Source organism: Marmota marmota, unplaced genomic scaffold, assembly GCF_001458135.2.
Source record: "Marmota marmota marmota unplaced genomic scaffold, marMar, whole genome shotgun sequence".
In the NCBI taxonomy this organism is placed as follows: domain Eukaryota; kingdom Metazoa; phylum Chordata; class Mammalia; order Rodentia; family Sciuridae; genus Marmota; species Marmota marmota.
The window spans coordinates 33,833,507-33,893,282 of NW_025999990.1; the positions used below are offsets into that span (position 1 = coordinate 33,833,507).

At 36.4% G+C, this 59,776-nt stretch overlaps 1 protein-coding gene across 1 annotated transcript; it reads right to left on the minus strand.

Moving 5' to 3' along the window:
- Positions 1 to 10,039: 10,039 nt before the first annotated feature.
- Positions 10,040 to 37,430, minus strand: Dsg3 (desmoglein 3). Its single transcript, XM_015482458.2, has 16 exons — positions 37,152 to 37,430; positions 27,708 to 27,743; positions 27,063 to 27,194; positions 26,036 to 26,191; positions 25,451 to 25,595; positions 24,631 to 24,797; positions 23,667 to 23,795; positions 23,223 to 23,408; positions 20,866 to 21,137; positions 19,828 to 19,967; positions 18,435 to 18,662; positions 16,716 to 16,973; positions 14,385 to 14,524; positions 14,002 to 14,065; positions 12,402 to 12,649; positions 10,040 to 11,147 (listed from the first exon to the last, which is right to left on the minus strand). The coding sequence occupies exons 1-16, from the start codon at positions 37,197 to 37,199 to the stop codon at positions 10,533 to 10,535; spliced, it is 2,964 nt and encodes a 987-aa protein (XP_015337944.1). The 5' UTR covers positions 37,200 to 37,430; the 3' UTR covers positions 10,040 to 10,532.
- Positions 37,431 to 59,776: the final 22,346 nt, after the last annotated feature.

The following is a 59,776-nucleotide window of genomic DNA, read 5'->3' on the forward strand; positions in this document are numbered from 1 at the left end:
CGGGGGGGGGGGTTGCAAGATCATTTTGAAATGTTCTGGGACGATGGATTAGAAATGCTTTAGTAGAGAGGTACAGAGTCTCAAAACTAAATGATTTCCATTCTAAAGGAAAAACAAGGATTCAAAAAGAAATATTGGTTTGAATTTATCTTAAAAATTAGTTTTTTTGGTGGTGTTTTAAAAACTTCAGTACCATACCTGTTAATGCAGTAATTTGTTTATAATGAAGTTCTGAAATTTGTAAATGGCTTAGTTTGTGAAAATGAGTGGAGTAAGTTAGAGATGGCTCACTAATGGTGCTGCTGGCTGGGGTGTAGCTCCATGGTAGTGTGCTGGTCTAGGATGTGCAAGGTCTTGGGTTTGTACTTTAAAATGATGTTACTCATTCGCATTCTGATACCACCTTGGGTGGATAAAGGAGGTGGATTCCATTAGGGAATGAGAAAGGAACTTCAGTGTGAGCTTGTGAAAGTCCTCACATATGCAGTCCTGGAAAAGTTTCAGGAGCCACTACTCTGGAGGCTGTGCTTATATGAGCTGCACTAACTACAATGTTGTTATTCTTAAACTTAAGGTAGATATTATGAATAGCGAATTATTTCTATGTAGTAACTTCACTTTTGCAGCAAAAGTAATTGAAAACCTCATAACAAGATAAATAATAATTTAATCAGTGCAGTCCTATCAACACATACCTGCTGAATTGGAAAGTTGAAGTGGCCTTTCAGATACTGTAAGAGAAGAGAACAAAACCTGTCTCTAGTGTCCAGCATTTCAGGAAGGTGTTGGTTTCTAAACCTATTTTGTTTGGATTGCAAGTTTTTTTTTTTTGGGGGGGGGATGTGTTTCTAGTTCTCAAAGTTTTGTCAGATAGAACGATGTTCAAACATCAAGCAAAACAGATGTAAAAATTTGCCTCAAAGGAAACAAAGGGAAAAATTCCTGTGAATAATTTAGATATAGTGATCAGTGACTCTTACCAGCTTGTCTGAAGACATTTGTGGTTAAAGATTTTCTACATAAATCAAAACATTTTTAATACACCTTACTGTATACCTTGAAAGCTGGCCCGTCAGTCAGCTAGACAACTCTGTTGAATTTATGACACCATTTCTAACCCCTCCATTCAAAACTGGTGCAATCTTCTTGAAACTTCTACTGAAATAGTATCAGAATAACATCAGAACTTTGAAGAGAGTCACACCCCTTTCATGCAGAATGAGCTACAATAAAGGTAAGTCAGTCAACAAAGACTTCTTGTGACTAATTTTCCTATGAAGGAGGAGGAAAAAAATCTATCATTGTCTTTCCTTCTTAGCTTTGGGATTAGAACTTCATCTGAAGTAATCAGTAATCTCATGACAATTTGATGAGTTAAGCTGATCTGTATTACAGGGACGACTTAGAGCTGAACAAAGTTAAATCCACACGAAACTTCATGTGAAGAATTGCTCTGTGGTTGACAAGAGTGCCAGGTGACTCTTCATTATTTGGTATTGTGAGAGAGTTAGTCTAGATCTCAGAATTTCCAATAAGTGGAATCTTGAGAACAGTTTATGGATATGAAAAGGGTATAGTTTCTTGTTCTTCATATCTTGGATTTTCACTTTAGAAGTGTGAATAAGCAATTTAAAATCAACCCCCACCCTTCCACAAAAAAAGACCCCAAATGTGAGATCTGAGTCCTTGGTGTGTTTATGCACACATAGGTGGTCCAATACTAAAAAGTGTCTGTTCCTCAAATTCCCTACCTACTAACTTATTGCTTATGATAATAGAATCTCACTTTGTTTCCTCAGATAATATATTTGAAGAATTAGAGAAATATATTGCAGCAAGGAGGAACAAAGTGCTTTCTGTGATTTATAGATTTAAAGTGCTTACTGTGAAATACTTTCTCAGATGACTTAAAAATTTATCTACTAGTTATGGTCAGATTTTTAAAGGAAGCTGGAGGTAGTGAATATGAAGCCATTAGGCATATCATGTGGTAAAAATAAAGCGAAAGCAGGCAAAAATAAAGAAAAAATTCATTTCTGTTCATTTTAGCTTTTGCACTAGTTTTTTCAAATAAAACTCTTTTTTTCCACCTGAGCAGCAGCCTGGCACCATAAATCATGCAGGAATCTGAAATGAAGCCTGGTCATGTTTTCATGTAGTTAATCACTCTCCTACTAACATTACCTAAAATATATATCCAGCTCCGGTGGTAGAGCACTTGCCTAGCATGTATGAGACACTGGGTTTGATCCTCAGCACCACAGAAAAACAAATAAATAAAATAAAAGGCATCGTGAAAAAAAATCTTAAAAAAAAATGTATATATCTCCAAGCCAGGTATGGTGGTGCACACCTGTAATTTCAGTGACTAAGGAGGCTGAGGCAAGAGGATCACGAGTTCGAAGCCAGCCTTATCAAAAGTGAGGTGCTAAGCAACTCAGTGAGACCCTGTCTCTAAATAAAATACAAAATTGGGCTGGGGATGTGGCTCAGTGGTTAAGTGCCTCTGAGTTCAATCCCTGGTACACCCCCCAACAAAAAAAATAATAAAATAAAATATATATCCCACAGGAGATTGGGTCAATTGGCATCATTCTTTACAGGCTAATTTTCAAGTAATTATTTTTTCCCCAAATCCACTTGTCTTCCCTGTGTACTTGGTGTACATGACACAATGAGAACTTTGCAATAAAGGAGCTTCTATTCTTCTCATTGCCATGATGTCAGCAGAATGCAATAAAATAAACAACTTACACTACCATCTTGTCACGCTTAAATGATATACACCAAACAAGATAATTTCAAGTCATCCCTTTTGAAGTCTAAATCCACTTTTCCAAGGAAGCTCAGCTGAAAAGTTGCAATCATCTGGTGAATTCTGATCAGTTTGGATATCCTAAAATTAGATATGAGTTAATTCATCTCTATCTGACTGTGCATTCATAGGAACTTCCAGTGCACAGTAGACTAGATGAGACAAGCCTTCTGGCTAAGGGACAAGATAAATAGAAAAGAAATATCATGGTGGCAGTTTGGAGTAGCCGAAAGAGAATTAACCCAGCTAATTCTTGTATGTGCCATTGGTCAATCTCAGTTGAGGTTTCCTAGCCTCTGTTTGATCATCTGTAATGAAATGAAGGTGGTTTGATAGTTCTTATGTCAGCACTCTCAACTATGAGTTTATTTTGAAGATTTAAAGTATAGAAATAAAACAAGTAAAACAACTATTTCTGAGCACTTACTTTGTCCAAATTATATTCCTGTAGCTTTACAGAAACCCCATAAGATAGACTGTTATTATCTCCATAATAATAGACCAGAAAGGGTTTGGAGAGATTGAACAACTTGCCCAAAACCATAACTAGTTAAGTGGCGAAGTTGGGATTAGAATTTAAGAACTGTTAATCTATAACTTAGGACACACAAAAGACAAAACAGAACAAAAACCTTTTCAAGTTTACCTTTTGCTAATCATTAAAATGTAGAGTTATTTCTGATTGAATAGGGGATGGAATGAAATTTAAAATTTTGTGTTAGCTTTTCCAGTAGTAGTTTTGATTTTCTGCAAACTTTAGTAGGTTTTTTTTTCCTGACAACTCATCATTTTCTATATCCAGAAACATCTCCTGACTTGTTCTTTTAATGGAGAGATCTTTTTTTTTTTTTCCAGCCAGAGTTGGCAAAGGTAGCAGTCACATGCACTGGCTTGTAAGAGCCCCTGAGAAACTATGAAGAATAGAAGTTCTACTGTCCTATTTGCAGCATAAGCCTTCATGGATGGTTTTAGTCTTTAAAAGGCATATAGCAGCACAAAAGAGGACATTCCCAGGATCCAAGAGGGTATAGATAGAAAGAGGGGCATGTCAGAAAATCAACATGCATCAAGGAATGGTGGCTCATGCCTGTAAACCCAGTGGCTTGGGAGACTGAGTGAAGAGAATCACAAGTGCTAGGCCAGTCGCAGTAATTTAGCAAGGTCTGAGCAACTTACTGAGACCCTGTCTCAAAATAAAACATTAAAAGGGCTGGGGACTCTGTGGTAAAGTGTTCCTGGGTTCAAACTCCAGTACCCCCCAAAAGTGTGTGTGTGTGTGTGTATTTATATATAATATTTTTAAAAAAGAAAATCAGTCGTAATATAGGGATACAGCTACATCAATGTTCATAGCAGCACAATTCACAATAGCTAGACTGTGGAACCAACCTAGATGCCCTTTAATAGATGAATGGATTTAAAAAATGTGGCATTTATACACAATGGAGTATTACTCAGCACTAAAAAATGACAAAATCATGGCATTTGCAGGGAAATGGATGGCATTAGAGCAGATTATGCTAAGTGAAGCTAGCCAATCCCTAAAAAGCAAATGCCAAATGTCTTCTTTGATATAAGGAGAACAACTAAGAACAGAGCAGGGAGGAAGAGCATGAGAAGATTACCATTAAACAGGGACGAGAGGTGGGAGGGAAAAGGAGAGAGAAGGGAAATTGCATGGAAATGGAAGGAGACACTCATGGTTATACAAAATTACATATAAGAGGAAGTGAGGGGAAAGGGAAAAAAAAACGAGAGAGAAATGAATTACAGTAGAGGGGGTAGAGAGAGAAGATTGGAGGGGAGGGGAGGGGAGAGGGGATAGTAGAGGATAGGAAAGATAGCATAATACAACAGACACTAGTATGACAATATGTAAAAACGTGGATGTGTAACTGATGTGATTCTGCAATCTGTATACAGGGTAAAAATGGGAGTTCATAATCCACTTGAATCAAATGTATGAAATATGATATATCAAGAACTATGTAATGTTTTGAACAACTAATAATAAAAAAAATGAAAAAAAAAGAAAATCAATTGTATATCAATTCACAGTCGTTGAATAGCTTCTGAGGAAAAACATATAGCAATTTATAATAGCTGAGAGGAAGAGGGAAGATGTAGAAAAGCAAATACTAGTAGATTTACAATTGTCTTATATTAAACAAAGGTGCCAAAAACATACACTGGAGAAAAGATAGCATCTTCAACAAATGGTGCTGGGAAAACTGGAAATCCATGTGCAACAAAATGAAATTGAATCCCTATCTCTCACCATGCACAACACTTAACTCAAAATGGATCAAGGACCTAGGAATTAAATCAGAGACTCTGCGTCTAATAGAAGAAAAAGTAGGCCCTAATCTTCATCATGTGGGATTAGGCCCCAACTTCCTTAATAAAACTCCTATAGCACAAGAATTAAAAACAAGAATCAATAAATGGGATGGATTCAAACTAAAAAGTTTTTTTTTTTCCTCAGCAAAAGAAACAATCTGTGAGGTGAATAGGGAGCCTACATCCTGGGAGCAAATTTTTACCCCTCACACATCAGATAGAGCACTAATCTCTAGGGAATATAAAGAACTCAAGAAGCTAAGCACCAAAAAGACAAATAACTCAATCAATAAATGGGCCAAGGACCTGAATAGACACTTCTCAGAAGAGGATACACAATCAATCAACAAATATATGAGAAAATGCTCATCATCTCTAGCAATCAGAGAAATGCAAATCAAAACTAGACTGGGAATTGATTACATGTTTCAATGAATCAACAGTTGGGGATGTCTGCCTTGCTTGAGAGTGAAGTCTGCTCAGACCTGCCCTTTTCATTAAGCCTTACCTCAAGAAGGCTGGTTGGAAACTCTAGGTGTTGTTATTACTTTTTAATTCACAAAACTAGAGAACAGACTCATTAATTTCAAAAACTATATCCACAATGTAAACTAAACATTAGCAAATGTTTCTGATAGTGGAAAGACACTGCTTCAGCCACACCAAGCTGTGAGCTTCCCTGAGGCAGGTAGGAGTGTGTGTGTATGTGTGTGTGTATACACGCATGTGTGCGTCTGTGCTTTGCCTTGGAAGTTGAACCATATAAATCTTATATCAATACTAGACACTGTGGCCATGGGGAGATGTGACTGAAGTTAGTCACACATTTTGTATTTAAATATTTATTTATGGTTCAGTAACCATACCTTCTTACAGGAATGGAGACCATGTCATCGTGCCATTTAAAAATTTAGAAAATTAGTCCATTCTTTTTTTTTTTAACTCCATTCTTTACTGCCTTATTTAAGAAAAGTTCTATGCAACCCGTTTTGATTCTGAAAGAACACAAATAGTTCTGCCTTCCGTGAAAATGATACACATAGTATTTGAATATCAGTGTTTTGCTGATTTTGTCATTACTTGGTGCTCTGTGTTTTCACATAAAAGTTATGGTTTGCTAAGTTAATAATGATAAATTCATCCCACATAAGACATCAGAAGTGTTCTGAGGCATAAAACTTAAAATACTTTGATCCCTTATATTTCAGTGGAATAACAGTAGAAATGGAGAAGGCTTCAAGGAGTAAGAAAAGCATCACAGTTGTTTAAATGTGTCCTTTTCTGCAACTCCTGGAAATGCTGTGCTGGAAAGACCCATTTAAGGCTATAATTTTTGTATCTAGACACATTTCACATGACCTCTTCTAGATAGTGTGCTATTAGCTATCCAAATACATTTTAAAAGTTTACTGGAAAAGATTCTGTGACTTCAGTAACTTATTTCAGTTCTTATAGCATCCAGAGGAGCCAGAATTATAATTAAGTTCAGCTTAAATACTTGGTTCTGCAATTTAAACTCTTTGGTATTTGTTAAATGCAGAAGAAAATGGGTCTTTGTCCCCTGAAAAAATAATGCCATGATTGCTTCAAAATAGCAGCGAATCATGTATTAACATCTCTCTGTTATCTTCATCATCTTCATCTTTTTCCTCTATGTATTTGCTCCTATCACATTGCTTCTTTAATCTTTAGAATTAGTATCTAGGTTTCTAATCCTTTTTATAATTTTTATAAAATTATATTAAATTTCTATTGTGTTCTAATTTTTCATTAAGTCTACTTAAGTCTCAGAGTGGAAAGTAAGCAGATTATTCTGAGGATAATAATTGTTTCTATTGTTGGATGATGGTAGATACACTTTCATATGTGTGCCATATTATTGTGCAACCTGGAGGAGGTTGCTTTGCTTCTCTGAGTCTCTGTTTCTGTGACCATAATCTCAGGTGTACTGTAGGAGTTAAATTGGAGTGTGGAACTCCCTTGGCTGTATGGTAACCTCACCAATGACTTTTTTTTTTTTTCCTGTTCTGGTAACTACCTCCAATAGTGACTTGTTTTTTTAAGACATGATTCTCTTGACTTTTAATCACAGGATTGTTTCTAGATTTTATTGTTTCACATTTGTCAAAAATAAAAAATTAATCTATAAAAAAGAAAGACACCAACCTGAGAATGGCAAATGTCTTGGTGGTGGAGAATCTCAGCCCATTCTAGACCAGGCAAAGCAGAAATTTCAGTATTTCTCATGGAAAACACATGGATTCTGGCACCTGGAATTTAAATAATTGTTTGTCTCCTTTTCTTATCAGTTATCCCCCCTCCATGAAACCATCTCAAACTATGCTATTGAACAAGTGTTAAACCATATGATCTCGGATTCAGAATTCGTCTAATATACCTGGTAATGAATATGAGAAAATGCCAAACTGCCAAGAACAAGAAGGATCCTAAACTTTTACTTGCTTTTTAATTGTTGTTTGCATTGAAGCTTGTCAGTTTAATGTGCTTCTTTTATACCATTATGTGATTTTTGAGGATGTGGTCTCCAAATTGTGGTAAACCGTTTTTTTTTTTTTTTTGGCCATTTTTATTCCTTAAACTTGCTATGAATAGAAGCTGATAATATTTTTGAACTTTACCTATGTAACTTTCACTTTTATGGAATCGATTTTGAACACTGAGTTAAGCCATCTACCATTCTTTACCCAATATTTGCTTTAATTTTGTTTTCTTTTTCCCCTTACACCCAGGGTCCAGGTCTCATTGTCCAGATTTAAGAAGGAGGAATGTCAGCCAGAAGCAAGTTCTGAAAATCTGAAGAGACTTATTTTTGTTGCATTCCTTAGGAGACATAAGGCACAAGTGCCTCAAACTGAGGCAGATGGTTCTCACCAGTGCCCTGGCATAACGTTCCATCCAGGTAGATTGGAAGCATTACCTTCTCTTTACTCCAACCATCTGAGTCTTCTTAGAATGTCACAATTTTCTCCTAGGAGAGTATTCCAAGGAACCAAATAAACATAAATGATCGAAAGTGTCCAGTTAATAAAGTCTGTCTGCCCTGACCTCATCCAGCACCTTATCCACCCAGAATGATCCTGAGCCCCATGATACTTCCCTCTGTCTGGGAGGATGCAGAAAAGGTATCAGCTAGAAGAAAAATATAAAATACCGTTAAAAATTCATATGCAAGCCATTTCTACATCATATTCCTTAGTAACTCTTCATTATGGAGATTCAGCTTTTACCAAATGGCAAAGGAAGTATTCATTTATTTATTGCCAGTTTTATTATAACAATGGTACACTTCTTGTGTTTTAATATATACTGTTTAAAATGTATAACACATCAAGTCAAAGAACAGTTTAATTGTTTTTCTGTTTAAAACAACTTTTATTTTTGGTGAAAAAATGCAAATACATTTTATACAGAAAATAAACATTTAGGTCATCATAAAGACCAATAATATTTTTAAAATTAAAAACATTTAATTTCAATTTTTCTCTTGATAAACTTTACTATGATGATCTGGTTTTCTCTGCACCTTAATAATGCTTTCTGTGTTGGGGTTTAATAGGCAAAGTTATATTGAATATACCTTTGAGCTTTAAATAAGCATTATGATTGCTAATTTGACCCTCATGCATAAACAGAGTCACTAGTGCATACTCTTAATCCCAGAGTCAGCTTCCACTGGGAAGCAAGAAGCTCAAGAAGTGCAACTTCTCAACTCTCAGCAGGATGCTCCACAGGATCCAGCTCTTCTCATTTCAAGACCTGCACAGTAAAAGCCTCAGTGCAGCAGCGGCTTGACGGGGAGGCTCAGGCTGCCTGCACTTCTGCTTCTGGTCTATTCTATCACTGGCCTTCCTGGTGGTCATGGTGCCAAGGAGAGGGATGAAAAATAGGGATAGCAGCATTGAGGGCTTAGCTTTCCTGTGGGTGTTCTCAGACTGTACCCTTCTAGATTAAACCATAAACACTTGGTTAGTTTACAGTGCATCTGGACAAAAGTATGTAGGTTTTATTATAACCAAAAAACCCCCAGGAAAATTAAAAACTGTATTTTATATACAATTAGAAATAATGAAGTTGAACAATGACCCTGTAAAGATTCCGTTTAAACCATAACATGGGGAAGCAGGTGAGGTAGGGTGTTCTCTGTGGGGTAAAGGGGTAATATCTTGAACGAATAGAAATGACTGGAAGAACACCATTACCATGAGGGTAACATATGTAAAATATATTCAACACTTTCTCTCACCTAACATTGCTACACTCAAGTATTAAATTGTGGTAGCTGTTAAATTTAGAAGCGATGGTTAAAAAAATAGTTTACATATAATCCCACCTCCACTTCCTTTTTTTTTTACTAGAAAAGCACGTCACTAATCATTTTCCTGAAATTCTGTTTATAATACATATTCATAAATTTCACCTTGTGTTATTCTAGTTCATAGCTCCTTTTGCTTATAAGAAAAGCTGTGTTTTGTATTTCCACAAAGTCTGTAGACACTGTTTACATAACATCACTCTATGTCATATGTAAATTATACCTACCTAGTGACACTTTCTAAAGAAGGACCCATTTTAAAGATTAACACAGGATTTACTACTGAGAAGTATTTAGGAGGGAGTTCAATGTAAAGTATTTTTTTTGATAGATTCTTTCAAGAATACAAAAATACACAAAATATTATTTACACTAGACTAGAATTTCTTAAACATTCTATGATGTTTCTATTTCAAAACTGTCTTAGTGTGAGCATATGTGGAATTTGTAGATGTAGCAAGTTGAATGCATAAGCCCACAGCCCGTTAGCTTGAGCAAAAGATGCATACTAATGGTTTCCCAACACCAAAAAGACAGAAAAAAAACTTAACTGAAGTTATTTCTTTTATTCTGAGCAGCTCAAAATGCTTTGGCAAATGCCTCGAGATTCTGAAGTCATTAGTAATAAGGTTCTTATATCATTAGTAATGATATAAGAAAAGGCAACGGAGACAAGAATCAGGACTCTTGACTCCAAGTGCTAATCCAGTGAACCACATTTCTGTTCAAAGTGATAAACACCTTTCTTTGGCAATGCAAGCATATACATTTAAAAGTGTTTAGGAAAATTTCCCACCCAATATGATCATAAGATTTTTGAAAAACATAAATGTTTACCACAATTTGAAAAATATTCCAGAATTAGGAGTGATGACACATCCTATTTGAGGTACGAACCAGAATATTTAAATTATAATCATGAACAGTTTATCAGAGTATCCAATAAATGCTAAATTCACACAATGTAGAGAGGTTTGCTGCTATTTTAAGAAATTTGGTCCAAATACTCAGATTCTTCCAGAACGTTATTCTGTTATGTGCTGATCATAGGTGGGAGCAAGGATTTTCTGTATAGAGCATATTGCATGACTCCCGTAGCTCCGTTGGGACAGCTGTGTTGCCAGGAACACTGGAAAGGGGACAAATCACCCTTTCCGTCACTATTACATTTTGTGTGAGAAGTGGATCAAAGATTGCAGTGGTAGGTTGCACAAAGGATCCAGAAGCAGAGTAAGACTCCTTTACCAAATAGTTACCATGCTGCAGAGGGTCATGGATGGAAATGGCTGGTTGGACAGACCCAGAAGCGGACCAAGCAGAAACCCCTTGGCTACCAGACAGAGTCTGGCACCTGTCAAATCCTGGCTGCTGGACTTCCATGGTGCCACCACAGGAGTCAATGCCAGAACCCTTGTCTTTAGAGCATGGCTGAGCTTGTTTGGCTTCATCATCAATACCGAGGCTTATCTCTGCAAGTTTTTTAAATTTGGGGCCGAGGGAGTCCAAGAAACTGTCATCCAGATCATCAGCAATAAAACTGCAACAACCCAGGGAACCTATGGGAGAACCCGGGGCATCATCCACGCCTTCATTATCATAGATCAACAAACAGTCATTTGCTTCCTGGATGTCTTCTTCCTCTGCACAGGCAAATGCTTTCTAAAGATGGAGAGGGAGAGAAAAAGACTTCTTAAAAAAAAGAAGAAGAAGAATTTTAAGGAAGATTCTTGAACAATCTATAACTGTTCACAGAACTCTAGGTTGGATTATGACTGCCCAAATTTGGTAATCCATAGAAGTTAAGAAATGTTTTTATATGAACAATATTATTATAGAAATTATCTGGGATTTGGATAATAACAGGGTTGACATTCCGTCAACATTGAGTCTAGCTTGGGCTTATGTTTTAGTTCTCAACTTTAAAGGCACTTGCAAGGATTTAGGTCTACCATAGCAGATCTGTATGATGTCTGGAGGTTATCACCTGACTTCAAGTGAGGGCTTTGTGGATGCTTGTCTGTGTTGGGGTGGTGGCAGTGGAGGTCTCCTACTGTGCATGGAGACAGTGCTCACCCTGACAGAAGCACAGATTCTACAATCCTTGCAGGAGGCTGACTTATAAATAAAATAAAAATACTCTAAAGTGTCCTTACTCAAAATAAGCACTTCCTGCCAACCTTGCCTCAAATATAGTGTCAGTCTTGCTGGGCACGGTGACACATGCCTGTAATCCCAGTGGCTCAGGAGGCTGAAGCAGGAGGATGGCCAGTTCAAAGCCAGCCTCAGCAACGGGAAGGCACTAAGCAGCTCAGTGAGACCCTGTCTCTAAATAAAATGTAAAATAGGACTGGGGATGTGGCTTAGTGGTTGAGTGCCCCTGAGTTCAATGCCAGGTACCCCCCACCCCAAAAAATAAAGTCANTGTATGTACTTTTGTATAACCCTGAGGGTCTCCTTCCATTTCCATGCAATTTCCCTTCTCTCTCCCTTTCCCTCCCACCTCTCATCCCTGTTAAATGTTAATCTTCTTCTCCTGCTCTTCGTCCCTACTCTGTTCTTAGTTACTCTCTTTATATCAAAGAAGACATTTGGCATTTGTTTTTTAGGGATTGGCTAGCTTCACTTAGCATAATCTGCTCTAATGCCATCCATTTCCCTGTAAATTCTATGATTTTGTCATTTTTTAATGCAGAGTAATACTCCATTGTGTATAAATGCCACATTTTTTTTTCCCACTCTTCTTTTTGATTGGTGACCCAAGTTATCTGTATTATTTTGGCAAAAAGAAACCATTTTTTTTTTTAACATTTTAACATGCCTTAAGAACAATGAATTACCCAACTGAGGTATATCATCAAGTAAAATCAAATGAAAAGAAGATAAAAAAAGCCACACAATTTGCCATCCAATTACCTGAGAAAAGTAGGACTCTAGGAAACTCATGTTCACGGCCCCATCAGTGTAGTCCTTATTGGTTCCCCCCGTGGAATGCCTTGTCCTCATTGTTACTGACTGTCCCGAAGAATAGGTGACAAGTCCCGAGGCTGCTCCAAACCCTGTGGCAGCTCCGGATCCAGTAGCTGCTCCAAGCTTGGTTGTCATTTCCATTCCCGAAACTCCTTCCATGACTGTGCCTCCAGCATATGTATTTGTACAAACTTCTAAAAATAGGGGAGAAAAATTCTTTGACATCTCATGCTGTGAACTGTATTTTTATTTTATTTTTATTTTTTTGTGGGACCAGGGATTGAACCTAGGGCCTTGTGCATGCTAAGCAAGCACTCTACCAACTGAGCTATATCCCCAGTCCCTTATGTGAATTATATTTTTAAAAAAGTGATTTCTAATGTCCAGGAACCATTGCTATGTAAAGCATGAATGTGGGAGAAAATACAATTATGTGATTAAAGGCTCCAAGAACACCCCAGAGTGTGTTATGTGACAGTAACATAAGAGGGGACATCAGCAGATGAAAAGGTTGAAACCCTAATTTAAAAAGTGTACAGAGGAAATAGATTTTTGATGACAATGGACAGAAATAGAAAAGTAAGACTGGGGATATAGCTCAGCTGGTAGAGTGCTTGCCTCACATGCAAAAGGCCCTGGGTTCAACACCAGCACCAAAACAAAAACAAAAACAAACAAAAGAAATAGAAAAGTAAAAAGAAAATACTTGGCAGATAGGCATGGAAAGCTTCTAAGGAAGTCCTTGTTTGTTCTCATGAAAAAGAAAAAATTGTAATGTGCAGTTATGTTGGCTCAGTTTGGAATCAAAGAGGAAATATATATATTATGCAATCATGTATATAGTTGATGCTAATTTGGTATTTTGGTGCCTAGAGAAATTTAATGCATTATGATTTTTCTGCCAGATAACTTTACATTATGATTTCATGCATTATTTTTTTTCTAGAGAATTCTGAATATAGTTCTTGCTATGTCATTATAATGGGAGAAGCAGATAAAGACTAGAGCAGCTGACAAAGGCAGACAATTACATATTTGGGGAATTATCATGCAGATTCTGTAGGCTGGACATTTAAAAACAATCTAATGCTAATATGGAAGAAAGAAGAAATTTTACTAGTAGGCCTCAGGTCTTACCTTCCTCTAACTTACATTGTAGTTGTGGAATTGAGATAATATGAATAAAATAGTCACTTGATAAAAACAAATAAATAAATTCAGTTATAAGATAACAAAGCTATCATGTTACGTTGTGACTGAATATAAGAATTAGTAATTGAGCTCAAAATAAATATACTGTTGGTTTGAAGGAAGGAAAAAGGGAAAACAGGATTGAGGATGTGTCCACAGGAGACTTTAATGGCTAATGTGACTGCGATTAAGAACAGACAGAAGTTGGGCTGTGGATACATAGATGTTGGTTACCTTTTCCTTTACATTAACATACACAAATTAATAAAGTAATTTTGAATGTGTCTCATTTTTAAAAAAATCTTTCTCATTTAACCCGCTGTTGCTATCAAATAGACATTTGATGTTTACTCACCAGAACTTTCCATGAAATCTGCTCCATTGGCCATTATAGCTGGTACACAAATATTTGTGATTTCCTGCAAATATTCAGGTTTTCAAAACATAAATACATTTAAAAGCAAAGTAGACTTTAGAGCAATACAGATGAAATGTGGTCCTTTGTTAATGGTAACATTTGTTAAGAGTACCAAATCCTTTTAGGAGTAACCTTATTTTTAGGATTTGACATCTAAAGAGCTAAAATCCTAAAAGATTCTTTCCATTACATCAGTGACTCACACTGGGGTCAAGAAATCTCTTCTTTTTGTACTCCTCTCCCCCCTTTTCTATATCAACATTAAATACATTTTTTTCTCTATGTGATTATGATACATATGTTACAAACAGAACCCCTACCTTGTCCTCAGGTTGGGCTCCTTCGATTCCCCACTGATGAATTGTCCCTTCAGAACCATCAGGAACTGGGATGAAACCACCTGTCACCCCTCCGATGGGAGTTGTCCCACAGGAACAGGTCAGCAGCAGAAGGGGGGCCACTAGTGAAAAACAAGACCAAATAATCAGAACATTTCAATTACTCAAACACCATTTGACATGACAACTGTCAGACATGTTACAAAGAAAATAAAAATTTTAAAATACTTAAGGAAAAATTCCTAATAAAAAGTAAAATTGATTTATACAGAATAAAATGTAGGGGCTGGGGTTGTGGCTCAGCGGTAGAGTACTTGCCTGGCATGTGTGAGGCACTGGGTTCGATTCTCAGCACCACATATAAATAAATAAAATAAAAGGTCTATCAACAACTAAAAAATATTAAAAAAAATAAAATGTAGTAAATTGAGCATGCTAGAATTTCAAATTATTACAAAATGGAAGGAGACAGGCCAGATCATTTCTCGTTGCAGGTATATTGTTGTTGAAGACACACTTTGTTTGATGAATGATAAAGGGGGTTGCTCAGTTCCTCAATCCTTTTCCTGCATAGATTTTTTGATGATTGTGTTTCTTTGTACATATTGAGGCTAAATATATATTGTGTTAGGTGAATGTGGAGATGACTATGATACCTGAATGCCCAAGACTTTAGGTGGGTATGATATTGTTTTAGCAATTTGGTTTCTAATCGGTTCTTAGTAAATAGTACTTGATCAGCAAACACCTTAAGCACCTAGAGAGATGACCCTAACAAATGGTGATGAATGGATTCTTAATTGTGACTTGAGAATGAGTCCCTAGCTCAGAGGGTTTTTAAAAAAATATATTTTTTTAGTTGTATTTGGACACAATACCTTTATTTTATTTACTTATTTTTTATGTGGTGCTGAGGATCGAACCCAGGGCCTTGGTCAGGCCTAGGTGAGCACTCTACTGCTGAGCCACAACCCCAGCCCTATAAAAATGATTTTCTTTTCTTTTATTTTTTAAGAATATTTATTTTTAGTTGTAGTTGGACACAATATCTTTATTTTATTTATTTATTTTTATGTGGTGCTGCGGATCGAACCCAGGGCCTCGCACATGATAGCTACAATCCCAGTCCAAAAAATGATTTTCTTAATTGAAAAAAAAAGTGATCTGAGGACATATTTGTTAAGTCTGAGTGATGGTTATATGTATGTTTTTAATAAAATTTTCTGTTCTTTTTTAGTGGTTTAATTGATTCCATAAATCAAAAGAAATTTAAAAGAAGGAATTGAAGTAGAAAGTATCATCATGAAAATTTAGCCCTAAATATCTATGACTCTATAATAAATTGGGGTAGTTATTGTGAATGGATCAAGGATTTCTCTTATTTATACATGAATTTGTCACAAAATTCTTTTAAATAGTGACCTCTTACTGTTTGATTCACAGGATTTTGATTTGAATGAAAATTTCCAGAAATCTGTCTGCTGAATAAAATAAATTTTAATTTTATTAAAAAATAATACATATGTGTAGCTTCCCTAAATGTGTTCAATATACTTAACCCTTAAGTCTTAAAATGATATATATTCAGGTAGTTAGCTCTTTCTTTGAGGAAATGCTGGATTAAACAATAACTTCTCAGAGCCATGCTCTTTTAATGCACATTGTAAAGCTCAAAGTCTATGACAGGCCTGTTTATTTCCCCTAAGTTTGTTTGACTAGGGTTTTCTTTCTATTTTAGAATCTCATGGGACTTGAATATGGAGAAGCATCTTAGAAAGTGCTGGGGCTGGGGATACTGGTCAGAGCTGGAGTGTTAACAAGGCCCTGGGTGATCTTCAACACTGCAAAGAGAAAAAAAAAAAAAAAACCACAAAGAAGATAAAGAGGAAAAAAATGCACCATGCTTATGGCCCATGAATATTACTGGCAGTAGGAAGAGAATCTTCTTGATTTTTTGTTTATTTTTCAATGTTGGGGTTTGAACACTAGGCCTCATGCATGCTAGGCAAGTGTTCTACCACTGAGCTACATACATCCCCAGCTTCATGATTTCTTTTTCTCCCTCTTGATTCTCCTGTGCTATTCTAAATGTCTGCATATATGAGTTTCTTTGCTATGTTCATATAGATTGATAGCAAGTGACAAGTTAAACTTTCCAGATTCTTTCCAAAAGAATGCCATTTCCTCCCAGCTATGCGTATAAAATGATTTGAGAATGGCTCTTCTCACATTGCACAGAAGAGCACGGGAAACACAAAGTCTTTGCAAGTGTTGCCACCCTAGTGGACACAGAGCTAGGCGGTGGATACTCACACAGCAACATCAAGAGTCCGAGGAGGAGCAAGCCAATGGCATTAGGTCCCAGTCTTGAGGGCCCATTTCTGTACGTGGGCTTAGGTTCTTTGTCTATGGTAGAAGTTCCACAGACATCCCTGTTGTCACAGTCACAGACTGTCAGAGTCAAGATCTCTGGTGTGTCACACTGCCTGTCCTGATTGTCCGTAATTATGAGGGGAATTCTGTACACTCCAGGAGACATCTTTTGCTGGGCTCTCAGGAGAGCAGAGGTACCTGTAGAGAAAGCCATGCAATCAATAGTAAGAACAAGTATATTCCTTTCTTAAAACGACTTATTTTTGATAACAGTGCTAGAATGCTTTACTGGCACAAACAGAGGGCTGATGTGAACGGAGCATCAATGAGGGGCTCTAAGAGATCAATTGGGTAAATCTGTCTACATGCCTTCTTGTCCTCTCTGACCCAGACACCCCGTTGTTCCTCACCATGAAGACTCAATCTTGCTCTGCTTTTCTCACCAGAGGATAGGAGATGAGCATGATGCAAATATTAGGCTCCTATACCATGGCATTACTACTTTCCTGTATGTCTACACTCAGATGCATGTGGCCTTCTGAGTGTACGCCTTCCCCTGAACTCCATGTTCTTGGATCTGCCTCATCAACAGTGAACTTCAGCTTTGGCTGCTGCTACTGCACCTGCTCCTCCTAGTTCTCATTCCAGGAGATGATGGCCTGTTGGATGGGATTCCCAGGGGTGTCACCTATTGCCTGACTCCTGAGCACCAGTTGTTCCCTAGTCTCCATGGCAACATTGCCCCTTTCTAAGTGGGATCCCACAGCAGTGCTGCTGTTTGAATCACTCTTGACCTCTCCATGTTCTGTCACATTGGGTCTTGTTCACCCTGTCCAACCATGGTTGCCCTGCCCAGACTCAACTGAGCTGGTTTCCTGTGCTGGCCCTCTCTTAGTGGCATCTTTAGTGACTATGTATCAGGTAAACTCATTTTGAGCCAAATGCTATATGTGTAGTTTGGAGCTAGATCTTTAACCAGCATCAGAAAGGCCCAAGGGCAGAAGGTGACACAGAACAAAATCTTTTTGACTCCGGTGATGGCTGTAATCTATGACTATAGGGCACCACGGACCATGTCCATGAAAGGAGGCAGGACTGGTGTGGGTAAGAGCTAAGGAAAGTGAGTGAGTTTACAAGGGATCTGAAATGGACTGATGGCCAAAATAAAATTCCCCAAAGGAACAGATTTTTATTAAGTCTAACATCTATATATATAAGACTTCTGGAAGACAGAAAATGTAAAATGAGCACAGTAAAGATTAGGAGAAAAGGAATAAATATTCTCCATTGGCTAGTGGGTTTTTCCAGTGCTTCCTGTCTGCTTACTGCCAGCCCCATTAGGAAAACCTTATGTATGGAGAGATATAGACATTTCTCTGAAAAAAAATAGATGCCTGACCCTATTTTTTTTTCTACTGTGGAGGTAGAAATAAACACACTAGAAATATAAAAGTTATTCAATAAAAACCAGAAAATTTTAAGTGGTGCTAACATTTTATCTTACTATTTCTTTTCTGAAGTGAGAGGTCACATCTTTATAACAAAGATTTTTTTTTTTAATAATTCTTGGAAACCTGCTCTCCAATGAATTCTCATACTCTTCTGGAAACATAAAGAAGTGCAACTTTTATTTATGGAAGCAACTTTCCTCTTACTCACCATTGAGTGCTGTGATAGTCCAAACAACTGGCAACTTCTGCAGTTTCTTTTCCAGTGAAAATGTGTAGGGACCAGGGTATCTGTCCCTTTGCAGGTTTTGAGCAGAGACAACCACAGAAGGTGAGGGACCACAGACTTCGTCCTTCTCCAGGACCACTGGTGGACAATTTTCATTAAAACTGGGTACTTTAACATGCACGGTGCCTGTGGAAGTTTTACCTGTGTATTCTGTAAGAATAACATTTTAAAGTTAAAGAAGTATATCAAATAAATTTGTACCAAAAAGAAGAGAATCGTTCAAAGTTTCTCTTCGTGCAGGTAAATCAGTATATCTTCTCATGAGAAATTATATTTGTTACTGTCGGAAGTAAAGAGATGTCGTCTTATTTCTACAGCTCACAAAAAACAACTTGAAATTTACCAAATTGCCCAGTGTCTCTAAAGAGTAGCATGGCCTATTAATTTAAGATGCTCAAAAGCAAAATCTATATGGTGTCAAGTTTACTGACTACAAATGAGATCAACACAATAATAGCTTTTTAAGCTATGTTGGTTTCATTTGCAATCAGTGTGTGAAAGATTTCTACTTCTAAAACTTGAGCCAAAGTAAATAAAAAAATGATTTATTTTTATTATCTAAAATATAAAATTTATATTTTATATTTATGAGAGAAAAATTTAAAATCTTGATAATTGAAAACAACAGAATAAATATCTCTTGATGGTGAGATTATTAGTCATGTCTGCTGTTACTCTTAATGCTTTTTGCAGTTTCCCCAGTAGTGTGTGTGTGTGTGTNGTTTTAGGTTGTGGATATATATATATATATATATATATATATATATATATATATATATATATATATCTATTTTATAAATAAATAAATTTTGGGGCAGGGGTTCTATTTTGGTGTTGCTTATTACATTGGCCAAAAAAAATTTTATTCTTGAGGAAACACACAAAATCAATGAGTATTATTTTAAAACATTTCATTAAAAGAAGTCTTATTGTTCAATGATATGCATAGAAGGTCTCTGTGGGTAACACACAGACTTTACTTTTGAGTTGAGCTTCCCTACTAGGTTTTCCATAGGAAACTGTATTGATTCTCTGAAACCCAGAAGTTTCTGTAGGTGAAAAATTCCTCCCTCAACCACAGGAAGGTCAGAGGGAACAAACAGAATCTGTGGTGACACAAACTCCACTGAGCAGCTGAAATTCTCAGTCTTTCTCTTAGAATAGGTTACCTAAGACTTTGAAGTCCACAGCCTCTGAAATAATGATCTTTATCTAGTGACAAAGGAAGTATGTGAAATGATTACAATCAACAAGTCACAAAGAAATGTGAACTGCACAAGCATTTCTCTAAAATCTATTGGAATATTTTTCTTACCATCTATGGCCAGAACCTCAGCTGTGATTGTGTTGTTAATGATGAAAGTAGAATCCCGGTCAATGTTTTTGACAAATTTGATTTCAGCCGTTTTTGAATCAATAGTTAGCAGACCACCATAATTATGACCCATGACATATCTGTTTTATAATAGAAAAAACAATAGTTTTCTTTCAGACTTGAAATGTTGTTTAATAAAAATGACTCATTTATATTTAATATATTTATGCTTAATATAAAACTTTGAAGTATAGGCTTATAAAAAGTTTCAGAAAATTATCATGACATGCATGAACCATATTTTGTAATCCTTATGTATAAATTAGCCTGGTTACTCAATTTAAACACCTGTGTCCTTGTTTTTTTTATTTTTTAAAAATTAATTAATTTATTTCAATTAGGTATATATGACAGCAGAATGGATTTTGATTCACTGTACACAACTGCAGCACAACTTTTCATTTCTCTAGTTGTACATGATGTAGTGTCGCACCATATGTGCAGTCATACAAGTACCTACGGTAATGATGGCCATCTCAATCTACCATCTTTCTTGCCCCCATACCCTCTCCCTTTCTCTCCTTCCCTTTTGCCTTGTTCTTTATAATATAGCCATTGCATCATACTCTGATATTTTAGGCATTTATACCTTTGTATATTCCTTGGAATCATGTGCAATCATGTTTTATATGATTGAAGTGTAGTGTTCTGATGAATTTCTAATCTTCTCTAAGACTCAACTGGAAGTCTCTGTGAAACCTCTTCTTGATCTCTCTTGATGGACTAGGGTATTCACTTCTACTTTATACTTATTTCTGTTCTTAGCACAGTTTAGTCTAATAATTTATTTTTATTCTAATATTTATTCTAATTAAATATTATTCTAATATTTCTGCATGTCTCTTCTCAAGTTATCCAGGTCCTTATCTTCATCACTTTTGTATATTTTTGGCACATGATTGTCTGTGTATTATGTTGGGGTGGTTTATAGATTAAAGCTAGACCTAGGAATAACACGATTTCATAAAATAGTCTTACCTGACAGAGGAGGCAGCTTTGCCAGTGTCTTCATCAGTGGCTTGATATGTTCCCAGGACATAACCAATCAGTTTTTTACTACTTATGCCTTTTTGCACAGTGAATATCTTTGAAGAAGGGCGGAATGAAATTCCTTCTTTGACATTTACGACCTGGACTGTGACTGGGATTGACTGAACTCGATATTGAGAGATTATGGACCGGTGGAATTCGGCTTTGTTTTTGACAGCAATACCAAATTGCATGCTTTGCATTTGTTCATAATCGAGAGGCTGGAGAGAAAATAAAATTCGAAGGAAGGAAGTGTCACAAACACAATCCGACAAACCTAGCAGAGGACAGAGAGCTTGATGCGAGAGAAAAGATATAGGATTCTACATCATGAGATTCATTTTGGTAACTGATATTTACAAAGCAGGATCCCTCCGTTTAGGCTAGCAAAACATTACTGTAGTCTTTTTAGGTTGTGAGGTACAGGGGAAAGAATCCTAAATTTGCTGTAGTAACAGAGTGTGAATCTGGGTTCTGCTATTTAAGTGCTGTGTGGCTCAGGGCACAATACTCACCTTCTCTGAACCTCAAGTTTTCACATCTAAAAACAAACCTTATCTCATCAGGTTGTGAAGACTGAAGCTGTCTAGCTAGAGGCAGCAAGGCCAGGAAGGAGGACAGGTGGGAGGAAGGTTGAGGGGAGTGATATTTTAAAGGATGTTCTACTCAGTCAGGTGTTTGGCTGTGTGTTGTCAGGAAATGTCACGGTTCAAGGGAAAGACCCAGGTTTCTAGTTTGGGAGACTGAACAACACCCATACACGAGATAGGGAACATCTCATTCCCAGGCAGTGCTAGAAGTTTATAATAGAACACTTTCAAGTGGGGATGGCTGTGGCACAGTATGAAAAGTAAAGTCATAAGGAACAGTTTGCAAATCTTCTAGCAGTTCCCTTGTTAAGGGCCTGGGGAACATTGTGAATCTGTCATTCCACTGGACTTAAGGAGTTAAATAAGAAAGCTCCCATATGGCCCAAAGTCCTGTCAAAGAATGTCACCAGATTGTCTTTATTTTTTCTGGTTTATACTATATCCAGGCAGAAATATCCTTGTGTGTCACAGGGAAGCCTGTTAAATGCAAGCTTTACACAGTTATCTATTTTTTTTTTTATCTTGAAGGTTTTGTTCATCCATTCCTAATTTCTAGACACTGTGGTTTTTTTCCTCCAATCATTACAGCTGCGGCATTTAAACCAGGTTGACAAACGTGCAAGCCACAATTGTGTGTATTCTCATCCCTTCCTAACTTCAACTTGATTGCAGATAAAGAATTTCATTAATGGAAGAAATGTGCTTTGCTCTCTTGAGCTGAAAGCATGCCCGCCCATACGTGTTGTTAGGCAGTAGCCATCAATGAGTGGTGAAATGCAAGGGAAGGTCCTAAAGTGTTCTTTAAGTTTCTTTAGGGTCCTTCTTTAAACTATCTTAAGAAATCAAATGGTGGCAGTTAATCTGTAGAAAAAAATGCAAGGAGCTATTTTTAAAATGTGTCATAAGAAAAGATTTAATGGGACTGACTCTTGACAAGGTCCACTGAGGTCAATGTGAAATTAGGAATTATAGCTATAAGTGTCTTCATCTGTCTGGGAAGGAAGATTTCTTTAGCGTGCAGGCACACAAGGTAAATTCTGACCAGCTCTTGACCCCAGTGACACTTTAACATGGGATTGACTTGTAGATGAAGCCCCCCTAAATAGGATGACCCCTATGACAATTTTGAAGAGGACCAACTAAGGTCAAAAACTCCAGGTGAGAAGGAGGAGTTGAACACCTGATTGGCAAAGAGTACAGAAGGTGGTCCCCAGCTCTCCTGGTCAACATCAAACAGTAATGAACTTGGAGACAGCTTTTCTCCTTTGTCATTCTCTGCGTGGAGACAGCCCTCTCTCTCTCTCTCTCTCTCTCTCTCTCTCTCTCTCTCTCTCGGACATGCTTCCTGCTTAAGCTTCACTTGCTTTTACTTTACTTTCACCGATAATAAAGTTTTCTTGCATGGCTTTTGGTGTCTGACTTTAAGGTTTCTTGCGTCAGAACGCAAGAACCGAGGTTTGGAGTTTCGGCTCCCTGCTTTCCTGGGACACGTGAACTCTGTAAAGTAGGAAGGCTTAGAAGGAAATAAACCAGCATGTTAAGAGAGACTGTCTTTAGGAATGATCCTGTCACAGGATTTTTAAAAGTCTGTCTACTTTTATGCATTTTCTGTTGTGTATAATGAAGTGGCATTATTATTAATAAAGTTTGTTTGCAGAAGTGATGATTTTGGTCAGTTCTGAGGATTTCTACCCATGAAGGCAACTCAGGCTTTACCTTAACCACCTTCAGGATGCCTTCGTTGGTTGTGGGATCAGTTTCTATTTCAAACCATTTCCCTTCATTTCCAGAGGTAAAGAAATACACAGCCAGCCAATTATCTGTGTACTCTTCATCCCAGTCTGTCACTTGAAACCGAAGCAAGTTCGAATTTAAAGCATTTTCTTCAATACGTGCCCAATACTGAAAAAGAGAAAAGCAGGATATAAGAATCACATTGCTAGATTTGACCTATAAGGATTATAGTTATTTTAAATGGCATTAGTCATTACCTCTCAAATTATGTATTGCCTTCCTTCTAGATCCCAAATATTTTCATGAAGCTTATTTTTAAAGGAAAGCTCAGAAACTTTAAGAGCCAACAAGTAGGCAAATACTGCATTGGGATGGCAAAGTATTAAATAAATGTCAACACAATTCTTGAAGGAATAATGGGTTTACCTGAGATTCTGTAAACGTTGGGAAGTTATCGTTGACATCTTTCACTTTAATATTACATTTACATTGAGTCGACAGCCCTTCACCATCTCTGTCTGCACCACTCACAACCAGACTGTAGCTGCTAACTTGCTGAATTTGGAAAAAAAAAATAAAGACGTATTATCAATCTTCTAAGAATGTGAAAGGCCGTTACTTTCTTTCCACGGATAAGCCAGTGGAGACATTGAAGTTCGTGGTCCCTGGATCACAAGCACTATTAGCTCTTCTTGAAAAAGGAAGTTTGTAGGGCTAGAACAGTTCCCATTTTTGTAAACTTCTGATGTCATTGAGTCTGGTCGAATGATGATGTGAGAAAAGCTCATTTATGGGGCTTCTCTGCTAGTCTACTGGGAAAACCATTTGCATGAAAGCAATATGGGATCTGACATGGCAGCCTGTGTCATGGAGGCAGATGTGGTGGTGGGAGGGGATGGAAAGAAAAGCCGAAGGAGACTTTTTGGTATAAACATCAGAGAAGGCTTGATTCCAGATAGAAATATCTTCCTCCATCTAAGAGATTTCCTTTCTCCATTTTCTGAGAAATTGGCCACGTGCTTCCTTTGTGCATGTAAGCCAATGGCTTCTTTTTTTAAAATATTTATTTATTGACACAATACCTTTTATTTATTTATTTTTATGTGGTGCACACATAGCAAAGGAAGTTACAATGGCTTCTTTTACTGTCATTTTAACTTCCTTTGCTATGTGTAGGGTGCATTTGATTGTGCAGCAGGTCACAGGTACACATTTCATACCACCAGATTCACACTCAAGAAGGCAAACCATGTCCCTAGGTTAGCTCTGGTAAGTGCTGGCACATTCTTTTCCTTTGTCTTTTTATTCTCAGTTAAAATAGAGTCACCTCTCTTGGGTTTCTTAAAATCAAATTCTTTATTTTTACATGCTTCCAAGTAACTTTCTTTACCTCTCTATCAAGAGAATTGGTCAAAGTTCGGACTTCTCCAGTATTTCTGCTTATGAGAAACATGGACATGCTTGAAGGTTCCTGGGAGACAATTTTGAAGGCAATTTTCGAGTTCAGATTGTTTGGTTCATCTGCGTCTGTGGCATTCAGTATCATCACCAGTGAGTCTGCAAATATAGGAAAATATTCATGAAAGCATATGTAAAGGTTGACATTATGTTCAAATTAAATATTCAACACAGTTTCACTTTGTTTTTTTTTTAATATTTTAAAAACCACCCATACACTCAAAAAAATTGCATATCACTTGTGATAGCTTTCTCTCTTAACTAGGTAGAACCTGCTGCTTTCCATAAAAATCCTCTGATTTTCCTAAGCCCTGGTTTTGTGGCAGTTGAGACCATTTTCTGTATTGATTTCTTCCCTTAATGGATGGTCTTATATTTCTCCCCATTTCCCAAGTTATCCAAATAATGCAAGAAAGTCTCTTCCCCTTATAACCTAAAAAAAGCTTAGATCATGCATTCAGGCTGCCTGAGGATGCCCCCCTCAGCTTTGTGACTTCCTGATACTCATGTAAATTATGTATGAAGAATAAAATACTATCAACCTTATAACAGGACTACAATCTAGAAACACAATGGTGCTGGGTAATCAGGTGAACTACAACATTTTCAAAGGAACAAACAAATTAGCTTGATCTTTTTTTAATTACTGAGGAAACTAAGAGAATAACTTATTTTCTATGAATGACACCATAGTGATACTTGTATTTGAAAAGCAGATGAATTAGAAGTGGTAGATAGCATAAAAGACTTACTTGAAGCACTATTTTCTTCAATTTCACCCTGGAATATGCTTTGTGAAAACATTGGAGGATTATCATTAATATCTAAAATTTTGACCGTTAGTATAAGTGGTTTTTCTACATCTTTTCCTAAGGCATTTAGAGCTCGACATGTGATCTAGAAACAGAAGGAAAATGTTCATTATTACTCTAAAAACTTACGTTGCATATTATTAGAACTTGTATACCTAAAGTCTCTGCTGGCATGTACAGAATTTTTGTGCAAAGAAGAAAAATACTTCCCTAAACGGTAGACAAAATGGAAAAAGATGCCTACTCTTGCCATGGGGCAAATTGTCCCTTCCTCCAGGCTAATGTGTCTCCCAGCAGGACAAAGCTCCTGGCAGGCTGTGTGCTGGAGTCTGGCCCTCACTCTTGTTCTCCATTTAGGTATTCCTTCAGGTGCACAAACCATCAGTGGACGCTCTTGGTAGGGGAACTAATGTTACTTGTTATTGAATTGACTCATGTACTCATAAATTCACCAGTAGAAGAGCCACCTTCTAAAGCCAGGAAGTACAGGGAGAATGTAGACTGATGTTGAAGACACAAACTTACCAGAAAGCTTGGTGTTTTCTCTCGATCAACTATGGATGTTATGTTAATATCACCAGTGTTTGGGTCAACAACAAAGATTCCAAAGGGGGACTGATCAATTCCAACTCCAGAAATTCGGTAGGTTATTTTCTGGGTTGCTTGAAAATCTGAAGAAATCTGCAAACAAAAATAACCCGCTGTTGATAAGGTGATGATCATCCCTCAGGTCTTTTCCTCCCCTCTGCCTTCCTTTCCCTCCATAGTTCAGTCACCTGTTTCCTTAGTCCACTTTCTGATACTGTGGCATTTACTTTTTGTCTTATCAGGTAGTAGGAATAGGAAATAAAGTCAAGTAGTTGCTTCTGCAGACCAGCATGGACCAATATGTGCTCATCATTGTGACTTTTAGAATATTTACTCAGATTGTGGCCACAACGGTGACAGTAAAATGTTAAGAGAAGGTCAAAGGCACTTAAAAAAGCCAATTGACAAGGCTAGGTCCCTCCTTACCTGATAACATTAGAAAAAGAAAGATTTTTTTTAGCTTAAAGAGGACGAAATGGAGAGGAAGAAAGAGAAAAGAATTATATAGTAGGTGTTGAAAATATGCATTAAAATTATTTGTTTGTTAAGTTTTAAAATGGGGGCTATTTAAAATGTGTACACAAAGTTAGAACAGTATAATGAACTTGATACATTTCAGCACTCACCTTCACCAATTATCCATACATGGCTAATCCGATGTTTACCACCAACCATATTTCTAATTGTCTTATCTCTATTTTTTTTCTTTATTTATTAAATCTGGATCCAAATAAGCTTAAACACTAAAATTAGTCAGTATGTCTCTTAATTCCATTTTGTAATTCTAGAAGCCAGAGTTCCTTCATTTTTCTTTCTAATTTTTATGTTATTATAATTATTGTACTTTTTTGTTGGATATTCTAGTTCTTTTGTTTTATGGACATTGGGATCTCTATATTATTTTAATTTACATGTAATGCATTTATTTAAAAAAAATTCACACGTCTCTGCTGATATGATTTACCTTGGCAATTGGGTTTCTTTTTGAGTTGTCTTCTCCTTCTCTGCAGGGTTTGGCAAATTTCACCCATTCACGTTTGTGTCTTCTTCTGGTTTGTTGCATTGCTGTCTCGTCTTCTTCATGTTGTCCTTTCGTCTTATGCAAAAAGGAATTTCATTTTTTAATGCACATTGTTGGCAATTTTTACTTTGAATATTGATTATGAACACCTGTGTTGAGGAATGCCCTATGTTTCAAGGTAACTAAGACTGTTAGATGTTCAATTTGCTCAACCCAATATTTTAAGGAAAAAAATTAAGTAACTAAAATAATTACAAAGTTATATGACTTCCAATATTAGCATTTTAATCATATTTTATATTTTTTAAAGGCTTCACAATGTCTAAGTGTTTTAGATTCATAGGATTTGACCTGTTGGGTTGTTTAAGGCGAAGAAGAAAGAATGCATGACATAAATCAAAAGAATAATATTAAAGATGATCTTTTTCTAAGTATTGTTGGTGTGGTCACTAGAATTTTAATTTCATGTATTTTCACAATTAAATTATCAAATGATTTTAAACATTAAATACTCATCTTTCCTAAATACAATTTTAAGTTTTAATATTAAACTTGTATTTAAATTGCAAAAAAGTTTTCATACTTTACCTCTATTCGAAATTCTCCATGAACCAACACCACCACCTGTAGACATTTAAATAGAGTCAAATTATATGAGTTCTTAAAATAAGTAATTATATACAATGAATTATCCTAATTATTTCATTTTCTTGTTCATGTTATAGTTTGTTTCCATTTTTAAAAAAGTAGTTTTGGAGAGGTGGTATTTAAAGCATAAATTCCCACCATGAAAAGGAATGCTGCTTTCAATGTAAACAAGTTCTTCCAGTTCTTTAACCTGACTACAGAATTTTAGTAATGTAAGAAGGACTTTGCAAAACTATACTAACAACCAGTTGCAGCAACCAGATATTCTATTGTGGCTGTTCTCTGAACAGTTCCCAGAAGCTATGGAAGGTATTTCTTCTTTTTTTCTTTTATTTGTTTTAATTGGTTATACATGACATCAGAATGCATTTCGGTTCATTGTATATAAATGGAGCACAGCTTTTCATTTCTCTGGTAGTATATGATGTAGAGTTGCACCATATGTGCAGTCATGCATGTACCTAGGGTAATGATGTCCATCTCATTCCACCATCTTTCCTACCCTTATGTCCCCTCTTCCCCTCTCTCCTTTGCTCAATTGAAGTTATAGATAAGCATCCACTTATCAGGGAGAACATTCGGCCAACTCAAAGTGGATCAAGGACCTAGGAATTAGACCAGAGACCCTGCAACTAATATAAGAGAAACTAGACCCAATCTTCATCATGTCGGATTAGATCCTGACTTCCTTAACAAGACTCCTAAAGCGCAATAAGTAAAGAATTAATAAATGGGATGGATTCAAACTAAAAAGCTTCTTCTCAGCAAGGATACAATCAACAATGTGAAGAAAGAAATCACAGAGTGGGAAAATATCTTTATTATATGCACATCAAATAGAGCACTAATTTCCAGGATATATAAAGAACTCAAAAACTCAACACCAAAAGAATAAGTAACCCAGTCAATAAATGGGCTAAGGAAATGAACAGATACTTCACAGAAATATAAAATTGGTCAACAAATATATGAAAAAATGTTCAACTTCATTAGTAATTAGAGAAATGCAAATCAAAACTAATATTTCATCTCACTCCAGTCAGAATGGCAATTATCAAGAATACAAGCAACAATAAGTGTCGGCGAGGATGCTGAGAAAAGGTACACTCGTACATTGCTGGTGGCACTGCAAACTGGTGCAACCACTCTGAAAAGCACTGTGGGGATTCCTTAAAAAAATCTTGGAAGGGAACCACCATTTGACCCAGCTATCCCACTCCTTAGTCTATACCCAAAGGACTTAAAATCAGCATACTATAGTGACACAGCCACATCAATGGTTATAGCAGGTCAATTCACGGTAGCTAAACTGTGGAACCAACCTAGATGCCCTTCAGGAGATGACTGAATAAAGAAACTGTGGTACATATACACAATGGAATATTACTCAGCTTTAAAAGAGAATAAAATCATGGCATTTGCAGGTAAATGGATGGAGTTGGAGAATATCATGCTAAGTGAAATAAGCCAATTCCAAAAACCAAAGGCCAAATGTTCTCCCTGATAAGTGGAAGGCATTGTTTCGGGAAACAAGTAAGAAAGTAGTCATAGAAGCTGATTAAAGACCATCACCTATCCAATGGCTTGCAAAAGCAAACCATATTAGCTTAAGTTATAGAACAGTTTCTTTAGCTGTACAAGAGTCAAAAGAGTATAATGGAATTACTGAAGTCAGGCAAACTGCTCCCACTCTCAAGAGCATATGGGACCATCACATGTACAATTTTCCATATTGCTTACCACCAGGGATTCATCCCTCTTTCCCCTCCACTTAAATATTACTCATCTGTTAAGGTCTGTGTTCAAATTCTAAAATGCTCCATTAAACTCTTTTTACTGATGTCTCCTTTTTTGAGTTTGTGCAACTCACATTCTATACCATTCAAGTTAGCATTTTGGTTTATCATGATTTATTATTATTATTTTTTTTACTGTTCTATGTGCATTAAAAAATTTCTCTGTTAAGTCAAGAGAATTGCAAATTTTCAAATTCCGTGCTTTTATCTTACTATTTTTTTCCTTCAGCAGATGTTTAACCATTATTTGGTGATCCACTGATTATGTGACCTAAAGAGAATTTGGTAGGAAAATGACTGTGGAAAACCAATCAGAAGAAAAAAAAAAGAAGACTAGTAATAGTAGCTAATGTTCATTATGTGACTTTATTAATTTTATTCGTAAAGCTTTACCCTTACTATCTTGTTTAATATTTGCAGAAGTCAGTGTGGAAGGAGATTCTATTGTTATAATCCTTATTTTATGGATGAAGAAAGGCAGCCATGAGAGAATGAATAATTTGCTCCAGCCACTGGCCCTGGTAGAGTCAGGATTTGAACCTCAGCAGCCTGACCTCAGAGTATGTACATCAGCACTAAACTAGATTCTAACCAAAGTTGGCAGAAATACATAGGAAAAAACAAAAAACAAGCAAAAAAAACTAGTAGTGGGAAGAAAGTTACATGATAGTCAATTTAGGTTTCTATATGGCTAAAGGCTAGGGTTGCTCCTGAAACAACATAAATTTATTACATCTTTTATTTTTTTATTTTCAAAGGTTATAATGAAAGGGCAAGTCCAAGTCTGAACCAAAGGATTAATCATGTCAATCTTAGGATGTCCAGACTCTTCCATTCTAAACCTTTCAACTGAAACTCTGGTTTCAAAGAGTGTGTGTTCAAATTTTCCTGAAAAAGAATCATTATAACATGTCTCAAAATGATTTTTACAACATCGTTGTTCTTTATTAGCAAGGTAGTGATTGAACAACTCCTTCCTCAGATCATAAGTGGAGAGACTCAGCCACACGTGAGGGGAAGGATGAGCCAGGCACATTGGCCTTTACAGGAAAATCAGAGTCATCCAGAAAATATGAATCACGTCTGTCCCAGCCCCAGAGAGGAGGATTCTTCTAGTAGGCAGTAAAGAACAATTTATATTTTCCTGGGAAGCAAAAGAGATACAAAGCCCAAACTATGCACAATTAACACTATAGACAGATGTTTATTTATTTAGTTTTCTATGTTTTTCTAGTATCAGAGTGCTGAGAAAGGTTATTCTAAGTCTTTACTCTTTCCTGTATTTTTTTTTTAAAGTCAGATCACCAAGAATGTCTCTAATTTTATGAAACATTGCAAAACTGTGATGCTTTTGTTTTTTTCTTTTTGCTTTTAGGAATAAAAGGTAGTTGGTAAGACACGTTTCTGAATATTGCTATGCTCCTCAGATATTAGAAATCTAATCACAGTCTCATATTGTTTAGAATAGTATTTTCTAAAAAATATTATTATGAACAATGTTATTTTTAGTTAACAAATACTTATACAATGGGTAATTATTTAAGTTAAATTGTTAATATAATTAATTTTATTAAACAATTTATAAAATTATTTATAAAATAAGTTGTGTAAACTTTTTACATACAATGTTGTTTGAAATAAGTATACGTTGTGGAATAGCTAAATTGAGCTAATAAATAAAATATATAGTTTCCTGACAACTTAAATCAATTAAGTTTTCTCTTTTCATAACATGGATTGGAAGTACCAATGTGGAAAAGTATTTCTTATCTTGAGAACTTCTGTACCTTTCTTTTTCACTTTTGTTTCCTGATTATTTGTAAATTTTGATTATATGATTTTTAGAGTACTGATACAGACTAAATAATTTGGTATAGATAGGAATTTAAGTACATATAAGCAAACCTGATCATTAAGAAAACATATAAATAAAGTAATTTAATATTCATGTACCCTATTTGCTAGTGAGCATAATATCATTATTAATGTTTCAATTGAATTTAAGGATATGGGTGGCTAGATTTTTATAGACCGTTTGTAATGACACCTGATATTTTACTTGGTTAGGCCAAGATTTTGACTAGAATTACCTCAGACTTTAGTGTGAGGATTATTAGATTATGATCAGATGCAGGAGGCTAGTCCAGCTGGGCTGAGCCATGACCACTCTTTCCTTTTATTTTATTAATGTGTTTGCATAAAAAGTCCTGAAATCCACATATGATGGTGGTTTTATTTCTATAATTGGTCAGAAACAGTGATTGTGAGTGTATCAGATCACAGAGATGGTTCCATACACAACTGATGAATAAATTATATATACACAATTTGGAAGATGTGAGTGCTTCATCTTTCCTGATTTCTCCCTGAACAGATGCTCCTCAACTTATGTTGGAATGATGTCCTGATACACCCACTGTAAGTTGAAGATATCATTAAGTTGTATATACATTTAATACAGCCACCTCACTGAACACCATGGCTTATCCTAGACCACCTTAAAGATGGTTGGAGCACTTACATTAGCCTACATTTGGGAAATTGTCTATTTCAAAGCCTGCTGTATAATTAAGTATTGTATGCCTCATGTAATTTATTGAATTCTATACTGAAAGGGAAAAACAGGATGGTGGTATGGGTGTGCTTTCTCACCAACATAAATTGAAAATTCACGAGTTGAACTATCATTAATTGGACTTATCTGCATTGAATTTTTCAAATTTAAGAACCCCCAAACATTCTAATAAACTTTGTTTCCATCAAGACAAATTATTTTACTGAATCAAAATTATATATGTTCATTACTTAGAAACTATTTACTTTGGATAATTCAAATTTCCAATAACAGATTTGTAAATTCAATTAAATTAGAAAGTTGAACTTTGCATTATGATGGAGATACTAAGAAAATCAAATACCCTTAGATATACACAAACATTCCTTTAGAATGCTGTTCAGGATGCCGCCTAGTGTGGCAAAGCAAAACTGGACCCCGATCCTGAATTTGAATCCCACTTCCAGCCCTGTACCAATTGTAAAACTTGGGGACAATACTTCATCCTCTGTTTCCTCATCTGTAATATAGGTATCTTACTGCCCTTATACTTGTGAGACTTTAAAAAATTAATTGATAGCCCTAGCCCATCCTGGCCCATAGTAGGTGCTTAATAACTGTTAAACAGAACCAGGTGTGATGGTGCATGACTGTATTCCCAGCAGTTTGGGAGGCTGAGGCAGGAGGATCCCAACTTCAAAGCCAGCCTCAGCAAGTTAGTGAGGCCCTAAGCAACTTAATGAGATCCTGTCTCAAAATAAAAAGTAAAAAGGGCTAGGGATGTGACTCAGTGGTTAAGTGCCCTGGGTTCAATCCCTGATATGCCCGCCCCCAAAAGACACTTTTGTCACTAAACCAAACCAAAACAAAATGGAAGGGGGGAAAAAAAAGCATAGAAGAGCTACTTTGACTAATATGGGTCATCTCTGACAAGGCGCATAGGAACACTTTCTTTCTTGAGCAAAGAGAGCTCCACTACACAACTGTGTAGGTTGTTCCTTGCACAACTCCAGGGGGTACTGTTCCCACTGTCGTTTATGGGAACTCCTACTGGAGTTGTGCAATGCACAACCTGGACAGCTGCCCAGAAGACCTGTAGGAAAAACGTGTGTATTAGATAGATTCAGTTTTTTTAATCATATAATTATGGATAGTAACCAATTGTCTATATAATTTTCTTGTGATGAGTTTCCCAAAACAAGCTCTCACCCTAGGCTAGCAGATTGATTCTTTACCGGGAAGAAATGGCCAAAGGCTAAGAGGTTTATGAGAAATCTCATGGACACTGTGTGTTCTAGTTCCAGATGAAAACCAGTTTCAGGTATGAAGCAAGTGGGAGTGCTAATTGGTAGAAGTAATCACATCTTTCCTGACTCTGCCCAAGTCAGGCAGGGCCGGGCAGAATCCGTTGACAAGGTTATCCTTATTTTAGAGTCTTAACTTTTGGAAAAGTTCTGTAGGAAACTTATCTTCATATACTTATTAGTACTGAAAACAATTGTTTTATTAGTTAAGAAAAGATTTTCCTTTTGTTAAAATGGGCCATTTAGCCTAAAACCCTTTTTCTAAAAATTTAATTTTTGAATCTTTTATGAAAAAGGTGGTTGAAGATCTTTCTCCTGTATTTAGAACACGATCTACTCTGAACTTGATGCTTAAATTCCTTCTGTGTCTTTAAAACAACTGTATTAAAAATCTTTGGGTTTCAAACATCTCTATTAATTTTGCAGTGAGTAAAGCTTTATGTAATATAATAACATGAAATCAGATGGCTCATTATTCAAATATTTACAGGAATGCTAGATGACAAAATGTGTTTTGGATATTTGTGAACTGCAAAACAGTGAACAATGGTTTCCATTGAAGACAGAACTTTTAAGAGGTTTGTCTCTTAAAAGAGTCTTTTTATCTCTGAGGGTAAAGCATTTTCAACTACAAATCTTTTCCTAAAATTGTTTATCATTTTGTATTATGTGAAATATCAGACAAGCATAAGAAATAAAAAATAAGACTTTTTTTTTTAAAAAAAAAAGAATAAGCAGGTATTCTTCATGCCTTCCCCTTCCAAATAATTAATTCAGAAGACAATAGCTGAAATTTTGTGAAAAGTTTCACATTTGAAAATATCCTTTTTCCCCGTATCATTTAAAATATAGCTATTATTTTTTTCTGTCAAATTTCAAAAATATTAATTTCATAATTAATTTAAAAATTTGGTGTTTTTTAAAAATATCTGAAGACAATATTGAGAAGATGTCAGGAATTATCACTATTACTACAATATTACAAATGATAAATATTAGATTCTTACAAAGCAATTTATATTTCTCATAGCACTTTTTTTGCACACTTTCTGCTTTATTCTCACTATGGCCATTTTAAGTCATCAGAGGGTGGGGTACATTATTCTTACTTGACAGTTGTGGCCACCAGGCGTGGAATGAGTCAGTGGAACAGCTATAGATCCAAGCCAATGACTTAGTTGCTCTATCTCACCTTACTAAGCCACCCTTGTAAGGTCACTGAATGGCAGAATTTCAAAACCTCCAGATATGTCTTCCAGCCTTCAGACCCCACCCTTCAACAACAAAAGGTGAGCGTTCTCACTCAACAGTGCTTTTGAGAACATTGCTTTTTTCCCATAACCACACTATTTCAAAACTTTGGGTGGTTCCCCATTTCTGAAAGGATTACGTTCACCTTCACAGAATGTACTTTTCAACCTCACCTTCATCTACCTTTCCAATTCATGTCCGGATTCTTCAACACAAATTTTTATTCCAGTCAAGCTGTTGGGTCCATTGCCTCTAGGCAAATACCATAATGATTCCTGTCTTTGCTTATGTTGGTCTGAAAACAGAAGATATCTTTCTTGGACCCATCTCCACTTATCACATCTCAAATCTCAATGAATTCATGGAACCTTATTTACCACCCTCACTCCTGACTGACACTGCCTTCCACTAATAACATCATAGTAGGCCAGTACTGTCTAATAGGAATGTAATGAGAGGCACAAAGGCCAGCCAGTCGAATAATTTTAAAATTTCTGATAGTCACATTAAAAAAATTCAAAATGAATTTTAACAATATATTTACTTAAATGACTATATCTGAGATGCTATCATTTAACTGTTATCAAGAAAAAAATATTTGTTATGTATTTTACATCCTTTTATCATACCGAGTCTTTAAATTATGATGTGTATTGCACACTTATAAACACCTCTCACTTCAAACCAACCACATTTCTAGTGCTTAATACCCACATGTGGCTAGTGGCTACCATATTGGTCAGGTCAGGTCTGGATCACTAATTTTAATATTTTGTGTGAAGTTATACTATTGTTTAAATTGGGGTGTGTGTGTGTGTGTGTGTGAAATTTTCCTGGGTGGAGAAAAATGTCTTCCATATCACAGTTTCCCCCATGTCACTAGCATTATAAGAGAACTGAAAGATGTTTAGGCCTTATTCAATCATTTATTCATTCTGCCAACAACTTTGTGTCCTCTGTAAGAAAGTTATTAAAGATGAAGCAACAACCTTGTTGTAAGAATTTCACAGTCACCATAGGAAAAGAGAGGTGACTAGAAGTCAAAGCTCTCCTAAGCCATGGTGAGCCAACTCTACATTCTTATCACAACACTCTTCTGACATCCCTGGCCACATGACCCCTGACTTCTTGAGCTTTGTCCCTAACTTGGACATCTGGTTGATCAGGCTACCTGCAGTTCAGTCCAGAAATTTCCCATCTGAAAAGGTGGAACAGCCATGCAGCTATCACATTCTCTTTACAATATTCTTGGGTCAGAAAAATTCACTAGATACCCAAAGCAGTTACATTGTCATAATAGAAAGAGTCTTAGGAAGGGATGGCATTCACTTTCTGACTGTACCTTGTCTTGAGAGGGAAGGCTGGGGATTCTACCATATAAGGCATTCTGTTAGATAACTTGTAGTTTTTAGAAAGTTTTTTTTTCTTGAGATGAATTTCCCTGTAACTTCTGGAAGTTCCTTTATTTCAATCTTTTGAGATGAGGAAATGAAATGAGCTGATGCCTAGGCCAATCACACTTACCATGGACAAAGCGGAATTAGCATTAGGAATCTTTGGATATTCATTTATGGTTATTTTGCTCTTTGGCGGTCTTCATGTAGCTGATAATGCTATGACATATCTTTTTTTTTTCCTTATTAATACAATATAGTTAAGGTATAAACCAGCCTGTAACATCTAGGCTCCTGTTTTGCTACTTAGATTTCACTTCTCTTTTAGACCACACTCTATCAAACTTTCCCAATCATCACAAATATTACTCTCCTGAACATTTTTACATTATACAATGATTCATGTCTTCCCTGCTCCCTGCAAAAGGATGGATATGATTTGCACATGGTGGCTAAACATAGAAACTGATTTCTTAATAATCCCCCAACTTCTCTAAAAGCAAAATCACTTTGATTTTAATTCAACAGTCCAGCGCCTCACACATGCTAGGTGGGTGCTCTACCACCTAGCCACAACCCCAGCCCCAGTCTTCAACTATTTTAAAAACATGTCAGGTACTAAAGTCCAGGCATGTAGAGATCTTAGTCATATGCTTTAGAAGAGACACGTAATCTTGGAAAACAGAAGGGATTCTCGTGTGTTTTACTTTGTGTGTTAAAAAAAAAAGAATAAGAGCATTACTTTGAGGAAAATGAATGTACTGTGAAAAACATCATTGGAGATTAGGTCTACTTAATTGGTTAACTTAAGAAATACTGAATGGTTACTTTAAAATCCAAAAATGGTTACTCGAAATTCCTTTCTGGTTTACTTTTCTTTGTAAAATACAACATTGAAAAAAAAAACACAAAAAACAAAAGGAGGCAATTGAAAATTTTGGCAGTTTCATTTTATAACCTTTAGTTCCATTGTTTTTGTTTAAGAATTTGATAATAGGGATTTAGCAATCAAATGTAATGTACTCTAGCAAGAAAGGGAACAAGGAAAGTTGGTGATTATTATCAGAAAATAAGACAGGACTTACCATTAAAACGGCCAGAGCCCCTGTGGTTCTGGGGAAAAGCCAAGCCATAGTTGGTCTCTGATTTCCTTGGTGAGCTAATTCAGGAGATCCACTGTGGCTGTCCTCAGAGCTGTCTGCTTGTGATGTTTGCAAAAGCCCTGTCTCTGCTGTCTGCCCAGGAGTCTACAGGTGGCCTGTTAGGCAGTTCCTCCCCACCCTAACCCAGGGATTGGTCCCAACAGAAACACTTGCATCACTCTTTTCTCCCAGGTAAAAACTCGACACACCTCATTTCCTCCAGCAATGAAATCCTTTGTTGGAAGCTGAAAGAAAAGCTCACAGGCTAAAGACAAAGTTGAACGGGAAGGTACCAGATGAGTGATAATTAATCAGAATGTGGAAGTGTCGCGGCTAGCCCTGACCACCCTGAAAAAGAAGTTACGTGACTTTTTGTGGTTACAATTGAAACTGAAAAAACAAAACAAGACATACAAAATTCCCCCAAAATCTGCATGTGGAGAAGTATGTGATTTCAGACTGAGTATGTGTGGGTACATCTAAAATTAAATAGAATATTTTAAGTAATAATGCATTTCACTGAAAACATCTGAAAATACAGGGAAAAATCATGTTAAGGAATTGTTAATGTAGATTCCAAGTAAAGCAATTAGAAATAAAATTGAAGGATCCAATGGTACCATGTATATATGAGATGTAGAAATCATGCATGGCAAAGTCAGATCTCTGATAATACTTAAATGACATCTTTCTCGTTGTATTTCTTTTAATTTGTGAATTAAAAACAAACCAACAAGCAAACAAACAAATTGATAGTAAGGTGGGTTATCTTTGTGTTGTTTTAATTATTTTCCCCAGCAGTCAACCTGCCTGTTTCTGCATACGTCTAAGCTCCTCAACTTTTGGACTCTACCCCAATTTAGGGTGGTGGGGCAAAGCTAGTAACATCATTTTTAGTTAGTTTGCTTTTAACTTGGCAGTTAAAATCACTTTTAAAAGTTTCAAAATATCCAAAGAATTTTGGTTGGTAAACGATCAATTTTATCTTTGAAAATGTATATTGCATCAGGTTTTAGAAGCTTTTTGATTTCAGGGACTCTATTTGGACAGAAAGGATTGCATAGCCCAGGAGTTGGAAAACATCTTGGAGGAAAAATTTAGTTTTTGTTTCTTTTAAACTTTGAAAAAATATACAGCACATAAACTTTATCATTTTTAAGCGCAAGTTTGGTGTCGTTAAGAATATTCACATTGCTGTGCAATCAACCATCACCACCATCTGCCTCTAGAAAAGTCTTGTTTTTGAAATAAAGTTTTTGTGGATAAAATGTTATTGGAGCACACCGTGACCATTTATTTTGTTTTGTGAATGGCTGCTGTGGTGCTACAAGACAGAGTAGTTGGACTCAAAACAGTGTGGCCATGCTTCATCCCCAGCTCTTTTTAGTTTGACACAGGATCTTTTTTAATGGCTTAGAGTCTCATTAAGTTGCTGAGTCTGTTTTTGAACCAGGGATCCTCCTGCCTCAGCCTCTCAAGTCACTGGGATTATAGGTGTGCACCCCTGCAACTGGCCAACACCATATATTTTAAATAACATTTGTGACAAATGTGTGGGGTGTTGAGTCTAGAAGAAGATGAGTGAATCTTTAAAATCAGTTTCTGCTTAGAAGGAAAACTTCAAGAGATTATGTTTGACATTTATTGTGGAGTTCCCTCCAAATTCCATAAACTTATATTATGCCGTTTTGGATAAAATCAGAAAGTAAACAATGACTGAGTCCTTTCCAAAATGGAAAAGTTGGGGCATGGGACAAAGTTTTGAGAAATTAAGAAGTGATTTTTCTGTAACTAGACTAGTGGGCAAATATGAGTGAATGGAAGCTGGGACAAGTATTACTGAATTTATTAGAGATTTGTATAATGGGAAACTCAGTAACTAAAATGTTGGTTACCTTTCTGAGTTTAGTGTTTGAATTTGATTAACAGTGAGGAGAGGTTTGGGTGTGTGTGTGTGTGTGTTTTTCTTGTTGTATAATGAAGAAAAACAGTATGAGCAAACTCTAGATGGGACCAACAAAATACACTAGAACTTATTTTTCTAATGAGAGAGTTATGGATATAATATATTTTGTTTATTTTCTTCATTGCATCTTTATATATTTTCTGATTTTGTATTGTAATGAGAACATATTCGTTTTACAATTTAAAAAGTTATTTTGAAATTAATGTGAAGAAAGCAAATCATCACGAATAATATTCTAAACTTTGGAGCAGGGGAAAAGGGGCAAAATTAATAAACTTCCAGTTCTTGCCCATAATATAATATTTTGCAATTCTTTAGAGTATTATTGTGCTAATCACAAAGGACATAGAAAAATAGCAGTGAATTACAATATTTATAGGCCTATAGCAATTGAATTGCATTGTAGACTAAATTCTAGATATGTCTCACTTTATTCTTATTTATCTTTCCTAAAACGTCATTGTATTGACCAATTTAATGAATGCAAGTTTTAAAAGGATTATCGTTTATTTCCTTACTTGAATAAAAGTTAAAGAACTCATTGGTGTTGCACTTTTGTATTTTGGTATGTACCCTAAAGGTTCTTGGTCAGGTGATACATAGAGGGTATGGGCACCTTTGATAGGAGAGTAATACAGTGTTCTTGGTTTGATGCAGGCTGGTTCACTTACTTGTACCAATCAAAGGGAGGTCAGGAGCACTCCATAGACGAACAGAACTCTCTGTGCTTTTTTATATGTGCCCTTGACATTGGAAGATGGGGACCTCAATAATGTAACAAAGCACCTTGGTGTTATGGTCACAGTTGCATGGTACTAGGAAGGTCTTCTGGAGGGAGCGTTTGCACGGTTTTCTGGGCTAAGCAGTGCTTTCTCTTGCCATTTAATTTGTGTTTAGATAAAGGAAAGAAGGGAGGGATTTCCAGTGGCTTCTGCTCGGGTGGTTGTTTTTACTCTCTGGATAATGACTTTGCAAAGGAAAGCCCGACTTGAAACTGGCTCTTGTTCAAGAGGCTGAAAATAAAACGAGAATCATAACAATAATACTCATTAAAAGGGAACATCGTTTTATGTGTATGCTATGCTTCAATTAAAGTGCCATATTGAAAGCAGGAGAGTCAGGAAGTAGGCACAACACATCGCACGTTTAAAAAGCTAAAGAAAACTTTTCTTTGCTGAAAATCCAACCATGTCATACTGTGGCATAAGAAGCGAAATAGAGAGAGTGACTATTTATTCAAAGAGGCAGTGTCCTCAGAGGTTTCCATACTGCTTCTAATGCTCATTATCTACAGCAATTCTCTTGCCCATGAAGTAGATTAATTAAAATTTGGCTTCAGAGGCAAGCCTTCACTGGATTTTGTTTCGCCTGGAAACATGTATGTAATAAATCTTATATGTCACACATTGCTACTATATGATGTTCGTGCTTTCCTCAAATTCATGAATTGAGATGTTATTACACATATATCTTGAAATGGCCTGCAAAAGTAAGTGATCTGCCACTTTTTGTTTTTCAAGGTAATGGAAATCGTACACCTCTTCCATTAGGATCATCACCTGAAGGAATCCAGGCATGTCCGAAATTGTACGTGTGATTGTAGAAAACAATTTGTACTTTAATAATTGGCAAAAGTGGGACGGCTGGCCCAATATCCTTTTAGATGGTATGTAACATCATTCATCATGCTTCTGTGATTCCTGGAATTATTTTTTTTAAAGATTTGCATGATTTCTATCATATACTGATTCAAATCCAGGCTTCAGAAGGGTAAATATTGATGAATGTACCTTTTTAAACATTTTACTTACACTGTGAAACAGGGAATTGACCACTCTTTGCTCTGATTTAGGTCTGATTCAGCAACTGCTTATTTGTGGGAGTATGAATTATAAATTTTCCAGAGAAAGTTCCTGCTCACTTCAACAAAACGTGTTCTGTAGGAAAAGCTTTTTTTTTTTTTTTTTTTTTTTTTTGGTTTGTTGGAGGTAAAATGAACAAGGTTGAACCTACTTACAAAATATATATTGAAGCTATGTAGTTGCTTCCTTTTCTGAGCGTCCTCACCAGCTATACTCTCTCATAGAGCTGAGTAGACCTATCTATAACTTTGCCCTTCTTCCTTTCTGGACTCTTGCCCAGGTCACCCCTCATTAGGCTGCCTGAGTGCTATTCTTAGAAAGATCATGGCTTTCAGTCTACGTGGAACAAAATTGAAACTATAAACCATCATGGTTTATAGGAAACTGCCTGACCCAGGCCTTATTTTTCTTACCAAATATATCACAAATACCTCCTCCCTTCAAAATGTCCCCTTTTTAGTCTTCTAAACCCATAAGTTCTACTTCACGTTTTCATTCAGTTCCTCTCCTCACTGGCTGACTTCTCATTCAACAGCTGACAGCTAATGGCAGATTTTCCCAGAGGTCTTTCCTTGCTATTGCTAAAATTTGTGCACCCTCTTTCCTTTTTTTTTTTAAAATCATTCATCCCAATTTCTTTCCTGTATAGAGCTTTGCACACATGGCATAATTTGTTATTTTCTTATCATGCTTTTTCTCCACCATCATACTGTGAGGTTTATTGGGAGAAATCAGGCCTATTTAACTTATTAGAATAGTTTCAGGACTTTGGAGAATAAATAAATGAAAATATCTTTATGAAATCTGTGCAAGTATAGTTGCTGGGTCAAAGGGAAGATATAGTTCAAAATTTTAATAGATGTCATTCAAGGTCTATAGTCCCAATTTATATTCCTATTGATAATATAGGAGAGTGCCAGTCCCTCTTCTTGGTCCTCTTCCTCATAAAATGGATCACTGGTAATTATTTTCTGAATATGTTATGAGAAAAGAGTATTTTTATGAAAAAATATATTTTAGCATTATTAAGAGATATAAATGTGAAGAAGCTTTTTAGTTTGATTCCATCCCTTTTATTGATTGTTGTATTTACTTCTTGCACTTTAGGAGTCTTGTTAAGGAAATCAGTTCCTAAGCTGACATAGTGGAGATTAGGGCCTACTTTTCTTCTAGGCTTAGAGTCTCTGTTCTAGTGCCTAAGTCTTTGATCCACTTTGAGTTGATTTTTGTACAGGGTGATAGAAATGGGTTTAATTTCATTTTGCTAGATAACGAATTTCCAGTTTTCCCAGCATCATTTTTTGAAGAGGCTATCTTTCTCCAATATGTGCTGGTATTGGATGGAATTGGAGAATATTATGCTAAGCAAAATAAGTGAGTCCCAAAAAATCAAAGGTTAAATGTTTTCTCTGATATGTGAATATTAATTCACAATAAGGGGGGTTGGTAGAATAAAGGTATTTTTGACTAGATAGAGGGGAATGAAGGGAAGGGCATGGGGGTCAGAATAATAGCATATATGATTACAAGACCTGAGTAACTACATCATGTGCAACCAGACGAATGAGAAGTTACACTCCTTTTATGTATATCAAATGTGTTCTACTATCATGTACAGCTAATTAGAACAAATAAAATAAAAAAGAGATATAAATGTTATTTAAATGCTAATATTTTGTTAGATTATAAGGAATTAAAAGAAGGCTAAAATTATGAATACGTCAATTTAAGAATCTAGATTTAGAACTAAACCAATTTCTGAATCTTGGTTAGATTCAGGAAACTTGGCGCACATTGTCTTAGCCTTTCTGCCATCTCAAGTGATATAATGATATGATACAAAAAGGTATGGAAACAAGGTATACAAAATCAATATGAATTTACTATGTTCTCCAATTATTTTATGTCTTCTTCATTTACACATTGTAAATCTTCCTTTTGGTGATAAAGCATTTCACAGAGGTTCCCAAGTATTTTTTTTAAACATTTTTTAGTTGTAGGTGGACATAATACCTTTTTATTTTATTTTTATGTGGTGCTGAGGATCGAACCCAGTGCCTCATGCATGTGAGCTATAACCCTGAGCCACAACCCTAGCCCCAGACATTCTCAAGTATTTTTAAGTGTCATGGGAGCCTTGACTTCTGTTTTTCTAGTACTCAAATTGAATCAATATTATTATTATTATTATTAATTCCTGAGGAGACAGATTTTTTAAAAAAAAATTGTCTCATTTACTTAGTGGTACCGGGGATTAAACCAAGTGATTGAACCAACTACTGAGCTACATTCCCAGCCCTTTTAATTTTTTTTTTTTTTTAACCTTGAAGCTGGGAGCAATGGCTCTTGCCTATAATCCCATTAAGGGGAGGCTGAGGCAGAAGGATAGCAAGTTTGAGACCAGCCTCAAAAAAATAAAAATGAAAAATAAAAAGGGATGAGGATATGGCTCTGTGCTAGGGTTTCTCTGGCTTCAATCTCTAGAACTACACACACACACATGCACAAAATCGTAAGTTGCTAAGGCTGACCTTGAATTCACACACACAAAAAATGCTCCTACATTAGCCTCTTGAGGAGCTGGGATTGATTACAGTCATGTGCTACCATGCCCAGAAAGAAAAACAATTGTTTTAAATTAAATCTCAACTCTCCACTCATGGGAAGAAATAGCAAGGTGAATATTCTGCTGTCAGGAGATGTGGCTGCCAGTGGAAATGGACACTCTGGTTTGTTGAAAGCAACATCTAAATTTCATGCTCTGCCACAGATGCTGATCTGTAGGATAATTGAGTCTGGGAGCAGCATGGAATTAAGAAGAAACAATCTCACTGTGAATTACTGAGAACCATCCACCTCAGCGTGGGAGGAAACGGGATGCTTCTGAAAATAAGCAGCTGATCGTTTTTCATTTTTCAGGGCCAGTGCATTTTTGCACCAAGGACTCACATGTCACTAGCTTTGTACTTAGGCTTCATACACTGATGACTTCAGGATCAGCAAGTTCCCAGTAGGTTTGTCAAAACCTGTAAAACTTGCACAAGTTATGGTACTCTGTATTTTACTATTGGCATCCTAACTGGAAGCTACTAAACCTCCTGAAAAGATTAATTAGAGAGAACAGAAATTTTAAGTATATTGTGTTGCTGATATTTTTCAAGGGGAAGAACAATATTTCCATCTCACATAGATCTTTTTCATCCTTACCTAGTGTGTAGGAAAACTTTGACTTTCAGTTTAAACACTTTTTCCCCCAATAGTTTTGGACATTCTAGTTGGCTTTTCTTTGAATAAACATCATTATCCCATCCATTGACAAACAAAGATTAGAATTCATTACCTACCTGAACTGTTTATAAATCTTCCCTGTATAATTTTTTCTATATTATATTATTTCTATATTTCACATTAACTTATTTTATTTTTTATTTGTTTTAATTAGTTACACATGATAGTACAATGACCTTGACATATCATACACTTGAATCAGGTGGGATATAACTTCTCATTTTTCTGAATGTACAGGTTGCAGAATCACATTGGTCATGCAGTCACATATATACACACAGTAATAATAATGTCTGTTTCATTCTACTATCCTTCCTATCCCCCCATCCTCTCCCCTCCCCTCCCCCCACTTCTCTCTACCTAATCTAAAGTAACACTATTCTTTTTTTTTTCTCACATCTTCATACATGTATTTTGTATAACGATGAGGGTCCCCTTCCATCATAAGCAGCTGATCATATTTCATTTTTCAGGGCCAGTGCATTTTTGCACTAAGGACTCACATGTCACTAGCTTTGTTCTTAGGCATCATGCACTGATGCCTTCAGGATTAGTGCAATTCATGCAATTCCCCTTCTCCCTCCCTGTCCCTCCCAATTCTCTTCCTAGGAAGAGCATGGGAAGAAGATCAAATTAACTTTTTAAAAACATCATTTCAATTTACTTTCCTTTATAGAAATTTCTAAAGATTCCTATGGTTCATTTAGTCTGATTATAGGTGTTTCTCAAATTACAATCCCTGCAGCATGGATTTTTGCTCTTTGATCAAAGACTGGGAAAGCTGCAACATATATGGACTTGTTCTTGAAAGTTTACCTAAAGAGGGATGAAAGGGGGTTGGGGATTGTAGCTCAGGGGTAGAGTGCTTGCTAAGCATGCAAGGGCTCACAAGTTTGATTCTCATCATTCTGGGGAAACAAAAAAAAAAAAGAGAGAGAGAGAGAAAAACTCCATCTCTATTGTCTCTTATGAGCACAGCATGTTCATGAGTCAGTTTAGGCTTCATTTTTGATGCCTTAGACAAAAGGCCAATTTTATGGATATGTGTACATGTTGCTCAACTCTGAAGCTTAATATTAATCTTCCACTCTCCAGGGTGAAGTCAGATTCTCATGACACTCTTCTGTTTACTTAGACTTTGAAGTGATACAAATTAAGTTCAATTGGGTTGGTCAGCTTTCATTTGAAGGAAGTGCCTTGAGCTTATGAAGTCTTACCTCTAGTTCCTAAGTGTTACCATACTGAAGCTCGTCAGTATTCAATTGGTCTATCAAGAGTTTTCCTTTTGGGGATGGAGAGAATTATCTTTTGATAATTTATGTTTTGCTAAGAAATTATTCTCATCTTTTAACGTTTTCAAATTTATTATCACATATTTGCACACAGCACTTTTCCTAGACATTTTATGGTGGATTTTTAAGGAATAAATGTAATTTTAGCAGTGAGACTCTAGGAAGTAAAAGGATCACAATTAAAAATTGTTAAATACTTAGGAGTAACTTTCTTAAAACTGTAATGAAGAATATTAATGAAGGATAAGATCAAAGAGAATAGAAAGATATAATTATATTCCTGGATGAAAAGAAATAAAATAAAATAATCAATTCCTATTAAAAAAAGGTTAATGCAAATCTCATACTTGACACCTAGTCTAAATAGGGGATGGAGGTTGGAGGAAGATTTTTTAAATCTGAAAGTTTATGTGGCAGAAAAAAATGTTTCTAAAAACTAATAAAATAATAAGTGGGGGTGGGGGTATAGTTCAGTGGTAGAATGTGTGCGTGCTTAGCATAACATATAGGCCATGAGTCAGGAAAAAATAAACTAAGAATAAAAAGAATATGGAAGGGTCTTGCCTTACCAGGTATGGAAACTTTATGCCACTGTAATCCAAAAAAAACCAAACTTTAGACACAACCGTTGCTTCTGGATCGAGTGTTTCCATGTGGGAGAACTTAGGCTACAGCAAGGCTAGGCTGATTTAGCTTCCCATCCCTCTTTTGTTCCTAATTATGGATAGAGAAAGAAATCATCTAATTGATGATCCTGTGAAAAGGAGCTGAACTTGCTGGGCTCAGTCCCCAGGACTCTCCATCTAGGGTTGTCTCTTTTGGAAGCAGCCTGTTCACCAGATGCAGTTTGTGCCTCTTCTAGCTATAAGCTCATGGATTGGGGGTGTGCCGGGGTGTACCACAGCCTTTGCGGTGGTATCGGTAGCTGTCTGTGACTGGGTATGTTCATTCTGACTTGAGATTCAGGATGCTCATTGTAGTTGCCCCCCATTCACATCTATTATGTTACAAATAAGAAAGCATATATTTTCTATGTTTCCTCTATCTTATTTCACAATTGCTTCCCATATAAGAAGATGAGAGAAGTTGGTGCCCTAACATCTAACAAAGATGGTATTGTTCTAGAAGTGGATGGATTAAGTAGAATGCACAAAGTAGAATATTCTGTGGACAATAAAAGGAATTGATTTGAGATATGCCTTTTGATTTGTTGGTAAACTACTGACTGCTGTTGAGTGAGAAGAGCAAGATGTAGAATAGTATACCTAACGTTGTTACATGTGTTTATATGTGGACATGGATTCGTATGTTTTGTAGGACTGTAAATGATTATTTGAACATGGAGAAAATATGATGGACAAATACCAAGCTGCTAGAATGAATGACTATGAAAAAGAAACCACAGTTATGGCCGGGTGCTGTAGCACATGTCCGTAATCCCAGAGACCTGGGAGGCTGAGGCAGGAGGATTGCAAGTTCCAAAACCAGCCTCAGAAACTTAGGGAGACCCTGTCTAAATAAATAAATAAATAAATAAATAGGTCTGGGAATGTGGCTAAGTACCCTTGGGTTCAATCCTGGTACCAAAAAAAAAAAAAAAAAAAAAAAAAAGAAACCACAAGTATGTGTTCAAGAGAGAGGGGAGGTAATTAAACTAAAAAGGAAATGGAATAAGAAAGATTTCACTGACAACTTTTGACAGAATATTTGGTAACATCACATTTATTCATCTATGCCAAATATGTCAAATTAAATATACATGTATAAAATATTAAAAAGAAAAATAACATTTTGAGAAATTACAGTTACTCTTTTTCCTTTCAAAGCATTAACTATTAAGAAAGCAGGGATGTTATTATTTGATGTTTAATACCAGTTACATAAAAATGGACTTGACCCCAAACCTGAAAAGGTATACATAGTTATTATTTTATGGGCTTGTCTTGTAATAAAAATAGCCTGAAAATGTGAAGCTATTAAATTTTTTTGAACTATGTGTTTTGCTTTGAATAAGAACAACACGGTCTAAAGAAATATGAATCAGCTATACACATGCTGCTCAAAGTGTTGTCAGAATGATCGATTTATTGTGTGCATTTATTTCTGGTATGACTGGTAGAGATGTGCATGAGAACTGAAAGAGTCAAGAGCAAAAATAAAAAGGAGCATTAATTTTACAGTAAGTTTGAAATAAAACTCTCAAAGAGCATCTTTCATTATTTTGGAAATAACACTTTTTTTTTATTGCAGAAGATAAGAGAATTGCTGTTCTGGCAAGGGGTGTTAATAAAAAGTGACGTTACTAGGTGCACTGGGAGTTGTAGCCATTTTTAGGAGCATAGAAATTTCTAGAAATTATCCCAGCTGTGTTGGTGGAGGGCCTGGCCCAAGGCAAGTAGGCAGATCCCAACAGATAATTATGGCAGCCAGCTGTTCTTGTCAGCAATTTCCAGGCAATGCTCTTGAAGAATCTACTTGTGTACCATTCCTTTGGTTTCCTAAAATCATGGTATTTTCTGGAATTCCAGACATCAGATACGCATATCAAAATGAGATATTGCAAATATTGTTATAGTGTAAAACATGTATCTGGTCTTTCCCCCCTTATTCTATAACTCCCTCTCCAAGGCTGGCTGTAGAGACTTGAATTTCTGCTCCTCAAGGTGAGTTATAGAACCTGTTCTTCTCTTGTGCCTCTCTGTCTTATAATTGATCATGGAGAAATTTTCTGACCTATGCTTTTGGATCCTAGTCCAGAAGACACTTCTCATTCCAGAGGGCCCTGCCCCGCACCCTGGAGAGAGGAATGCTGCACAGAAGGCCAAGAAAAATGTTTAAAGCAGACAGGCCTTGCAGGGTTTCCGCACCCAGCCTATTAGCAACCATGCCTATGCAACCAAGGCTCCTTTAAAACCCAAAAGTTCAGGGCTGAGAACGGAGAGCTTTTGCATAGCTGAACGCATGGAGGCTCCTAGAGGGTGCTATGTCTGGAGAGGACCTGAAAGATCAGTGTCTCTTTTCACAGACCTTGCCCAATACATCTTTTCATCTGATTCCTTTGTAATAAACCAGTAAAGGTAAGTAAATATACCCCTGAATTCTGTAAGAAGTTCCAGCAAATTGATATAACCTGAGGAGGGAGTTGTAGGGAACCGTGATTGATAGTCTGTGGCCAGAAACACAGGTAAAGTTGGGTGTGGTGGTGCACACCTGTAATCTCAGCGACTCAGGAGGCTTAGGCAGGAGGGTGGCAAGTTCAAGGCTAGCCTCAGCAATTTAGCAAGGCAGAAGCAACTTGGTGAGACCCTGTCTTAATATAAGAACTAAGACGGGCTGGGGATGTGGCTCAGTGGTAAAAGTGCCCTGGGTTCAATCCCCAGAAGAAGAACAACAAAAACAAGTAAAAGAATCCAGGATTTGGGGACTGGCATCTAAAATATATCAGGTCCTGGGCCAAAGCCCCCAGCTGTGGGATTGAAGCTATCTCCAGACAAACAGTGTCTGAACTAAATTGAATCAGAGGACAGCAACTGGTGTATGCTGTAGGGTTGATTGCTTGCTGGGGACGGGAGAGAATCCTCACCCATTTTGAGGTCATCGAAGTGTTGCTATGGTGTAAGAGAAGGGGGAGAAGTAGACACTTTGTTTTTCTGACAATCACAATTGTATTTGCCTATTTTGTGCTCACTTTCTTCTTAATTTTTAAATGTTTATTTTGGAAGTTTTACTAAAAATAAACAATCGATGAATTACAACTTCTTAATATTCAGCTAGGAATTGCTTATTCTTGCCCCCCCCCAAAAAAAATTTTAAAAGCTTTATATTTTTAGACACATCATAATCACCAGAAGTCCATAGTTTATATAAGACTTCATTCTTGGTGGTGTACATTCTGTGGGTTGGATAAATATATAATAATATGTATTTGCTGTTAGAATATCAAAGTATTTTAACTCTCCTAAAAATCCTGTGTTCTGCCAATTTATTCTTCTCCCTTCTCAAGCCGTAGTAGCCACTGATATTTTCTGTCTCCCTAGTTTTGCCTTTTCTATCATGTCATATGGTTGGACTCAGACAGTATGTACAGTATGTAGTCTCTTCAGACTGGCTTTTTTATGTAGTAATATGCGTTTATGGTTCTTCCACGTCTTTTTATGCCTTGGTAGCTCATTTTTTTTAAAAGTGTTGAATAATATTCCATTGTCTGGATGTACACTCTGTTTATCATTGACCTACTAAATGACATGTTGGTTGCTTCCCAGTTTGGGCAATTATAATTGAACTGCTGCAGACATTGATGTGCAGGTTTTTGTATGGATGTAAGTTTTCACTTCTTTGTGTTGATACCAAGAAATGCAATGGCTGGATCACATGGTAAGAATGTTTAGTTTTGTAAGAACCCGTCAACTATCTTCCAAAGTGGCTGTATCATTTTGCATTTCCACCCCAAAATGAATACGTGTTCCTCTTGTTCTACATACTCACCAGCATTTGATGCTTTCAGTGTTTTGACTATTTAATTGGTGTGTAGTGGTATCTCTGTTTTTAACTTGCACTTCTCTGATGACATAAAACATGGGGGCTCTTTTTATAAGCTTATTTGCCATCTATTTCTTTTTTGATGAGGTAATTGCTCATGTCTTGGCCCATTTTTAAAAAGATACTGGGGCTTCAAAGTTGATTAAGAGGCAGACTGTGTCTTCTAGAAGCCTTAAATGTAGAGGACTGCGGACATAGTACTGTGTGACATGTGCCTTACTTGCTGTGGATATAAAGTGTGATGTAAGGAAGGACTCTCATTTGGATTAAAGAATTAGGAAATCTTTCTGAAGCTAAGTAGGAGCTAGAAGGGAGGACATTCTAGAGGGAAAAACAGGATGTCAAACAAGTATCAAATTACAGGCCATCCTTTACTCTGGAGGCCAACATTGTCTGGTACAGTTGGCACAAGGGTGCTTTGGGCAATGTGATTGCAGGAGACAGTGTAGAAAGATCATCAGGGATCTTTATCCTTGGGTGGAAGATCACCAAAAGCTTTAAGAAGGGGAAATGAAGTCACATTTGTTACTGTAATGATAGCTTTGGCTTCAGTGTGTAGGAGGGAATGAGACAGGGTGTTGGTCTATCACTCAAGGCAACAGAAGAATCTCTTTGACCAAAGCTACAAAGAACATTCTGTTTTTCATGACATTCTGATTGCTTTCAGAAAGGCTATGTTAAAACTTGGAAGCCACTATCAATATTAGAGAGAAAGTAAAGCAAAGAAAACAGTAGATCCTCCCAGCTCCCAATAGTGCTAATCTTTGCAATGCAAAAATTAAATTTTTAATCAAAGCCATTATTACCAAAATCAATTAGATGAGTGTTGGAAACTCTTTTTCTTCTATGAAAAAGTTTTATCATTTCTTTTCATGAAAACTTAAAGCCCTTCTGCTCTACAAGAGACAATGTGAAGAGAATGAGAAGACAAACTACTAACTGGAAAAAAAATGCAAAAGACAAATCTGATAAAAGACAATTATCCAAATCATATGAAGAAATCTTAAAATTCAACACTAAGAAAACCTGTGTCTCTGCAGGAAGTTAGGTCTTCATCTACTAAGGAATATTCATGGCTCTTAAATTGCTCATGAGTCTCATTACAAGAGCCCCAAATATGACTCCAACTGATGTCAGCAAATGTAGCAAGTGAGTTTATATGATTTATGCAGAAGGAATGTACTATAGCCATTCTTTAGAGTGATGGACAGGGAAGCTGTCATTTGATTTCAAAGAAGCTGACATTTGACTTTTCAAAAGTAGGCAGTGCACATCAGCAGGTGATACCGTCGGGTGCTGTGCTCTACTCTGTAGGCTGAAGTCTTCCACTGTTCCTAGAGAGAGCCTGTTTTGTACATATACATGAAAGCTTGTATACATATACATATACATCTGTCAATTGCTGAAAACACTGACCTGAAGGTCATTTAATGTGTGTATCTTAAAATCTCAGACACTGTGTCCCCCACTGAAATTCCATGTAGTGTATAGAACTCTTTACTTTTTATTCATCTTTTCCTCACCACCATCTTTTATTTTTATTTAAGAAAGTACACTAAGGCCTGAGTGATGGACTGTGAGCTTCCAGTTCTTGAGGTTTTGTTGTTTTAGATATCACTTTTATTTTGTTTTCCTAGAAGGTTACACTACAAGTCACTTTTCTTGGTATATGTATGCTAAATCCAGGATAAGCCAAGCGACTCAGGTTGAATTAGCATCATAGTCCATGCCCCAGACCCTGGAGATTGGCAATTGCCATGAACTTAATCCTAGGGTTGTGCCATGCGTTTTATCAGGAAATTGAATCACTTCATCCAAAGTTGCTAAACTAGCAGAACAGAAGCTTTAAGTCCCAGGGTGGAGTTGTGCGGGAAGAGCTGATGGAAAATGAAGTCAGAACTGAGGCATGTGGATCTGGGAAATCCATACATGGAGGGAGTTGCTAGCGCTAATGCCTGAAGTGATTTCTGCTCTGTACTTTTCAATTGCATGAATTAAAACATTCCCTCTCCCTCATTCCTCCCTCTTCCTTTAAAAAAACAACAACAGAGACTCACTTGTTCATCTTGGACTTTTCAGATGCAGGGGACAGAAGATAAGTTCCCTCCCTGCAAACCACTAGTATCTAGAAGGACATCAGGGAGTATAGCCCTCTGCACAGCCTGATTCTGTTGATGCAGAGTTGGAAAATTGGAAGTTGACCAGTTGTCCTTTTTTCTCCTTCCCTTCCTCCCTCCCCATCCCCTGCTCTCTTTCTTTCTTATTTCCTTGTCCTTCTTTATTCACCTGCTACATTTGCTGACATCAGTTGGAGTCATATTTTGGCTCTTGTAATGAAGACTCATGAGCAATTTAAGAGCCATGAACATTCCTTAGTCGATGAAGACCTAACTTCCTGCAGAGACACAGATTTTCTTAATGTTGAATTTTAAGATTTCTTCATATGTTTTGGATAATAGTCTTTATCAGTTTTATCTTTTGCAATTTTCTCCAGTTAGTAGTTTGTCTTTTCATTCTCTTCACATTGTCTCTTGTAAAGCAGATGTTAATTTTAATGAAGTCCACCTTACCAATTATTGGGATTTTTGCAAAAAAAAAAGGTCATTTCTACACCTAAGATAATCTAGATTTTTCTCCTATGTTTTCTTCCTGGAGTTTGATAGTTTTGCATCTTACATTTAAGTCTATGGTCTACTTTATTTAATTTTTGTGATGTTTGTATCTAGGTCCACTTATTTCACATGTGGGTGTCCAATTGTTTCAGAACCATGTGTTGAAAAGACTATCATTTCTCCATTGTCTTGCCTTTACTCTTTGCCAAAAATCAGTTGACTATATTTATATGGATATTTTTCTGAGTCTCTGTTCTGTTCCATTCATCAATTTACCTATTCTTTTGTCAGTATTACACTATAAATACTGAAGCTTTATAGTAAGTCTTGAGGTCAGGTGGGATAGGTAATCTAACTTGACTTTTCCACTTTAACATTGTTTTTCTCTACTCTGGGTCTTTTGTCTCTACATAAAAACTTCAGAATTGATTTGTCAATATCAACATATAACTTCTTGGGATTTTGATTGGAATTGAATTGAATCTGTAAGATCATGTAGGGAATAATGATGACAATATTAAATCTTCCTATCCATGAACATGGAATATCTTTCTATTTATCTAGTTCTTCTTTGACTTCTTTCAAAACTTTATAGTTTTCTTCATTTAGATCTTGTGTGTAATTCATGAGATTTATGACTAAATACTTAATTTGGGGGATACTAGTTTAAAAAGTATTGTTTTAAATTTCAAACTCTACTTGTTCATTGCTAGTATATAGGAAGGTGGCTGGCTTTTGTATATTGACCTGTGCTCTGCAACATTGCTCTAATTACTTAGTACTTCCAGGAGATTCATTTTGGTGATGTTGATTCTTTCAGATTTTCTACAAAAACAGTCATGACATTTGCAACAAAATCAGCTTTATTTTTTCCTTTCCAATGTATATCCCTTTTATTTCCTTTTCTGTTTTATTGCATTAAGCAGAACTTCTATTATGGTGTTCAAAAGTAGTGGTGAGAGGGAAGATTTTTGCATTCCTGATCTTATTAGAAAACTTAGTGTTTCTTACCATTAAGTATTATGTTAGTTCTTTTTTTTTCTGTAGAAAGTCTTTATCAAGTGAGGACATTCTCTTCTGTTTTAATTTACTGATAGTTTTTATTATGAGTGGGCATTGGGTTTGGCCAAATACTTTTTCTGAATATATTGCTATATCATGTGATTTTTTCTTTAATATATTGTTATAATCATGCTATTTTTCTTTCTCATCCTGTTGATGTGATGGATTACATTGATTGATTTTGAATGTTGAAATAGCCTTGCATACCTGGAAGAAATTCCACTCATCTATGGTGTATAGTTCATCATATATATTGTTGTTGTATTTCCTAATATTTTGTTGAGGATTTTTGCAACTATGTTCCTGAGAGGTATTGGTTTGTGGGGTTTTTGTGTGTGTGTGTGTGGGGGGGATGTCTTTGTGTGGTATCATTATTAAGGAGTTAGGAAGTATTCCTCCTGCTTCTACGTTCTGATAGAGACTGTAGAGAAGTTGTGTAATTTCCTTCAATGTGTGGTAGAATTCACCAGTGAACCCATTTGGACTCATTGTCTTCTGTTTTGGAAGGTTGTTATTTATTGATTTGATTTCTTTAATAGATATTATATTAATGTAGTTTTATGTATAAAACTAAATTTAGGAATAGTGTAGGGTTAGCCATAGGGTTAGGGAATGAATATATATATCAAAAACATGAATATTCACAAGAATGTACATATGAAAATATATATGTTTTGAAATAGGCAAGGGTTTAATTTGAATCATAAATACAGATATTTAATTTGCCAGATAGTAGTCTTTTTTTTTTTTTTTAAATCTTTGTGAGCTTTGGAAGAATGTGCCTTTCAAGGAATTGGTCCATTGCATCTGGATTATCAAATTTGTGGACACAGAGTTATTCACAGTATTCCTTTATAATTCTTTTAATGTCCATGGAATCTATAGTCATGTCACCCCTTTCATATCTGATTAATAATTTGCGTTTCCTCTCTTTTTCTTTGTCGGCCTAGAGGTTTATTGATTTTGTTGATCATCTTGAAGAATTAGATTTTGGTTTCATTGACCTTTTCTTTTGGTTTTTAATTTCATTGATTTCTGATCTAGAAAGTTTATTATTCTCTTTTTCTGTTTACTTTGGATTTAATTTGTTCTTCATTTTTTAGTTTCTTAAAGTAGGACCTTAGATTGTTTATTTTAGATCTTCCTTCTTTTCTGGTATATACATTCCATGCTTTTCCCATTTATTTATTTTTTACAAAATAAGTCATTGTGCCTGGTTTTAAGTTAGAAAATAACAAACAAAAAAGAAAATAAAGTCATCAAATTTCAATCATCCACAGATTACCTCTGTTAATGTACTTCTTAATGTTTATGCCTTCTCTGGAACATTGAGATAATTATCTTTGCAGAGTTTGGGGGAGAATAAAGTAATTTAAAAATGACTTAAAATACTTAGCATTACATTTAAGTACATAGAAAGTACTTATGAATATTAGTTCCCCTTTCTTCTTGAAATTTTTTTTCTAGTTACATGTATTCATTTTTTTAAAACCAAAATAAGATTCTACTGTATTTACTATTTTGCCACTTGCTTTTTCTGACCTATGAATTATCTCTACTTTGTCATGTCAAATAGTCATCTTCTCTATATTTGGTTCATATTCAAAATTCAAATAAGACAAAAATGACTTATATATAGATGATTTGTCCAAATCAGGATCTGATTCAGGAAAATTACACTTCAAATTTCCTTTACTTTAGTAGGATCCTTCTACTTTTCATTATTTCAATGATATCAACTTTTTGAAAAGCTGAGTCAGTTTTCTTACAAATGTCCCACCTTTGTTTTGGTTTTAACTTGTCTTATTGTTACATATTTCTAGTCCTTTGTATTTTCCTTATTATCTCTAAAGATTTGTGAGACTCAAATAAAACATTGTGCAGAATGCATTCTGGATATTTCATACTGCATCAGTATTAGAAGATAGAGTAATGTCTGGTTGACCCTCTTCTTTTTCTCTCCTGTTTGGAGACTGCAAATTAGTTCAGGTTAAAACAAGGAATTCAAACTTCAAAGAAGATTCTAGATTTGAAGTGATGGTCTATTAAACTATGATTTGATTTCCAAAATATTCACCTGTTGTGCAAAGTTTCAGAAATATATCAGATGTTAAACTAACTCATTGACCCTTCAACTGCCTTCAGTGGTGCTCAATAGATCACAGACCATACAGGTTCAGACAGGAGGGCAGATGCAAACCTGAAAGATGAGTCAGCTCAATTTCCTCCTTTCTTCTCATTTTATTATCCACAAAATCAGCATCATAGAGGCACACGGGAAATGCAAATCTAAACATGTGTTTCCTTGCTTAAATCCCTCAACATCTCTCCCACTACTGCAAGATGAACTTGTGGCTTTTTAGAATCCACAGTTTTCCATGCTTTGGTTCAAGGAACATCTCCAGCTGTGTTTCTTGGCATGCACTTCATGCTCTTTGTTGCCTGTGTCACAGCAGACTGCAGACTGCTGGCGGTTGCCAACCCCACTCCCTTGAACAGCACTTTTTCACCTCTTTGGTAGCACTATCCTAACTCTAAGCTCTGAATCCATGGGTACTTTTCCAGGTATCCATTTCTGATTACCCACTCTAGCTTGTGCCCTGTGTCTGTGTCTTCATGCCCAGAGAACATTGCTAGAGCAGTCTTTCTCTTTTTCTTTTCTTTTTTTTTTTGGTGGTGCTGGGCATTAAGGCATCTTGTCTCATGCATACCAGGCAAGAGCGTTACCACTGAGAACTACCTCTGTTCAGCCCTGAACCCAGAGCTGACTTCAGGGTTACACTGAAATGTTTAAGGGTTGATCTGTTAGTTAATCTATTGATTAGTCTGCAATATCCCCAAGAGTGTGGACTGTCCCTTGTTTCTCTTTGTACTCCCAGTGACTCAGCGATTCATGGTAGATGTCCAATGAATATTTGTGGAACCAAAGTAAACTTGGTGGATTGAAATGCTGAGCAAAATGTGGGCTGAAATTTGTGTTTCTGAGGATGATATCAAGGAACAGGGTTGGGAGTCCTGGGAGGAAGTCTAAAATCAGGGTCTGAAATACAAGGTCTTACTCTAGGATGTGCACAAGATTCAGTGGCTGATAAAGTATTCATTAAGATAGTATTTAGAAATTCAAGTCAGGGTTAAGGGGATGTACGATCAGAAAAAGACTTGGCCGTAAAGACTGGGTTGAAAGAAACAAAAAACAACCCCTCCCCCCCAAAAAATAGAAATGGGGTACAAAATAGGAATAATACATCAGGAATCCGTATAGGCAACTATTTTGGTTACCCAACTCCAAACTCAGAAGTGACTCTCTGTCCTAGAACAAGGACTCCAGCTCTGCCCTGTGCTGGCTTCCTGGTAAGGTTGAAGAAGAAGGCTGGGCAGATGGGCCAAGTCCAGAACAGCAGGCTCCTGCAGGCAGGTGAGCACAGGCTTCTAATGCCTTTAGGGCACACCCTTCCTGCTCTCACTCTTCCTGTGATTTCTATTCTCCCTCCTCCTCCCTCTTTTTCTTCTGGATACTCCTGTTTCCCCCTCTCTGCCTATTCCTTCCTATTCCTTCCTCTCTTTCTGGCCCCCACCCCCCAGTACTTTTTCCCTTTGTCTTGTCTCTCTTTTTTACTACTTCTGGGCAGAATGTAAGTTCAAGTTTGTATTACCAATTGATCAGAGGAAGTTTTATGTTTTGTATTTTCACTTACAAAAGTAAATGCCCCCAAATGCCCCCTTCCACACTTTTAGAAGATCAACTAATTAAATTGCTTGATCATCATTTAGAATTAATTAAAACCCACCATGTTAAGCTGGACGCGGTTCCCAGTGGCTCCCAGAGGCTAAGGCAGGAGGATTGCAAGTTCAAAGCCAGTGTCTGCAAAAGTGAGGCGCTAAGCAACTCAGTGAGACCGTGTCCCTAAATAAAATAAAAAATAGGGCTGGGGATATGGCTCAGTTTTCTAGGGCCTCTGAGTTCAACTCCTGGTACCAAAACAAACAAACAAACAAACACCTCACTATGTTAGAACTTAAAAATAGGCTACTATGAGTTGGGGGTGAGGGTGGGATGGCTGCCCTGAGCCTGACCCCGATAACAGGTGGATTGCTGGAGCTCAGGTCCCTTTTCTTAGGACACCAGTACAGGGAGAGTGGAGGGTACAGCACAACATCCCAAGGGATCCCTGAGGTCTTTCAGAACTTAGGGACAATGTTTAGGTCCCTTAGGTCTATCCCTTAGGGACAATGGTTCGTTGCCCTCCTGGAGGCTTCATTCCTAACTTACTCAATTGGCCATAAACATGGTGGGAATTTCATACCTGTAGTTTTCTCACAAAGGAGATTCTTCAGAATTTATTTCCTCTTGAAAAAAATGACTGGAATGCCCCAGACCATGTTGTCCAAGGAACTTACTTTTTGAAAACAATGACCATGAAGCCCAGAGAGGGAAGGGACTCATTTGTGGTGGTACCTGAGTCAGAATCTCATCCCCAATTTTCAGGTTACCATGACAAAATACCACTGGATAATGGGGCCATGTATCAACCTTTACAAAATGCAATCTGTGTATAACTCCAAAGGTTGAGATCAAAACAAAAAGGGAGTGAAAAGCAGGTTTGCTTGGTTTAATTCAAATGAGCAAAGAAAATGAGGCACCTACAACCCATTGCCTATACTTCACGTAGGCCAACTGTCTCCTATTAGTGACAAAGACAATAGGCCCATGGTAGATGATTCTCGTTTTTACAAATTCTTCCACTGACCTCCAGGGGAGTGACCACTTTCTTCCCAGCATTTTCTAGGAAGAGGTATTCTGTATAAAAGACCTATCCTGTGCTGACCTTCATGTCATGTGAATGATATCAAGTGCACTGAAGTAACTTTCCTATACATAGTATTTGATCTGCTCTAAGAGGTACTGCCCTGTGACTAGTGTGGAAGCTAGGGATAGCTTCCCCATTCCTGGAATTAAACACTTCTTAACTCTTTCAACTTATCTATTGAATTCAGGCACTTAAGAACTTGAAGCAACCTGATGAAGTAGTATAATAGCTCACAGATTTCTTTGAACCACAAATCAGGGTCAAAAACATAGTTGATGTCATCAAAAATACATACCTACACAAATACATATATAGAAATGAAACAAAAGTTTTATAGAACAATCCTGTTACTTTGTGTAATGTATTCTGATTTTTAAATGTTCTATTTAATTCCATTAATAATGTTAGTATAAACTGGGCATGGTGGCACATGCCTGTAATCCCAGAGACTTTGGAAGCTGAGGCAAGAAGATTGCAAATTCAAAGCCAGCCTCAGCAATTTAGTGAGGTACTAAGCAACTTAGAGAGACCTTGTCTCAAAATAATAAATTAAAAGGCTGGAATGTATCTCAGTGGTTAAGTGCTCCTGTTCAATCCCTGGTACCAAAAAAAAAAAAAGAAAGAAAGAAAAAAAAGTTAATATAGCCAGGTGCGTAGCACATACTTGTAATCCCAGCAACTCAGGAGACTGAAGCAGGACGATAACATGTTCCAGGCCAGCCGCATCCACTTAGTGAGATACTATTAAAAACAAAAAAACAGGGGGATTGGAGGATGTAGTTCAGATGGTTGGGTGCTTGCCTATTGTGAGAAAAGCCCTGGGTTTCATTCAATACCCGGTCCCACACACACAGAAACAATATAGGTAGGCATATCAAACTGACTTCATAACATTTTTCAGATTGACCAATAATCTGAAAACCACTGATTTAATCCAATACCCTAATTTTATAAGTAAGCAAAGTAAGGTAAAAAGACTTTAGTGACTTCTCCAAGAATTGAACCCAAATATAAATATAGTTATCAATCTAGTCAAGGAGAGGTATAAGCCTTGGAATTTGAATCATCTGATCTTTATTTTTTCCCTGATAAGTTGGCAACATCTTTTGATGATTTACGATTTCTGTTTTTTTTTTTTT

Coding starts and splice junctions, on each gene's coding strand:
- Dsg3 (XM_015482458.2), bottom strand. CDS start 37,199: ATGGCTTGGCTTTTCCCCAGAACCACAGGGGCTCTGGCCGTTTTAATG. Junction 24,798..25,450: donor TGAAGAAAATAGTGCTTCAA/GTAAGTCTTTTA, acceptor CTATATTTGCAG/ACTCACTGGTGATGATACTG. Junction 11,148..12,401: donor TAGAGTCCTACTTTTCTCAG/GTAATTGGATGG, acceptor CTCCATCTTTAG/AAAGCATTTGCCTGTGCAGA.